Source organism: Bidens hawaiensis, unplaced genomic scaffold (genome assembly GCF_021521415.1).
Source record: "Bidens hawaiensis isolate Kalapana, Puna unplaced genomic scaffold, B.hawaiensis_p1.1 tig00019320_1, whole genome shotgun sequence".
Lineage (NCBI taxonomy): Eukaryota > Viridiplantae > Streptophyta > Magnoliopsida > Asterales > Asteraceae > Bidens > Bidens hawaiensis.
The window spans coordinates 201,991-274,079 of NW_027492928.1; the positions used below are offsets into that span (position 1 = coordinate 201,991).

General features: G+C 35.6%; 2 protein-coding genes and 1 pseudogene across 3 annotated transcripts; 2 read left to right on the top strand and 1 right to left on the bottom strand.

Moving 5' to 3' along the window:
- The first annotated feature begins 21,020 nt into the window (after positions 1-21,020).
- Positions 21,021-28,622, top strand: LOC143558069 (nuclear cap-binding protein subunit 1-like; annotated as a pseudogene). Its single transcript, XR_013139666.1, has 18 exons — positions 21,021-21,192; positions 21,270-21,329; positions 22,540-22,596; positions 23,161-23,295; positions 24,487-24,663; positions 24,753-24,884; positions 24,977-25,043; positions 25,142-25,341; positions 25,436-25,506; positions 25,590-25,674; positions 25,762-25,830; positions 25,913-26,031; positions 26,116-26,254; positions 26,406-26,900; positions 26,996-27,299; positions 27,386-27,558; positions 27,640-27,730; positions 28,136-28,622. The product of XR_013139666.1 is annotated as a nuclear cap-binding protein subunit 1-like (transcript).
- A 5,412-nt stretch (positions 28,623-34,034) lies between these two features.
- Positions 34,035-35,911, top strand: LOC143558062 (GRAS family protein RAD1-like). The gene has a single exon (XM_077046985.1). It carries the CDS (start codon positions 34,292-34,294, stop codon positions 35,828-35,830), a length of 1,539 nt encoding a protein of 512 aa, XP_076903100.1. The 5' UTR covers positions 34,035-34,291; the 3' UTR covers positions 35,831-35,911.
- A 38-nt stretch (positions 35,912-35,949) lies between these two features.
- On the bottom strand, positions 35,950-41,499 carry LOC143558070 (RAF-like serine/threonine-protein kinase 20). Its single transcript, XM_077046992.1, has 9 exons — positions 41,360-41,499; positions 38,092-40,230; positions 37,513-37,584; positions 37,265-37,417; positions 37,005-37,168; positions 36,766-36,913; positions 36,573-36,695; positions 36,387-36,474; positions 35,950-36,311 (listed from the first exon to the last, which is right to left on the bottom strand). The coding sequence occupies exons 2-9, from the start codon at positions 40,075-40,077 to the stop codon at positions 36,124-36,126; spliced, it is 2,922 nt and encodes a 973-aa protein (XP_076903107.1). The 5' UTR covers positions 40,078-40,230; positions 41,360-41,499; the 3' UTR covers positions 35,950-36,123.
- Positions 41,500-72,089: the final 30,590 nt, after the last annotated feature.

Genomic DNA, 72,089 nt, shown 5'->3' on the forward strand with positions numbered 1-72,089 from the left:
CTATCCTCGGTCTTATCCCGAGTTGACAACCGAACCAAAACCGAACTTTCATTTAAAAAGCTTTATTATTAACATTTTGAATGTAAGACTTGAATATTATCATTTATAAGTATTTTACAAGTTCTATGGTATTGGACATGTAGTAACCATCCTCGGTTTTATTCCGAGTCAAGGACCGAACCAAAACCGAACTCTTGTTTAAACACTTTATTTTAACATGTTGTATGTAAACTTGAGTATCATCATTTCTAAATTATTTTAATAAATTTTTATGGTATTGGATATGTGGCAACCATCCTCGGTTTTATTCCTAGTCAAGGACCAAACCAAGACCGAACTAAACCGAGTTCACTCGCTTAAGACACACAAGTGTGTTTTGAGCCACCGAATCTCATTTTCTTCAAAAAACTATATTATAAACAAATTTTAACTTGTTTTCTCAAAATACTGGGTATGTCGGATCCAACATGATCTTATAACAAGGTTGGACCGACAAAACCAAACACTCGCTTGACGAACGTCGAAGTTCTTCTTAATACAACTACACACTTGGTTAAGCTTCTTTGATTTCATTGAGTTATTTCATAACATTTAATACTTTGGAACATCGGCTTAGAGCTTGACCAATTATCAAGACTTGAATCGACAAATCCGAACACTCGTAAAATCTCGTTAAGGTATCTATTAAACTTTGCAATATTGCAATTATACACAAATATTTACTATTTAATACTTTGGAACATCGGCTTCGAGCTTGACCAATTATCAAGACTTGAACCGACAAATCCGAACACTCGTAAAATCTCGTTAAGGTATCTATTTAACTTTGCAATATTACAATTATACATAAATATTTACTCAACAAAGGTTAAGTAAAAACTAATGAATAGAATACCGATACCCGATTTCGAGTAAACTTACTTTCCTAAAACCATTACTTTAATTCTTATGTATTTACACTTTAACTCTCAAACTTTAATTATTTATTTTACTTGTGTTATTTTACTTTAAAGCTTTTAAAACCATCTACTAACTCAATACATTTTTAATCTAGGTCTTGCCCGTTGAACTTACCCTTTCCCGTTTTATCGCAAACTATCCTTCAAGTTACTTATTTCATGTGAGTACATCTCATTCTCCGTTTTCACTTTTATACTTTGGGGGCGTACTTATTCAAAACAAGAATGATTTATAATACTCGATCCTCAAACCACAAACGTTAGGGTGTATGATACTAGAATACTTGCTCTATTGTGTGTTATATGCTTTACGTGCACAAGTTTTTATTTTTATGTTGTTGTTGAGCCTCAATAAGTATGATTATACGCACCCTAACTACTTAGCCTTGTGCTAGTAGAATAGAGTCTCATTATCCGAGTATGTCGGTTGTTACCGATTAGAAAGGATCCTCATTTACTTATGATTTATATACCGCAATTGTTGCTTTTATTTATAGTTTCATATACGATATGTGGATTTTGCCTCATATTATATATACTCAAACTATGAAATTGCTCACCAACATACGTTTTAACAAATATTATTTTATGCATTGTTACAGGTTTTATTATTACTTGATTTGGATTTTGAAGACGCCATTCTATTTGATACCCCTGGGTTATTAGAATAATGAACAATATTTATTTCTTGTATTTGGTGTTTATTTGTATGAACGAGATGTGCTACTTTTGTGATTGAATGAAATTAATGAGTTTTTTAAATATTGTCACCTTAATAATGTCTTGTGTTTAGGGAAGATTTTAAGCTAGAAGAAAATTATCAAGACTTAATTTGACTTTGAATTTGAATTTATATTGTTGCTTTTATTTCAAGATTATGTATTTTGCTGGTTTGAATTTTTTGGACATTTAATTAAATTAATAGTATTTTTCACTTTTTAATATTGCATGATAGTGCCTTGAGAGTTGTGAACAATCAGTTCGCGCCCCGACATTTTTGCCTTAGGTTGGGGTGTGTGATGCGTGTGTGCGGTGTGTTTTTAAAATGTAAAGATATTGGAGATTTAAGCTTTTGCACAAGATCGTGTTTTAAATCTATAAAAGTGATTTCTACTAAGACTAAACACACACAAAATAGGCAAGTGTACCTATCGTATATGCAGAATAGTAATGGTAAGAACCAAGTATCAATCCGTGGACACAAATATTTCTAATGAATCTTCATCTTACTTTAATCAGAGGGTTTAATCATTTTGAGGTTGATTTTTAAACTTTTATAAAATAGAAAGACTTATATAATAGGTTTCGTTGTTTGATATCGCAAGTCACTAAAATTGGCCTTACATTACTGTTAGGCCACGATTTTTATACTGAGAATCCTTTATCCCTGACTGTCTTATAGATAGTTTATCCTTGAAATATATATCAGGATATAAAGGATCGACGATCCTCGGTATTGTTTGTTTACTAATAATTGCGTTTAGTATGGTGATGTGTTAGACAGGTATATCGACTTCAAGACGAACTTGCATCAATTATCCTCATAGGACATCCTATAGCTGGAACATGGATCTAGGATCCTAATTCAACATAGCTGATTATGGACGAACTCTCTAGAAGATTGACGTTTAAATAACAAAAACGGTATCTAGACCTGGTCTACCGCTTTATTCGCTAGTGAGTGGCTATCAGCACGTGGTCAAAGAGCACGTTGGTGAAGAATGGAAGACTAGCGGATTTATAGGATGAAGTCGTTAAGTTTGTTAATTACTTTTTCCTTATATATTTAAGTATGATCGATAGGAATAAACACATGTACTTACACACACACTAGAGCAGAAGCAATTATTCTCTCTATGCACTAGCTTTCATTGTAATCTCGATCATATACTCCACAAATATTTGTAATCACCTTTTGTTCATTAATAAACTCGACGGTGATAGTTTTCACCGTCCGGGGGTTTTTTGTGCCGGTGACAACGATAACCATATACTCATCGACCAAAGGTTACCTTGTTAATCATTGACTAAAGTACTTCGACCAAAGATTATCCTATTAATCTTCGACCGGAGCTATTTTACCAACGATTGCCTCGATAAGTTTTGACCGAAGTAAGACTATCGTGATTAAGGGCTTTTTCCATCGTGATCAAACCATTGTGTTCACCGATATCACGCTTATACATTTGTTATTATCGAATTAGCACCTTACCTCACATAACATATTTGGATACTTGATCCTTAGCTGATTTTTGTCCAAAACAATTTGGCGCCCACCATGGGGCAATTGGTGCTATAGCCCATATTATTCTCATCAACCTTCATTTTTCATACCCATATCACTTTCAATGGCCTCTCAATCCACCTTTGCATCATCAACTATGCCGTCTTCGGTTTCTCTCTCCTCAAGGACCTTGTCGCCGATGCCTCCGCCAATCACAGGAGCACCAAAGGCTGCTACTTCTGGGAGCAAGATGCAAATACCAGTCTTCTAGAGTTCGAGAACAACCGCTGCTACTTCGGCGGTAAACTCTAACAATGACGTTTCCTCTATGTTTTCGCAGGTAAAAGCATATATGGAGCAGCAGAACAAGACTAACCAGAGGATCCTTCGTGAGATAGAAGATCTCAGGAAGAATAAGAGGCCAGCAGAAGATCTCACTCCCATGGTGCCCAGGATGCTGGATTTCACCAGTCCAGGATCCATGGCTCAGCTTTCGCAAGGATCTTCACTCTTTCAGTCATGATCACATATCCTTCAACAAGGGTCCATGGGTCAACCGGCTCAAGGATCCTCAATGTTTCAGCCATGATCCTCTATCCTGCAACCAGGATCCATGGGTCAACAGGTTCAAGGATCCTCAATGTTTCAGCCAGGATCCTCTATCCTGCAACCATGGTCCATAGGCCAGCAAAGTCAAGGATCCTCAGTCTTTCAGCCAGGATTATTCATCCTTCAACAAGGATCCATGGGTCCTCAGGTTCAAGGATACTCGGATTTCCAGCAAGGACCATCTAGCTTCAACCATGGGTCAATAGGTCAACCAATGCAGAGTTCCTCGATGTTCCAAAGGGGATCAGGGGTGCTTCCGCCAGGGTCCTCCGGGATTCCTTATCAAGGATCCCTCTTTCAGGATCAGGGATCCTTTGGATCCCAACATCAACGATCTTCCGAAGTCCATGATGGGGACATAATCCCCATGCAAACCATAGCTTCTGGAGGACCCACTCCGATTGCTGACTCCTCTTATCCCAGATACTCGTCTGGAATACCAAACTCAACCCAACAGAGAGGTAACTGGGACGATCCTATATCTTTAGATACTAACCATGTTCCCATGCAGGATTCAGGTTTCTCTATGGATGAAGACTATCCTTGATCCTCAACAAGGATGAAGAAGGAGATGACGATGAAGACTATCCTTGCATCTCCGACTATTGTTTCTCTGTGGATACTCATGGCCTGATCTGTGCCATGAAGGATCTGGGAGAAAAAGCAAGGTGGCCCGGAAAGAATGAGAAGGTTGTGGGCTTCAAGGACAAGTCTAAGTGGTGTGCCTTCCACGAAGATTTTGGCCACGCGACAGACGAGTGCATAGGCTTAAGGAAAGAGATTGGATATCCTGAGCAAGGGTCACTTTAAAGAACTCTTGGGAAGGAAGAAATCCAAGATCCAAGATCCTGAAGACCTTCCACAAAAAGCAACACCACCACCACCAGATGCTCATGTGATCAACTTTGTCTCCAGATACTACGAACTGTTTAGAGATTCTTGTACCATAGAAGAAAGTCCCATAGAAGAATTCGAGTTGGATAATGAGAGAAGACCACTCATTCCCACCACTCGAGTAACTGATCAGAGAATCTTTTTCAATTCAAGGATCCCGGATCCTCAACAGGACAAGCTGGGTGTGCAAGCAATCAATTTCATCTCCGGAGGTTCAGACATCTGTGGAACTTCTTTCTCTGCAGCAAAAAGATTCGCCAAGGAGATCAATATGGATAACGGGGATCATCCGATAGTGTCAACCACATTAACAACAAACAAGAGAATATTCTTCGACGAAGAAGACAAGTTGAACATTCAGGATCCTCATCATGACGGTTTGATTATTACTTTATTTATCGCTAACCATTATGTACGCAGGATCCTAGTGGACGGTTGCAGCTCAGTCAACATTATCCAACATGATGTACTCAAGAAGATGAACATCCCGGATTCTGAAATCATTCCTAGAACATCGGTGCTAGTCGGTTTCAGTGGTGAAACCAAGAAAACATTGGGGGACATCAACCTCCCAATTTATATTGAAGGGTTAAACTCATATCAAAAATTTTGTGTAATAGATAACCTTTCCTGTTGTAATGTTATTTTAGGTAGGCCTTGGCTCCATGGGATGAAAGTTGTAGCTTCAACTTATCACCAATGCATCAAGTTACCTACTCCTTGGGGAGTTGTGAAGATAGTGGGTGACCAAGTGGAGGCCAAGAACTATTATTCATCATCAATGAAACCAACAGCCAAACCAACTATAGCATAGCAACTACAGAAACATCCTAGGGACGTGCTGGAAGCTCTAGAAAAAGACCTTAAAGAAGTATCATTGGACCCCGAAGATCCAGAAATAAAGGTGTTCCTAGGATCCAATATCCCCAGTAAGATCGAGGAGGATATAATATCCTTCTTAGGGCGAAGAAGATCTACTTTTGCCTTCAAGCACTCAGACATGACAGGTATTTCAAAAGAGGTAATCACTCATAAACTCGGCCTTGATTTAACTGTGAAACCCGTCCATCAGAAGCGAAGAAATTCGCTCCTGAGAGGAACAAGATCATACAAGAAGAAGTTGAAAAACTTCTTAAGGCCGGTATGATCAGAGAGGTTCAATATCCTCGATGGCTAGCTAATGTGGTCGTTGTTTCAAAAAAGAATGGAAAGTGGAGGGTGTGTGTCGATTTTACGGACTTAAACAAGGCATGCCTCAAGGATCCTTTCCCATTACCACATATAGATGCCATGGTGGACGCGACGGCTGGACATGAAATGCTCACCTTTATGGATGCTTCCTCTGGATTTCAACAAATTCAAATGGAACCATCTGATCAAGAGGATATAGCATTCATGACTCCAACCGGCATATATTGTTATACTGCTATGCCGTTTGGACTAAGAAATGCAGGAGCGACATACTAAAGACTAGTCAACATGATGTTCAAGGACCAATTGGGAGAGACTATGGAGGTACATAGATGATATGGTGGTAAAGTCGAAGAAAGCAGTGGATTACCTCAGAGACCTTGAAGAAGCATTCAATATCCTTGATCACTATAACATAAAACTAAATCCATCCAAATGCCACTTTGGCGTTAAGGCTGGAAAGTTTCTGGGATACATGGTCACAAAGAGGGGAATTGAAGCAAGCCCGGAACAGATCGAAGCCATCATCAATCTCAAGTCTCCTACAAATGTCAAAGATGTCCAGAGACTCACCGGAAGAATAACGGCTTTGAATAGATTCATTTCAAGATCCTCCAAGAAGTGCAAAGACTTCTATGATATCCTAAGAAAGAACAAGAAATTTGAGTGGACTGAAAGACATGAGGCTGCACTCAAGGCTTTGAAGGATTACTTATCCTCAGCACCAGCCTTGATGAAGCCTATAGATGGAGAACCCTTGTTTCTATATCTCGCAGTGTCAGGCAATGCAATAAGTGCCGTCTTAGTAAAGGACCACGATGGTGAACAACACCCTGTGTATTATGTAAGTAAGAGTATTTTAGATGCAGAATCCAGGTACTCCCATTTAGAGAAATTAATTCTTGCACTTATTATGGCTTCGACTAAACTTAGACATTATTTTAAAACTCACCCTATTATTTTGAGAACTAACTATCCTGTAAAGAATGTTCTTAGAAAACCAGAGTTATCAGGTAGAATGGCTAAGTGGGCTATAAAGTTAAGTGCATATGATATCCAATACGAGCCGAGAACAACAATCAAGTCTCAAGCACTAGCGGACTTTGTGGCTGATTTCACTAGTATCTACAAAGAGAAGCTGACTTGGAAGTCCAACAACTGGAAAAGACCAAGGATCCTTAGATACTCTTCACAGATGGAGCGTCCAACGTGAGAGGAACAGGATTGGGGATCCTACTGAAATCGCCACAAGGGGGCATATTACCCCAATCCATAGCTTGTGAGTTCCAGGCAACAAACAATGAAGCAGAGTACGAGGCTTTAATCGCAGGTTTGCAATTAGCCAAAAGCATGAGGATCAGGTACCGAGGGAAGAAAACGCCGGGGCGGATGCCTTAGCAAACTTAGCCTCATCTCTGAAGATTCCTGAAGATTTGAAAATCCCAATAATCCACATTCTCTCGCCAGCAATAGGAGAACAGGAAGTTGGAGACATAACAAATGATAAGGAAATCGTACTCTGGGATCCTTCAACCTCAAATAACAAAGGATCATGGATCCATCCTATCAAGAACTATATTCAGACTGGAGAAATTCCAGCCACAGAAAATCCCAAGTCCTTCAAACTCAAGGTATCCCAATATATTATTAGATAATATGGTATATAGAAAATCTCTTGCAGGTCCATATCTAAGATGCATCGAAGATCCTGAGATCCAAGAAGTACTTAAGGATTTTCACGAAGGAGATTGCGGCAATCACACAGGTGGAAGAACGTTATTTTCCAGGATACTCAGAACCGGATAATTCTGGCCAACAATGAAGAAGGATGCAGTGGAGCATTCAAAAAAGTGTGATGCTTGTCAAAGACACGCGAACATCCTTCATCAACCAGCAAAGCCTCTATATCCTATATCCTCCTCATGGCCTTTCATGAAATGGGGTATGGATATTGTAGGCAAACTGCCAAAAGCACCAGGTGGAAAAGTCTTCATGCTTGCTATGACTGACTACTTCTCCAAATGGATTGAGGCAGAAGCATTTGTACAAGTCCGAGAAAGGGAAGTAATATCTTTTATTAAACGAAATATTATAACTAGACTTGGTATTCCCGCTGAAATTATTTGTGACAATGGTTCCCAGTTTATCGGAAGAGAACCACTAACTTTTGTGACAGTTGGGGCATCAAAATGATTACTTCAACTCTGGTTCATCCTCAAGCCAATGGCCAAGCAGAGTCTAGCAACAAGATCATCAGCAACAATCTAAAGAAAAAGCTAGGATCCAAGAAGGGAAAATGGTTGAAGAACTTCCTTATGTTCTTTGGGCAGACAGAACTACACCAAAAAATGCAACAAGCCAGACACCCTTCTCTTTGGTGTTTGGATCAGAAGCAGTAATTCCCACAGAAATGGTGGTTCCTACTGCGAGAACCAACATCCGTGATCCTGGAGTCAATAAAGAAGTCCTTCTTGAAGACTTGGATACTATAGAAGAACTCAGAGATCTAGCAAAAATCAGAATGGCAGCTTATCAACAAAGGGTAGTTGGGACATATAACAAAAATATCAGAATCATAAGATTTCAAGAAGGAGATCTAGTGTTAAAGAAAGCCTTTCAAAACACAACAAATCCGGCTGATGGGAAGCTAGTGCCCAAATGGGAAGGACCTTATCAAATTGAGTCGGAGGCAGGAAAGGGGGCATATAATTTGCTCACAATGGAAGGCAACATGTACCGAGAGCATGGAATGCCATCCACCTCAAGAAATATTTTTTCTGATCAGGATCCACTATCCTGAGAGTATATATTATCCAAAAAAGGAACTAGGATCCTTAAATCGGTAACATCTTTCTGATAAGTTATTCTTTTTGAATTAGTACTGTTAATTTAAGGATAATGTATTCTTAACACTATATCTTTTCCAAGTTTTGAATAACCATGCAGGATTACAATAATTCAGTTGATGTTCAAGAGGTTGGCCACCTCTCCTTTACGTTTGACGTACTATATTAATTCCCTTGGCCTAGCCCACGATTGGATATGACCCCCGATGGTCATATCCCCTACGGTTTAAAGGTTTTCACCTTTCTCACGATCGCCAGTTGCGCACGCTATCCGACGCATAGTTCAGGGCAGCGGGACCAGTACACGCTTAGTGGCTGACAGTTTCGTTGTCTCCGGCTATATGGAGGATCCTACGAATTATGGTAGACGTACCATACCTCCGGTTTATAACGTTTTCACGTTATCTCACGTTTGGGCTAAATCCCGGTTTGGGCGAGTCCCCAGTTTACATCCGAATCTTTGGGCCAGTCCCCAGTTTGGGCTTGTCCCCAGTTTATTTTATAGGCTTGTCCCCAGTTACACGGGCTTGTCCCCAGATTACACGGGATTGTCCCCAGTTGCACTGGCTTGTCCCCAGTTTATTTATTGGGCTTGTCCCCAGTTTAATGGGTTCGATCCCAGTTGATAATATGAATTCTTTGCAGCGGATTTTCTAAGTTTTTTTTGAAGATCAAGAAACTAAGGATCCCGGATCCTAATGCTACTCTTGTAAGGATCATTAAGAGTCCGATACTCCTAGTAACTTAGGTCTATCTAGACCTTCTGGTATGTTCTCTATTAGTTAACTTATGTGTATTATTTGTTGCAATTATTTTGGGAATTTCAGTTTGAGAAGCTATTCTCTTAAAGTAATTTGATTACTAAAATCTTTAGCCATTTTAAGGATACGTTATCCTAAAACTTGCCCGGCAAGGAAATTCTCTTTTATAAATGTTATCAACTATTAAGAATGTTTTATCCTAAGATTTACGATTTAAAGATATTCTATTCTAAACAATTTTTAAGGATCTTTTATCCTAAAAAAAAAACCTTTTACTCAAAATTATTTGTCAAACTATTAACAACGCCAAACTTATATTTAACAAGTTTTTGAAAATAAATGACAAGTAAATAGTCAAAAGATTTATATATTAATTAAAATAAGCCCCAAGGACTTATCCAAAATCCTTAACCCGGACTTCACCATACGAAAAGATGGACTATCTATCCGGGTTATGTGAAAGTTACTAATAGTTCATAAAGTGCAGGGAAATTAAAAACATGGGCAACAAAGGCTTCATCCCCACAAACAGAGGATCCCTCCACCTTTGTCACCCCCACAGATTGTCTTAAGGATCATAGATCCTTTACCCTAAATACTATTGTTTATTACAGACCATAGAAATTGTTCATTAAAACATCAACACCAAATAAAAAAATGGGCTCGGGCCTTGTCTTTAATATCCTTCATCGCTCACTTAAGCTGCATCTTCAACTGCAGCATCATCTTCCCCCTTGCCAGCTTCAACCGCCTCATTAACGCCACTGGTCCTAGCCTCGGTGTTCTCAACCATCTCCTCATCATCCTCGCCACCAAGGTCGTCAAGAGCAGCCTTCCATTTCTCTACATCCCAGGCTGACTTGTCAAAAACAGGATCACCGGCCTCCTTCGCCATCTTGATCCACGCCTGGAATACCGACCTGGCAGCCCACACCTTGGCTTCATCAGTCGCCTGCTCCACTGCCTCTTGACGTTGGGCTTCGGCTAAGGATATCTGATCCTCCAATTGTTTCTTGAGTTGGATCATAGCTTTGTCCTTAGCAACCGCAACTTTCCCTAACCCGGACATTTTCTCGCTCATCTGGAGGATAGTCTTTTCATAATGGTCCCTCATAGCAATCACAGCCTACCAATAAATTTCATGTCAAAACTAGGATAATACTGGATCCTAAAGGGGAAAATACGGTATACTTACAGAGCAGACAATGTCACAGTGAGTCTCGGGATCGGAGGATCTTTTCCTCTTGGAAGCTGCGGATTTGGCCCTGGTAGTGGCGGTCTTGGGCTCGGAGCTTGTGCCAGCCTTTGAAGCCTCCTTCTTGACAGCAGGAGAAGTAACCATACAGTCAATGTCGTCAAGGGAGAACTTGAGAGCGGATTTTCCAGATTTCTTGGTGCCTGTAAAAGAGAAATCAATAGATAAGTATTCTATTTTATTTTATTTACTTTAAAATGATTAACTTACTTGACATGTTTGAACTTGAGGAAATGTCACAAAAACCTTCTACAAACCGAGCTTGAAAGGTCCTAACTTCGGTATCCAGTGCTAGGAACCGTTTTGCCTTTTCTTCTGTTCCAGGTAGCTTACTCAATGAAGCGAAGTTCTCAACTGCAGACAACAGAAAAGAATAAGTCTTAAACTGAAGCATAAAGAATCCTGCTATTCCTAAAGGATCCAGGATCCTACTCTTCATGACCCACGTTGAAGGAAGATCAGTCCCCCCTGGTATCGAGTGGCGTTTAACGAAGAAAAATTGATTCCTCCACACGGAATCATTTAGCGTGGCTTTGGAGATCGGATGGGGCTGTCGGGGCTTGGATTTGAAGATAAAACGGGCAGAACCGAAGGTAGTAAGGGTATACAGATATGACAACTCCGGAAGGCAAAAATTGATTTTTTCCTCCTTGATGATTCTTTCGATAGTGCTAAGAACCCTCCAGATCATCGGCATGGCTTGTATGTAAGATATGCCGGTAGAATCGAAAAAACTTTGGGTAAAAGGCGGAAAGTGGTATTTATAGCCGATAAGAAAGGGAGTTGCCGGAAAGCAGACCCAAACCTTGGAGTAAATATCGCATCTAATGCTAGATTCGTAGGGTCGGAACAGGGTTTCTGGAGGAAATAATGTATGAAAACTGTCGACCTCGGGATCCGTGAGCTTACAAATTTCAGAAGATGGGTTGGAAAGCAGACCTTGAGGTTCCATTTCGAGTAGTTCGGAACAGCCGGATGAATGTTCAGAAGGTTTAGAAGGGGCCGGAGAAGAAGAAGAAGCGGCTGACATGATTAAAGAAAATAAGATACAGAGGTTAGAAGAATACCTGATGCGTCGGATGAAGGTGTATATAATCCAAGATATAGGGCGGCATATATAGACGGTTATAATTAACCTTAGGGGCTAAATGGTAAATTTTCTGGCAAAACCGTCCCATCATTCAGTTTTTGCAGAATTTTGAATTTCAAAAATGACAGCTGTGCTCCGCTGTCACCCGCCATTTTGGGGGCAATTGTTAGGCCATGATTTTTATACCGAGGATCCTTTATTCTTGACTGTCTTATGGATAGTTTATCCTTGAAATATATATCAGGATATAAAGGATCGACGATCCTCGGTATTGTTTGTTTGCTAATAATTGCGTTTAGTATGGTGATGTGTTAGACAGGTATATCAACTTCAAGACGAACTTGCATCAATTATCCTCATGGGACATCCTATAGCTAGAACATGGATCTAGGATCCTAATTCAACATAGCTGATTATGGACGAACTCTCTAGAAGATTGACGTTTAAATAACAACAACGGTATCTAGACCTGGTCTACCGTTTTATTCGCTAGTGAGTGGCTATCAGCACGTGGTCAAAGAGCACGTTGATGAAGAATGGAAGACTAGCAGATTTATAGGATGAAGTCGTTAAGTTTGTTAATTAATTTTTCCTTATATATTTGAGTATGATCGTTAGGAATAAACACATGTACTTACACACACACACTAGAGCATAAGCAATTATTCTCTCTATACACTAGCTTTCATTGTAATCTCGATCATATACTCCACAAATATTTGTAATCACCTTTTGTTCATTAATAAACTCGACGGTGATAGTTTTCACCGTCCGGGGGTTTTTTGTGCCGGAGACCACGATAACCATATACTCATCGACCAAAGGTTACCTTGTTGATCATTGACTAAAGTACTTCGACCAAATATTATCCTATTAATCTTCGACCGGAGCTATTTTACCAACGATTGCCTCGATAAGTTTTGACCGAAGTAAGACTATCGTGATTAAGGGCTTTTTCCCTCGTGATCAAACCATTGTGTTCACCGATATCACGCTTATACATTTGTTATTATCGAATTAGCACCTTCGGCTTTCACTTCTCCGGTCACGGTTGTTTGAAGTGTTGTGCTACAATTAGGGGTGTGCAAATGAGTTAACCCGACCCGACCGAGATCGAAATACACAGAAAATACATAACCAAAATCTGGACCTTCACATAATTACGGGTATCCGGTATTTGGAGTTCGGTTCTTCGGGTTTGCTGACAAAAACCGAAACCGACAAAAAGGAATTTAATTCATTAAGAAACTAATATATAATGTCAGCTAATTATTATAAACTCTCTGTTGAGCACCCGTTATGGTTATGGTTGGGAATGATTTAGAAAGGAGAATAAGAGAACAAAAATGAGAAGTAGGTTATAAAACTTGTCTGCTACATGGTGGAAGAAGAAGAAGAAAAATAAAAATGGGTAATAACGAAGAGAGATATAAAGTGTAAAAAAACTGTAAAAAGTTGTGTGTATTGTTTTCTTCTTTCTCCAGTGACACACACTCAAAATAAGTGATACATTTATCAACCTAGAGCAAATCTAAAAGTAAAAAAAATAACGTAACCAAATGTAGCTTGTGTGTAATTTACTAGTAAAGAAACTATTATATATATATTAACAACCAGTTTTTCAAACACTCACAGATTTTACTATTCATCAACTTTGATTATGGACCACACATTACCTATCATTGCTTCAATACTAGCCACACACATATTTTGTCATAACTCATGTTGTTGTGTCTTGCATCACCCTTACCACTATCATCATAATCACCAAGGTGACCCTCGATTTCTTCTCGATACAAACACGACTAGATTGAGAGAAATCAGAAATTCTGATTTATCTCCACCGAAATCGGCTGCCGAAGGTTTGTGTTGGTTCCCAAACCACTGATTTATCTTTGATTTGTCTTACTAACTCGATCTGTTGTGATTTTCTAAGATCTCAAAAGTTTTTTGGTTTACGATTTGTGGTAATGGTTGTGATTTCTTCAACTTCGCACGCCGTTGAAGACATCTTACGTTCATCGCTTCAGAATCGTTCAAGCTCTCACCTGCTGTGTGTAAGGTACTTTTCTCTAAAAAATAAAATTTTAATTACTTTTTCTGTGTTTATAGCTTTTGCTTTTCCATAGTTTTCATTATTTGAGTTTTTGCTTTTGTTTTGTTTACAGATGTAGATGAATTTTATGCAACCGCAATCCAGGTTTGTTATGGTGTTCATATGCAATTAGGTTTTGGAAGTTGATTGATTTTGAGTTCTTTGAGAAGTTTTGTGATGATAGGTTTGATTATTGGGAGTTATTTTAACTTTCAAATTTATAAGAATTTTTTCATATTTGGAAGAAATAATTTAGTACTTTAACTGCATACAAACTGAAGCTTTATTTTGTAATTGAAAGGAGCATGTGCTTTTTTTCACATCAAGAGAATTACAACTAGCTTTTCTGCTGCTAAACACTGCATATTTGAATTACTGCAACAACAATGGTGATAAGAACTTTTAAATACTGATCTTCATTTTAAGTTAATAATGGATTATTTTAACTTTTACATCCAGTGTTGAAAATACTAAAATGGCTTTGAATCATTCCAAATGAGGAAAAAAAAGACATGGTAATATGTGACTAAACAAGGGCCAAGAATATGTTTAAGCAATTGTTTAAATTTGGCCATCTTCTTTTGGGATTCTAATTATCACACATCTCAGTCTATCTTCAAAAATCCAAAATGCATTCTTTTTTGTAACTTTAAACTTACCATTTGATTTCAGTTTAATCCAATGGCCCACATTGAAGTGAAAGTTCAACCGAGAGCTTGAGGTTATGCTTTTATTGAGGTTTGATTCGTTTTGTAGCTTTTACTTTTTTTTTGTCTTCACTTTTTAACAAACTTGGTATTATTACAAATTATTTTTTTCAACTTTAAAGAAAATTTGTTTCGTTTATTGTTTTAGGTACAACTTGGAGAATACGACTTATGTTGGGAAGCATCCAAAGCTTATGGAGAGGTTAGGTGCTTTGACTGTTGTCGATGGCCACATTGTGTATTTGTATTAGTGTCTTGATTGGTTCACTTTGAACCATTGGTACAATGGTATCAATAATTAAAAACTAATGTGTTTTGTAGTAGTTGGATATAGCTATTATGTTTGGTGTATTCTAAAACTATTGTAATAGTCCATGGTTAATGATTTACTCTAACATGGGTACTCTAACCCGCCGCAGCGCGCGGGTAAAAAATCTAGTATATCTTCAATTTGGTTCAAAAGTAGTTGGACTTTTCAACGGGAATTTAAGAGTCGTCCATTTTCTAGGCTGACAAAAGGAGAATGTAGGGTTGCTTTTACTATTCCCCACACAAATCATTTTTTTTCATTATTTATCATAATTTCTTCACTCGCTCTCTTCTATCATTTATTATGTTTTCTCTCTCTAAACATTTATGAAGAAGAATCAGGGAGTTCTTTAAAGATGAAAAGGGAACTGCGAAGTTGAAAAGAGTGATCCTCATATCATATCTAGTATGATGAAGATGATAATCCGGACAAAGACGTTGTTACATGGATGATGGAGACACACAAGTGGCTATTCGGGTCGGTCTTTGAAATGTCGGGTTTACTCGGGTAAAGACCGATAACCGACCCGAAACCGAAATCATTCAAAACCTAGGACCTATGGGCACCCGAAAAACTTAAATATGGTTCGGGTTTCGGGCCTCTTCGGTTCGGGTTTCGGGTTTTATACGGGTCACCAGAAATTTGTTCACCCCTAGCTACAAGGCAAGGCTATATGGAGGACTCATATAGTCCTTGACTAACTATCTAACTCGTTTATGCTTACTAACCTTGCTTAACTTTGTATATTTTAGTTTCAAATTCATGTTTAATAAGTTCCATGGTATTGGGTATGTGGTAACTTTCCTCGGTCTTATCCCAAGTTGACAACCAAACCAAAACCGAACTTTCATTTAAAAAGCTTTATTATTAACATTTTGAATGTAAGACTTGAATATTATCATTTATAAGTATTTTACAAGTTCTATGGTATTGGACATGTAGTAACCACCCTCGGTTTTATTCCGAGTCAAGGACCGAACCAAAACCGAACTCTTGTTTAAACACTTTATTTTAACATGTTGTATGTAAACTTGAGTATCATCATTTCTAAATTATTTTAATAAATTTTTATGGTATTGGATATGTGGCAACCATCCTCAGTTTTATTCCTAGTCAAGGACCAAACCAAGACCGAACTAAACCGAGTTCACTCGCTTAAGACACACAAGTGTGTGTTGAGCCACCGAATCTCATTTTCTTCAAAAAACTATATTATAAACAAATTTTAACTTGTTTTCTCAAAATACTGGGTATGTCGGATCCAACATGATCTTATAACAAGGTTGGACCGACAAAACCAAACACTCGCTTGACGAACGTCGAAGTTCTTCTTAATACAACTACACACTTGGTTAAGCTTCTTTGATTTCATTGAGTTATTTCATAACATTTAATACTTTGGAACATCGGCTTCGAGCTTGACCAATTATCAAGACTTGAATCGACAAATCCGAACACTCGTAAAATCTCGTTAAGGTATCTATTTAACTTTGCAATATTGCAATTATACACAAATATTTACTATTTAATACTTTGGAACATCGGCTTCGAGCTTGACCAATTATCAAGACTTGAACCGACAAATCCGAACACTCGTAAAATCTCGTTAAGGTATCTATTTAACTTTGCAATATTACAATTATACATAAATATTTACTCAACAAAGGTTAAGTAAAAACTAATGAATAGAATACCGATACCCGATTTCGAGTAAACTTACTTTCCTAAAACCATTACTTTAATTCTTATGTATTTACACTTTAACTCTCAAACTTTAATTATTTATTTTACTTGTGTTATTTTACTTTAAAGCTTTTAAAACCATCTACTAACTCAATACATTTTTTAATCTAGATCTTGCCCGTTGAACTTACCCTTTCCCGTTTTATCGCAAACTATCCTTCAAGTTACTTATTTCATGTGAGTACATCTCATCCCCGTTTTCACTTTTATACTTTGGGGGTAACATGCATACTTATTCAAAACAAGAATGATTTATAATACTCGATCCTCAAACCACAAACGTTAGGGTGTATGATACTAGAATACTTGCTCTATTGTGTGTTATATGCTTTACGTGCACAAGTTTTTATTTTTATGTTGTTGTTAAGCCTCAATAAGTATGATTATACGCTCCCCTAACAACTTAGCCTTGTGCTAGTAGAATAGAGTCTCATTATCCGAGTATGTCGGTTGTTACCGATTAGAAAGGATCCTCATTTACTTATGATTTATATACCGCAATTGTTGCTTTTATTTATAGTTTCATATACGATATGTGGATTTTGCCTCATATTATATATACTCAAACTATGAAATTGCTCACCAACATACGTTTTAACAAATATTATTTTATGCATTGTTACAGGTTTTATTATTACTTGATTTGGATTTTGAAGACGCCATTCTATTTGATACCCCTGGGTTATTAGAATAATGAACAATATTTATTTCTTGTATTTGGTGTTTATTTGTATGAACGAGATGTGCTACTTTTGTGATTAAATGAAATTAATGAGTTGTTTAAATATTGTCACCTTAATAATGTCTTGTGTTTAGGGAAGATTTTAAGCTAGAAGAAAATTATCAAGACTTAATTTGACTTTGAATTTGAATTTATATTGTTTTTTTTATTTCAAGATTATGTATTTTGTTGGTTTGAATTTTTTGGACATTTAATTAAATTAATAGTATTTTTCACTTTTTAATATTGCATGATAGTGCCTTGAGAGTTGTGAACAATCAGTTCGCGCCCCGACATTTTTGCCTTAGGTTGGGGTGTGTGATGCGTGTGTGCGGTGTGTTATAAAATGTAAAGATATTGGAGATTTAAGCTTTTGCATAAGATCGTGTTTTAAATCTATAAAAGTGATTTCTACTAAGACTAAACACACACAAAAAAGGCAAGTGTACCTATCGTATATGCAGAATAGTAATGGTAAGAACCAAGTATCAATCCGTGGACACAAATATTTCTAATGAATCTTCATCTTACTTTAATCAGAGGGTTTAATCATTTTGAGGTTGATTTTTAAACTTTTATAAAATAGAAAGACTTATATAATAGGTTTCGTTGTTTGATATCGCAAGTCACTAAAATTGGCCTTACATTACTGTTAGGCCACGATTTTTATACTGAGAATCCTTTATCCCTGACTGTCTTATGGATAGTTTATCCTTGAAATATATATCAGGATATAAAGGATAGACGATCCTCGGCATTGTTTGTTTACTAATAATTGCGTTTAGTATAGTGATGTGTTAGACAGGTATATCGACTTCAAGACGAACTTGCATCAATTATCCTCATGGGACATCCTGTAGCTGGAACATGGATCTAGGATCCTAATTCAACATAGCTGATTATGGACGAACTCTCTAGAAGATTGACGTTTAAATAACAACAACGGTATCTAGACCTGGTCTACTGCTTTATTCGCTAGTGAGTGGCTATCAGCACGTGGTCAAAGAGCACGTTGGTGAAGAATGGAAGACTAGCGGATTTATAGGATGAAGTCGTTAAATTTGTTAATTACTTTTTCCTTATATATTTGAGTATGATCGATAGGAATAAACACATGTACTTACACACACACACTAGAGCAGAAGCAATTATTCTCTCTATACACTAGCTTTCATTGTAATCTCGATCATATACTCCACAAATATTTGTAATCACCTTTTGTTCATTAATAAACTCGACGGTGATAGTGTTCACCGTCCGGGGGTTTTTTGTGCCGGAGACCACGATAACCATATACTCATCGACCAAAGGTTACCTTGTTGATCATTGACTAAAGTACTTCAACCAAATATTATCCTATTAATCTTCGACCGGAGCTATTTTACCAACGATTGCCTCGATAAGTTTTGACCGAAGTAAGACTATCGTGATTAAGGGCTTTTTCCCTCGTGATCAAACCATTATGTTCACCGATATCACGCTTATACATATTTTATTATCGAATTAGCACCTTACCTCACATAACAGATTTGGATACTTGATCCTTAGCTGATTTTTGTCCAAAACGATTACCATCTAAGATCAAGAATTCACTCCATTTATCCTTATGATTATTAAGTAAACATGTGATAAACTTGTCGTAGTAATATATTATAGAATAGCCCCTCATTTCTAAGTGAGCTTACCCTATGACATAAAAGAAAGTGGCATGCGCATTTTAGAGTCAACCCTTTCCTAATGTCATGCTACCACGAGAATGTCAATTTGAGTTGACAAGTAGTTTAGTAAAGTAGAAAGATTAGGATATGACTTCGATTTTTCAAATACCAATTATAACAACTTTGGGTGGTTATATTTTAGTCACACAACCTCCCCTTGGTTGATTTAGGTATGTTATAATTACACATTCCGTTGACATATGATTTATTTAACTAGCATGATAACCTAAGCAATTGTGTTAACGATGTTATTTCAGAACTATCAAAACTAGAGAAATAGATCATAGCTTATATCTCATCATTTCTAAATACAATATAAGGATCCATGTTTCGATAAATTATCAAAGTATTTTTTCTTTCAAGAACATGAATCGATCATGAATGATTGTTAATCACCAACTTTGAATTGTTGAATTAAGATAGTGAAACATTTCTCATCAAAAGATAATTGCAAAATAGCCATGTACTTTACTAAACTAAATCACATGTAAACATAATCATCAAGTAAAGCAAAGCTTCTTTATAGATTTTAGATGGTAAATGGAGTTTAGCTCATAATGAGCATGGTTATGAACATTAAAATGGATGATGGTAAAAACACATGATTAAACAGTAACAATTTAACCAAATGTGGATGAATCTTCCTTCTTAATGATGATGGTGGATGATGATTATGATAATGGATGATGATGATGATAACTTCCAAGCTTTCAAATTCTCCACAAGATCTTCAATATGAGTGTAATGTGAGTGTTTTTATAAGAGAAACCCGTTTAGAGATCTTCTTCAAGCACACCAAATGAGTGCAACATGAGTCTCTATTTATAGGCAGTATGGAGTGAAAGGCACGACCCCATGCTCCATGAGGCACGACCCCGTGTCCACGTGTCCAGTTGCATTAAATGATGTCTGATCGTACATGATGACTCACTACGGCCCCGTGCTTCCTGGCGCACGGCCCCGTGCTTTTTAGTGACATGTGCTACTTCTTTTTGTCTTTTCTAAAAGGTGGCCACGACCCCATGGTGGCTTAAGCGCGGCCCAGTGCTTCTTTGTTCAGTGTTTGTCTTTTCTTGTAGATGTTTGTCTTTTCTTGTGTTAAGAAGCATGGGGGCGTGGTTGGGGCTTTTCCTTGATTTTCTTCGTTTTTCTTCGTCTTTTCACTTGTTTCGTTGTTGAATGCTTGGTTTTTCCTGAAATTACATTTTAATGTGATAAGTGGCCTTCTGAGCTATATTATTTGATAGAGTTGCAGTTTTTAAAAATTATTTGATGCTAAAAAGATGTATAATAATATGTACATCAGTGTGACACCATACAAAGCCATGCCATTAAAGCCTTAATTATTACGAGTAGGGGGTGTTTATCGGATTAGATAACGAATTATTTGGTGTATTCGGTTCGGATTTGAAAATTTTAGGATCCTATCCGAAATCCGATCCAAATTAGGGGTGTTTCTATCCGATCCAAATTGATTTCGAATGGATTCAGATAATCTGAAAATAATCCGAATAACCTGAAATAAATCATATAACAAACATTCAAACAAACATCTAAGTATCTAACCAAATAAAAATATAAAACTGGAAAGTTAAATTAAAACATACACAAAGAAAAGTCAAACTTCAAACAAAAGTCGAATTAAATCATTAATCCATCATAATTCTAAAAATTAATGCAAGACACGAATAAAAACAAACTTCAAAATAATTAAATCACGTTCAACTTATCCAGACTAGAACTATCCGAATTTTTATTAAAATCTCTATCCGAATCCAATTTAAATATTCGAATAAGAATTCGGACCAAATTATTCGGGTTTCGTTTCGGTTCAGAGTTCGGAACACCCTCAGTACAAGAGAAGTGTAAAAAACCGGTGGTAGGGCTTATAACCGAGTCAACTGAACTCATCCTGCACACACACACTCTGTATCCATTCATTCACTCGTTCGTGTATTCAAACCCTAATAAGTAACTAAACCATGAGCAGCAGTTGGCGGAGTCTAATTCTCCGAATCGGCGAGAAGTCACCGGAATACGCCGGCGTAATCGACTTCAAAGACCACATTGTAACTACTCTCTTCTTCTCTTCATTTTTCACCTAATTTCCACCATGACGTCAGCCCTAATTTCGTTTTATTGTAAGGACGCGTGTTTCGGTGCTGTTAGACGGGAATTGGATCATTCCGAAGATGATATCTTAACTGTAATCCACTGTTTGATATTTATTTTGTGGTCTTGTGATTCTAGGGTTTTAATTTGTGTGTAGAGCTAGCTATTGAGTACTTAATTATATGCTTAATATGCACCATTTCATGATTCTAGGGTTTGAATGTGTGTGTAGAGTTATTGAGTATTTGATTATATGCTTAATATTTACTATTTCATGATTCTAGGGTTTGAATGTGTGTGTGGAGCTATTGAGTACTTAATTATATGCTTAATATGCACCATTTCATGATTCTAGGGTTTGAATGTGTGTGTAGAGTTATTGAGTATTTGATTATATGCTTAATATTTACTATTTCATGATTCTAGGGTTTGAATGTGTGTGTGGAGCTATTGAGTACTTAATTATATGCTTAATATGCACCATTTCATGATTCTAGGGTTTGAATGTGTGTGTAGAGTTATTGAGTATTTGATTATATGCTTAATATTTACTATTTCATGATTCTAGGGTTTGAATGTGTGTGTGGAGCTATTGAGTACTTAATTATATGCTTAATATTCACTTTTTTGTGATTTCATGATTCTAGGGTTTGAATGTTTGGGTAGAGCTATTGAGTACTTGATTATATGCTTAATATTTACTATTTCATGATTTTATGGTTCTAAGGTTTGAATGTGTGTCTAGGGCTATTGAGTACTTAATTATATGTTTAATATTCACCATTTTATGATATAATGATTCTAAGGTTTGAATGTGCGTGTAGAGCTATTGAGTACTTAATTATGTGTTTAATATTCACCATTTCATGATTCTAAGGTTTGAATGTTTATGTAGAGCTATTGAGTACTTAATTATATGCTTAATGTTCACCATTTCATGATTCTAGGGTTGAATGTGTGTCTAGGGCTATTGAGTACTTAATTGTATGTTTAATATTCACCATTTCATGATTCTAGGGTTTGGATGCGTGTTTAGGGCTATTGAGTATTTGATTATATGTTTAATATTCACCATTTCATGATTCCAGGGTTTGAATGCGTGCGTAGAGTTATTGAGTATTTGATTATATGCTTAATATTTACTATTTCATGGTTTCATGATTCTAAGGTTTGAATGTGCGCGTAGAGATATCGAGTACTTAATTATATGTTTAATGTTCACCATTTCATGATTCAAAGGTTTGAATGTGTGTGTAGACTGTAGAGTTAGTGTTTAATTATGTGTTTATATATGTTTTTGGCAGTTTCTTCTTCAGTGTTGTGAGCAACTGCCACATAAGGTTCCTCTCTATGGGACACTGGTAGGCTATGCTACCTTTTTGTTATTACTTTCTTGTAGGGGTTTAAATGAGTCAAGCTGCTCGTGATTTACTTGAGACTGGCTCATTAAGAACTCGAATTGAGCCAAGCTTGAGAGCCTAAACAAGCCTATTATTATCTAGTTTTTGTTTAACATATTAAATATATATTTTTATAGTAGTTTTTTATGTATAAAGTTATGATGTAAATAAGTAAACAATATGTATACTACTACATAAAAAGTTATAATTAAAATATTTACCAAAAAATAGGTATAAGTATTAGTAATATATTTGATAAATAATAAACGTTCCGAGCTCGAGCTTAAAAAAGAAGCTTTAAATGAGCCGGGCTCTAGCTTTAAAAATGAAGCTTAAAATGAGCAGTGCTCGACTTTTATAAATAAAGCTTACAATGAGCCGAGCTCGAGCTTTAAAAATAAAGCTTAAAATGAGCCGAACTCGAGCTTGAAAAACTACTCATAAGCTGAGCCGAAGCTCGGCTTGACTCATTTGCACCCTATCTTCTGTATTACAAACCCTTGATGTCTTACTTTTTTTGTCCAGATTGGGCTATTGAATCTAGAAAATGAGAATTTTGTTAAAAAGCTATTGGAGAGTACTCAAAAGAGTTTGCAGGATGCACTAGACTTTGGAGATTGCAACAAGATTCGTGTATCGCTACGGTTTCTAACTGTTTTGGTAGGTTATTCTTGTATCAGTATGTTGTTTTAACCATGTTATTAGCTGAATTGAAAACACAACAATCATACCTAGTAAAAATCCCACCAATAGCAAAACTATTAGCAAGGTTTGGGAAGGGTGGGAATGTGGGATGTAGGCAAACCATACCTCTATCCCAAAGAATAGAGAGGTTGCTTCTAGAGAGACCCCCGAATCCAAAAACTATATTTATGAAATTGTATAAAAGAAACACAAAAGTTCAACACTAGACCTCTAGACAATAGAGAAAAAAAACAATAAATAAATAAATATGTAATAATAATAATAATAATAATAACAGTTGTCGTAATACTAAATAGTGGTAGGAGGCTTGGGTTCTCCAGTGGAGACCCAAGTTCGAAGCCCACTTGTGTCACTTTTTGGGTGGATATTGACAATGAAGGATTTGAGCTAGGCCTTGTGCGAAGGTTGTCAGTTCAAACCCAAAGCTCACCCCCCCCTCCTTCTACTCGGGTTTTCGTCCCACCGCGTGTTACGCCATAGAGTTCTGCTCTTGTGGTGGCACACCGACTGCCAAGTGGCAGTCAGTGGTATGGTTTCCCGGGGGAACTTCCAAGCCAAACTCTGAAGCCAACATGGGCCCGGTTAAGACAACAAAGTCTGGCCAGAGTGAGGCATCGGGGCTCTCCCAATTTGGAGAGTGCGGTAGCCTAAATACAAGAAAGTTGCCGTTCTAAAAAAACTAAATAGATGAATAAAAGTAGTGATAATAGTGACAAATACTAAAATATAAGATAATAATCTAAAAATAAAATATTACAGTAGTATATCATTTAGTGCTTAAAAATAGATAGATAAATACGTAAACACATTAAATTAAGTTGAATTAAATAATACAAAATGAATAATAGGAAAACTTGGAGATGTATGAGGATATGAAAAGAAATAATCTGAGTGACACGAAACAAAACACGGTAAAGAAAAGCCCCTAAGATATGTATCTTTAAAAAGTTATACATCTTAGTGGTCTAATTTGGTTTGTATCACTGTATCTATTTGGTGAATTGAAAATGCAATTTGGTTTACATCACTGTATGCATATATATTTTCATATCAGTGGTGCAACAGGTACAATGTGACCTTAATATCACATCTTTCGTGTTTGGTGACATGTAATTTGTGTTTTTTTTTTGGACTTGTGTTTTGTAGATGTGTAGCAAAGTGATTCAACCAAGCTCGTTAGTGGTGATTTTTGAGACATTATTATCTACTGCTGCAACCATAGTGGATGATGAAAAAGGGAACCCTTCATGGCAAGCGCGTGCTGATTTCTATATAACTTGTATCCATTCTTGTCTTCCTTGGGGTGGAGCTGAACTCGTTGAGGTACATTTTCCACACTTTTGTTTATAGTTGGATCAAATACAAATAGTTTTGGTCACTCTGTTTGTTGGCTGAATACTTAATCTATGCAGCAAATTCCTGAAGAAATTGAAAGAGTTATGGCTGGGATACAGGCTTATTTAAGTATCAGAAGACATGTTTCTGATGTTGGTCTATCTGTGTTTGAAGATATTAACAAATCCAACAAACTTCATGTTGAACAAGTATAGTATTAAATTCTTATGACTATTATTAATCACACTGTTGTTTTGTAATAACTTAGTTTAGTATCTACTCACACTTTTGTGTTCTATAGGATTTCGTGGAAGACTTATGGAGTCGAATTCAAGATCTCTCCAAGAACAGCTGGAAACTTGAGAGTGGTACTTTCCATATACTCATTAAGCTTGCTGTTTTTTTTTATTTCTAGTATATTTGACATTTTATTGTTTTTCTAAAATTTGTTGTAATTGGTTTTCAGTTCCCAGGCCACATCTTTTATATGAAGCACAACTAGTAGCTGGGAAATCTCATGATTTTGAACCAATCATATGTCAGGAGCAATTAGATACCCCTGTGCAACTTTCTAGAATCAATTTTGGTAGGCAAAAACATGAAGCAGAATTGAAATATCCTCAGAGAATACGAAGGCTGAATATATTTTCTTCTAGCAAAACTGAGGTACTAAAACAAATATAAGAATTGTACACTTTATAAAATCTAAGTTAGTTACAGATAGTGGTGCTGATTCTTTTCATAAACTTTTTGGTGGCAGGATATACAACCTATTGACCGTGTTGTTGTAGAAGAGTATTTGTTGGATGTGCTATTTTATCTAAACGGATGGTTTGTAACTTAGTTATAATGTTTAACAAGATTTATTTTTTGCTTTGGCTTATTCTTATACATGTTTGTTTGTGCAAAGCTAGTCGAAAGGAATGTGCTGCATGCATGGTTGGTCTACCTGTCCCTTTCAGATATGAGTATCTCATGGCCAAAACCATTTTTTCTCAGGTAAAACTTGTGGTTTAAATAGTTTTGATGCATCAAAATGTTACCTTTTTTTTGTTCATAAATAACACTGGATGTTTTTTTTGTCAGCTTCTTTTGTTGCCCCAACCACCTTTTAGGCCAATATATTACACACTTGTCATTATAGACCTGTGTAAGGTATAATAGCTATCTTTTACTTGATACCTTTATTTGAGGATATTGATAAATTTTTATTAAAAGAAATCTTTTTTTTTGGTAGTCTCTTCCAGGTGCCTTTCCTGCAGTTGTAGCTGGGGCTGTGCGTGCACTATTTGATAGGATAAGTGAGTTAGATATGGAGTGTAGGTTTCGCCTCATTCTTTGGTTTTCACACCATTTGTAAGTTCACTTATTTACTTAAAAGTATATTTCTTATATAATACCTTTTTTTTGGTAATTTATACTTGCATAATGATGTTGCAGATCAAACTTTCAATTCATCTGGCCATGGGATGAATGGGCTTACGTCTTGGAGCTTCCAAAATGGGCCCCACAACGTGTATTTGTCCAGGAGGTTCTTGATAGAGAAGTCCGTTTATCATACTGGGATAAAGTGAAGCAGGTAAAAAGTTTTCTCTGATAGTTTTTTCTATACCTTATATTGTATTTTTTAGCCAATGGTCAAAAAGATTTGATCTTTTTCTAGATTTGGTAAATATCAAAGTTGCAAGATCTTATTTCATGTTGAGTTTTTATTTATAATTTTTATGCAGAGCATTGAAAGCACTCCAGCTTTAGAGGAGTTACTTCCTCCAAAAGGTGGTCCCAACTTCAGATACAGGTCAGACGATGGTGATAAAACAGAATATACACTTTCAAAAGAACTTAACAGTATGGTCAAAGGAAGAAAAACCGCCCGCGAAATCATTATTTGGCTTGAAGAAACCATAATTCCAGTCAATGGACTAGATGTTTGCTTAAGAGTAGTTGTTCAAACCCTTTTGGATATTGGATCAAAAAGCTTTACTCATTTGATTACTGTGTTAGAGAGATACGGACAAGTAATTGCCAAAATTTGTTCAAATGAAGAAACACAACTCATGTTAATATCTGAAGTTGGTTCGTTTTGGAAAAATAGTGCTCAAACAACCGCTATCACCATTGACCGAATGATGGGTTATCGTTTAATTTCAAATTTAGCTATTGTGAAATGGGTTTTTTCTCCGTCTAATGTTGATCTGTTTCACACCACTGATCGTTTGTGGGAGGTATGCTGATAACATTATTAATTGTGTTATTTTTGTGTAGATTATATATATATATTTTTGTTGCTTACTGTTGTGTTTGTTTATGGTTTAAACAGATACTCAGAAATGCGTTGAATAAGACGTATAATCGTATTTCTGATTTAAGGAAAGAGATTAATAATTTGAAAAAGAGTGTTGCAAAGGCTGAGAAACTTGCAGCCAGCCATGGCTAAAGCTGAGCTGGATGGAGCTGAAAGTAAGCTTATGCTTGTGGATGGTGAGCCGGTTGTTGGTGAGAATCCAGCTAAGATGAAATGTTTGAAATCAAATGCTGAAAGGACAAAAGAAGATGAGCTGTCTACTCGTCAATCTTTAGAGTCAAAAGAGGCTCTTTTTGCACGAGCCCTTGAAGAGAACGAGGTATCACTTACAATATTGTTTTGATATTTTTATGGTTTTTATGTTTGTAAAGATTTATTTTACATACAGTATGAGTTATTTTGTAGGCCTTGTTTCTGTCTTTGTACAAAAAATTCTCCAATGTTTTGATGGACCGCCTCCATGAAACATTTGGAGAGAAAACATTGGACCAACCGGGTGGTGATTCAGAAGCAATGGCGGTTGATGAAGAAGACACTTCTGCAATGGAGACTGATAAGGAAAATGGGAATGCTAAAAGGTATTTCTTTCATTATTTTCACTTGCTTATAACCACGTGTCAACATTTTGTTAATAATTGCATTATTTTTGTAAAATTTAGAAATGCCGGTTATAGCATTGGGGAAAAGGAACAATGGTGCTTGTCAACCCTTGGTTATGTCAAGGCTTTTTCAAGGCAATATGCTTCTGAGGTAAAATGACCAAAATATCCTCATTGGGTATAACAGTCTAACAGACATGTGTTGCAACTTTTCAAACAAAGGACGCTCTTTGTAATTATATCAGTTAAAGGATGCAACCTGCAATTAGGGGTAAACCTAAAGGACGACAAGTATAACTTACGTTAAACGATTGCAATATAAAAAAGGGTAAAATGACCAAAAAACCCTCATGCGTGTTGCACATAAACAAATAAAGCCAACGCCAGTTAGTGACAATGATGTAATGTGCTGCAACTTTTTGAATAAAAGACGTACTTTGTAATTATTTTAGCTAAAGGTCACAACTTGTAATTTGGGGTGAACTTAAATGATGTTTTAAACCCAATTGAGTATATAATTATTAACCAAAAACTAAATATTTGTTGTGTTGAACAGATATGGCCGCACATGGACAAGTTAGAGGAGGAGGTAGTAACCGAACGCGTTCATCCTCTGTTCAGAAAAGCAGTTTATTCTGGTTTGTGTGTGCACACCGAACAATGATTCAAATTATGTTTTTTCTTTTGTTGTTTTTGCATAAAGTTTTTAACTTTTGGAAATGAGTTGCAAATTCTGTAGTCAGGTTGGTTGGTTGTACCAAATGTATTAAGTTTAGGTACAATTTTTTTTAAACATTTGGTATGGTTGCTGCAACAACTGTGTGGGTAGATTGTTAAGTTCATGGTTATTGTCAATTTTTTAGTTAGTTATAATATGCTATGATAGATAACTATTTCTGACTATGTATGAATTCTATATTTTATGTTTTTTGTAGATGTGTATTATGTATTTTTTAGATTTTTAATGTAACATAGTCACCATTTTTCATACTAAAGTAGGGGCGTGTTGGTTTAAACCCGAACTGACCTGCTAGGAACTGGACTGGCCTGGTTGGTTTAAACCCGAACTGGACTGGCCTTTATTCGGGTTTGACAGTTCGGTTTAGCAAGGGGGTTGCATTTGACTGTTTACTTTAGCGGATGAAAAGTTAAACATTGATCACAGATAAGATGAAAAATAATCCGAAGGGCACATCAGATTCTATGTACAACACCAGCATTCAAGAATATTGCAAAATAAGTTAGGTTTACATACATGTTTCTATATAGAGGTGCACAAATCGGGTTCAACTGGAAAACCCGAACCGGTTCGAAACCGGTTTTTTCACACCGGGTTGTAAAATGGCACCGGTTCCAATCAAGAACCGGTTCGGTTCCCGACCCGAACCGATGCCCAGATATGCTAACTTTTAAGAACTGGGTAGGGTATGAGTCGGAACCGGTTTTTACGTAATTTAAATATTATAGCCGTTAGGAACCGGTTCCAACGGCTATATAGCCGTTTTTGACTGTTGGAACCGGTTTTTTAACTATAAATAGGTTATTTTTTTACTATAAATAGCAAGGTTTGTTTGTGTACTTGTTAAACCACTTCCAAAACTATAAAACACACTCCAAACAACAATTAACCTTAAACCGACAACAAATGGCAACTAATGATGACGTTGTTATGGTGATCGAAACAACAAGATGCCCCGATGTTTGGGTTCATTATGATTTGTGTCTCATGACCGACTCACATGAGTTGGCACGTTGCAAATATTGCTCGAAGTTTCTTAAAGCAGGGTCCAACTCGACATTACGAAAACATACGAATAAGTATTGTCGAGAGAAAAGAAGTTTGGATGCTAAAAAAACGGAAGTGGGAGAGTCGTCCGGCTCTACAACCCAAAAATAAGTATTCCCGGATTAAAACGACGGACTTTATTTTTTATGTTTTAGTTGTTATGTTTAGTATCGTTTATGTTTTAATAATGTTTGTAATAGTTATTTTTTAAATAAATAAAATATTCGTCGTTATTAAAAAAGTAACAAAAATTAATCATGAGTAACAAAAGTAATTATAATAAAACAAATCAAAACTAAATATTAGTTGAACAAGTTACAAATAATTTTACCAAAACAAATAATTACAACTCTTCTTCGTCTTCATTCTCGTCTTCACCCTCGTTTTCGTTATCGGAAGAAACCCCGTCCTCCGCCTCCTCATCATGAATATGACGCTCTATTGGTATTTCGTCTTCAAAGTTCGCCTTGTGTTGTACACGATCCACCGCATTCAAATGGTCCTTTAGGCAAATGCAAACCTCTAGAGACTCGGGAGTTAGTTTTGTTCTTTGCATAGATAACACCCTCCCACTATGAGAAAAAACCGATTCGGAAGCAACCGTTGAGGCTTGTACGGCAAGCAAATCACGAGCCATGGCGGATAGAATGGGAAATTCGTTTTGTTTACCTTTCCACCAAGCCAACAAATCAATATTGCGAATTTCGTCGACCGTTGCGCCCTCAACATAGTTTGCTCCACTATATCGACCAAGTTCGCTACTTGGTGTGTTTCCTTTTTGCCTCTTAGATGCCGATTCACGAATCCCATTCATCAAGTTTATAAGTGGGTCATTGCACGGCCTACTAGTTGTTTTTTTCACAAAAGACGATCTCGTGCTTGGACCATACATTTGAAAATAATGGTCATAAAGGTCTTGAAGGTTTTTGTTGAACTTGTCCTTCGCTTCCGTCGACAACTTCGGGTCAATCTCGTGCATACCTAAGTTGTCGAATATTTCCTCAATCGTTGTTTCAACCCCATTAACATTCCAATAGGGGTTTAACGCGGCGGCACAAGTAAAGACCGGCGGTATGTTTTCAATATATTTTATGAACTTTTCTTTCATCACCGCAACAATATTTTCGAAGAGTTTGTTCTTCTCCGCAAAGCTATTAAAACACAAGACATATAGTACAATTCTTGCAAAACCCAACAACTAGTAGGGTAATAGACTCCCGATAATTTTGTTGTTGACTTTTTGAACACGTCAAGATACTCCAACAAATAACCGACTTGGACCCAAACACTTTCCGGAAACATATCGGCCTCGCGTTCTTCAACAAGATTGTTATGAAAAGCTTGTAAAGTTTGGCGTTAGGCAAAAGCACACTTTAACATATGACAAGTTGAGTTCCAACGGGTTGGAACGTCCCAATTCGGCCCCAAATACTTTCTTTCAACCGACTTGCAATAGTTCTTATATTCAAGATGTCTTCTTTTACCACTTTTGAAGACATCTTGTAACATAAGTCTAAAGTATTTTAAATCATCACAAATGTTTTCATTGTCAAGACCTATTTGAACAACCAAGTTGATGATATGTGCAACACATCGGACATGAAAAAAATCCCCGAAACAAGGTGGTGAATATTTAATGATAAATTTTTCAGCCGCCTTAGTATTGTTTGAAGCGTTGTCAAACGAAATCGAAAATATTTTATTTCTCAAGTTGTAAGTCGTTATAACTTTATCAAGTAATTCAAACAATTGTTCGGCGGTATGTGGGAACGCGAAGTTTTCAAAAGCGATGGTGCGTTTCATCAATTGCCATGTCACCGGATCAACCCAATGAGCGGTGACACATATGTATGATTCGGGCAACCCGTTGGGTGCCGACCAAACATCGGTAGTTAAACTAACCATGGCTTCTAAAGAATGAAAAGACTCGATTAACTCTTTTTTAGCACACTCCCACAACCTGATACAATGACGTCTTAAGGTAGTACGACTTACATGTGTGTATCTCGGTTGTAGAGTTTCGCGAATCAACGACGTCAACTCCGGGTCATCAAAGTGGTTAAACGGCAAACCTCGTTGAATAGCGAACTTTGCCATTCTATCTTGAACTTGAGTCGTGTTGTAACGAAATAGTGTACCATCTTTACCCAAGTCAATTTGATCGGTCGCGCCAATCCCTTTCAACGCCTTGCAATATGGCTTCTCGATGTGCTTTCTCAAAGTAGAGTTGGAATCGTGCTTTAATATTGAACCACATAGTTTGCAACGAGCCTTTTGATAACCTTCGTCATCCACAATCAAATCCCAATTCTTCCATATGTCTTGGTTGCAGTTATGGTTGACTACCGTAACAACCCTTGGGTCCTCCGTAACAGGAACGGGGGCAACAAAAACACTCTTCTTAGCCTTCTTGTTAGTTTTTTTGATGGGTGCCATAATAATATTTAGTTGGATGGTCGGGTAACGGAACGGGTTTGCTAAAGGAGTAGTATTTTAGTTTGTTTTTGAGTTTGGTGGTGAAATTAGTGGTGGAAAACAAGTTATATATAGGTTTGGGCATCAAAAACCGGTTCCAACGGCTATATTACCGTTGGAATCGGTTCCAACGGATCTATTGTCTCTCAAAAACCGTTACCGTTGGAACCGGTTCCAACGGCTAATTGGTGGCTAAAAAACCGGTTCCAACGGCTATATTACCGTTGGAACCGGTTCCAACAGCTACTTTGACTTTTGTTTGACTCTTCAAAAAAAAACCCGCCGGAACCGGTTTTTCCGGGTACGAACCGAACCGGTTACAATTAAAAACCGGGTAGAAACCGGGTTGGAACTGATACTAACATACAAATATGAGAACCGGGTACGATTTTCGGGTACAAAAATACCCAAACCGGGTATTGTACCAACCGGTTGGAACTGGAACCGGGTCCGGTTCGGTTCCACCAGTTAGGTTCCGGAACCGGTTTTTTTGTGCACGTCTATTTCTATATAACTTCACATTCAGTCAGTCATGCTAGATGAGCTACTCGTTGAACTTTGATTATCGGTTGAAGATGAAGAAACAGAGATGATATCTAGCAACCCAAAATAAATCGGATCGATGAAGTTTGGAATGCAATAAACGACTAACAACTATGTTTCTGTTTAATTTTAAAAGCTATTCGGTTCTCCATATTTTAAATGTCAATGACGGGCTATAACCAGCACGTATATTGCAAATGTTTAGAACCCATGCCCGAAACTTACTTGAATCTAGTCCAGTTGTGTGGGGGGTTTGACCCGTGAAATTTTGTTTATTTTTGTAAAATTGTAAAACCTTCTGCAGCATGTTCACCTATATTCTTTTCTTATCTTATTAGATTTGTTTTTTTAATATTTATTTACAACTATTTAAGAAAAAATGAAACATGTAGAGAATATAAATAACTAACAAAAATAAGGTTACATACTTATGCATAATAGTTAAAGATGCAAGGTATTAATATTTAGAAAAAGATATATATACTTAAAAAAAATGAGTAAAACCATTGTCGATAAACACAAGACAGTTAAATGTTGGTGTTGCCAGCCAGCTGATGGTGCTGGGCCTGGAACCCAGGGCACATCAACCCTACAAGCACAAAAGGTTTAATATAATATTATTATTTATATACATATATATTGTTTATTATATAGTACACATAGGCCAACTCATATTGTCTCATTGATTGTTGGCCGACTCACCCAACGATACGACTTTATTACCAACACCAAACGTCTATTTCAAATACACAACATTTACACCATCTTCTACATCTTTGGATGCGAATTTTTTGCGAGACAGATAACTAGTACGAAATTTATATAGCAATTGATAAATCGTGTATAATATGTTATAAAACTGTCACGAAATTAGAGCAAAGGCTATCCTTATATAAGAGAGAAACCATCACAATGTTTTAGTGGAAAAGCCTTAACAGAAACTCTATCAATAATAACTTTGTATTGCTGACGACAATTTACCCACATTAGCTTACGAGTGATGATTAGGGCGGCTCGACTGTACAAACTAAAAGTTTGATGCTTAGAGAGCCCATATTTATGGGTCCCAGTTTTCTTGATTATATACTAAAACCGTGCACATTTTTCGACTATTCACATCATTTTTCGATTATCTGGATATGGGTTTACAAGTTTTGGTCCTTTCAACATATTATAAAGTGTTGAGATAATATAACTTTGCCATTTATCTATGTCATTTTTTACGTCTTACAAACTGGATTTCAATAGGTGATTAAGGGTTTAACTTCGTTTAATTGTTAGTTTTAACAAGAAGAGTAACAAATCAATATACTTTGAAGGATCTTTTTTCACTAAAACTCACTGTAACTCTAACATGTGTGATTGTGTGTCTTTTAGACGTATACAAAAATGTGTGTCATCATATTCCCACGTGTTAGGGTCTTATGCATTTTTTTCCTCCTTACGATCTTCGGGTTCTTATCGATTTCAGCCCACCTCAAACATTTCGTATATTCACCTGATAAATTTATACATTTTTGTTTAAAACATCTATCGCTCTCGATTTGCGGGTCCAAAAGTCGATGAAAAATAACCCAAAAAATAAAATAACAAAGGGCCTTATAAGAGTTTCAACTAATTAACAAACAAAATTTAGATTAAGGTAATCTTTTTGAACATAAAGATTAAACTTTTAGTGCCTTAATTATCATTCTAGCTTACCTCACATGTGGGGCCCAGGTTTGACATAATCAAGATTAGATATACCAGATACCTGCCTGCAGATTTTGATCAATTTATATCCCTCTGTCTCATTTTCTTGTTCCATTGCAAAAGTTTTCAAATCTTATTATTTAAACCTCAAACTACACTTAAAAGTCTTGAATTCAAGCATTTAGTTAAACCAAACTCAAAAAAGAACAAATCTTTATGGACCCAATTAACCATTTTGGGTTCTCTTACAACAACAATCATCAACATTTACCGATTCGCAAGTTTTCACAGGCGGCCCGTGTTGAACAACAACCGGTCCTTTCAGATGATCATTCATCATGGGAGATGCTGCATCATCATTTTGATGATCAGGTTTATCCTTCTGAGATTACCGCTTCTGCAGATCCCATAGAGTGTCAATTTACAGATACATTCTTTAACATCGACCATTACCATGATGTTAACTTTGACTTTGACCTTGGTCTTGACCAAAACACTTTCTTGATGCCTGATGACAGCACGAATGTTCCTATGATGATCCAAGGGTCAGATCATGATCATGATCAAGGTCATGACCAAGATCAAGTGACGGTCAATGTAGATGACGGGCTGCAACTGGTGCACTTGTTACTGGCATGTTCAGAGGCGGTTGGTTGCAGAGACACCCATTTAGCCAATTCGATTCTCTCCCAAATTTGGTGTTCGGCTAACCCTTTCGGCGACTCGTTACAACGCGTATCGTATTATTTTGCCACGAGTTTGAAATCAAGATTATCACTTTTGCAAACCAATATGAATCCAAACGGGACCGTTTACGGGGGAGTGGCACTTCCTCCCGAGGTCACCCGGGAAGAACGGGTTGAAGCTTTTCACTTACTTCATCAAACCACACCATACATCGAGTTCGGGTTCACAGCTGCAAACGAGACCATAATTCAAGCATCCGAGGGGAAGGACAGTTTGCATATTATTGATCTTGGAATGGATCACGTGTTGCAATGGCGGTCACTGATAAGAACCCTAGAAATCTCACCAAAAGTGATCCGGATCACTGGTGTATTAGGAGATCAGGTTGACATGCTTGAGTTGGAAACCAGCATGGAAGCATTGGTGGCGGAAGCGAATTCTCTCGGGATTGAATTAGGGTTCCACCTGATCTCCGGACCAGCCACACCAGAGATGTTAACAAGGGAGAATTTACGGTTAAAAGAAGGTGAATCATTGTTTGTAAACAGCATACTTCACCTGCATACATATGTTAAGGAAAGCAGAGGATCATTGAAAACGATACTTCAATCGATCAAGAAGTTGGGGCCCACGTTGTTAACGGTGGTGGAACAGGACGCAAACCATAACGGACCGTTCTTTTTGGGGCGGTTTCTAGAATCGTTGCACTATTACTCGGCTATATTTGATTCACTGGAGGCTAGTATGGGAAGAGAGAGTATTGAAAGAATGAAGATAGAGAAGAACCACTTTGCAGAGGAGATAAAGAACATAGTAGCATATGAGGGAACCGATCGGGTGGAGCGGCATGAAAGGGCTGATCAGTGGCGGCGACAGCTAGGGAGGGCGGGGTTTCAGGTGGTGACCGGAATGATGAACCGTCAAGCAACTATGATGAATAGTTTAAGGTATGGTGATGGGTATACAGTTGGGAGTGATCAGAAAGGGTATACTTTGCTTGGTTGGAAAGGGAGGCCGATAATGCTTGCCGCCACGTGGCAACCAAGTACCACGCCCGTCGCCTCCTAGTACCCGTGCAACGTCATTTCCTTTTTCTTAAAATGGACACATTTTTTATGTACTAAAGATTATTAATTACTAAACACATATAAGGAGAATCTCTAATCCAATAAGTTACAGTATATGTATCTTAAACCTTTTATCTATAATTAGTTTTCAAACACTCTAATAATTGTTACAAATGAAAACAAATAATAATAATAATAATAATAATAATAATAATAATAATAATAATAATTTGAGTTTAAACATGAGAAAGTATAGCATACAATGTTTGTATAATTAACAGTTAAAGAAGCAGCCTAAGATGGTTTATGAGCATGTGGTTTATTTTGGTAGGCTGCGGACATTACACGTAACTGGTTCGTTATTTCAGTGAAGGATGGTCTAACCGCAGGATCAGGGGCCCAGCACTGCTCCATCAGTCTTCTCCATTCAGGATCACAGTCACTTGGAATCGTCGGTCTCAGTGTGTTATTCACAATGCCACCTGTAATTAAAACAGATTACACACACACACGTATGTATGTATATATATATATAAATTAAATCACACAATGCGCACCTATGATTGCACCATAGTGCATGTTAGCATACGGCTCCTCACGAGTAAGAATCTCCCACATCACGATCCCAAATGAAAAAACATCAACCTGTTACATTATAAAATAAACCAAACAGACAACATTAAAAAACAAGAATTAAGTATTTATATAAAATATAAAATGATACCGTAGAGGGGTATTTTTACCTTTTCAGAAACTTTATTGCTGCCACCATTGAGCAGCTCTGGAGCCATCCATGGAAGTGTTCCCCTAACACCGCCTGAAACCAAAGTGTTCCTCTTGATTTTTGACAGCCCAAAATCACCTACCTGCATACACATAGAATTAAATAACATGCCATTTAAAATTTTCAAATAAAATGTCATTTCACATGATAACCTTGCATATAGGGCGTGAAGAATCCTTCATGTTCACAAGAAGATTGTCACATTTTAAATCAAAGTGCACAATGTTCTTGGAGTGTAAATACTCCATTCCAAAAGCTGTATCCATAGCAATTATAAGCCTCTTGCGGTGATCAAGATGCCTAAAAGTTATATACCCGTTAAATGAAAACTGATCAAAGTTACAAAACTAAAGAAATGCAATTATAAAATTATTGTATTGGTGAACATTACCTATCTTTACGAACTAAAACATGCCTAAGTGAGCCATCAACCATGAACTCTGTAACTGTAGCTAATGTTCCATCTGGCCCATCTCGTACCACACCATAAAATGCCATAACATTTGGATGATGAAGCTTTGAGAGAATTACAGCTTCCCGCCAAAACTCAAATGTCTAGAAATGTTTTGTAAAAAGACTTATTAGTTATTAATAGTGCCATTACATAGTGAGGTTTTGCTATACTTATTACAAGATGTAAACAAAGCTTACTAATCTTTCTTGCTCCGATGATCTGCCAGCAAAGCAGCTTTTTTTAATGCGCTTAATTGCAACATCAGTTCCCCTCCATTTTCCATGGTACACAGTACCAAAAGTACCAGAACCGAGCTCCCTTAATTCTTCAAGATCTTCATTTCTTATAATCTGCATCAACAAGCACATTAATATTTCATAGCCCTAACATATTGATATTACAAATGATGTCATTTTAATTTTAATTACTTTGATGTAAGTTATACCTGTAAAGAACTGGTATCAAGATCACCTAGAGCAAGATCAATAGAAGGTAGCCCATCATTCCTTGTTTCAGTCTACATGATTTTAAATTGAGCATAAACACCATGTTAGTTCAGTAATTACGTATGGGTTGAGTTGGGTCAAACAGATATAAGAAAATTGCACAAATGATCTCTGTGTTTGACCATTTTGCAAGTTTGGTCTTCAGATTTTAAAAATTCCAAATTTAGACCCCACAGTTGATCCCAGTTAGTTTTTAACAAAAAAGTTGATGTCACGTGCCGTTCATTTGAGGGTAATTGTATCTTTTCATACACTATTTGATTAAGGTTTAAACTTGAAGAGACACAAATCACACAATTACCCTCACTTGAATGGCACCGAGATCATTTTTCTGTTAAAAAACTAACTGGGATAAACGACAGGGACTAAACATGCAATCCTCTGTTTAAACTAAGTTTGCAATTTCTAAAATCTGGGGACCAAACTTGCAATTTGATCAAACGACTCAAACCATAGAGACCATGACCATTTTTGCAATTTTCTCAATAAACAATATATCAATGATAAAAAAAAAGTACCTCATACTCTGAGTATGGCATTATCATGTTCTCTGACAGGTCATCAAGCTGCACGCCCTCACTGTTTTCCACCTGTGATGGATTGTAATGTGGTTGCAAAGATATAGATTCTGAACCATGAATTTCTTTTTCTTCATCTTCGATAAAAGCGTTACGCGAATCCACTTCATCAGGAAACTGTGAAACATTATATCCCACCGAGACTTCTTGAGCATTCTGAAATTTAGATAGATACGCAAGATGGACTTGATCAATAAGAGAAACATCCTTGTTTTGAAGCTCGCCTTGTGCTAGTTTCTGAAAATATGACCAATGTTGAGGTTCATGATTTGTAATGTTCATACTCAACCCGACACCATCTTGCGGTAGAACACCGATTCCATGTGAATCTTCAGATATTGCTCGTGAGAATGCATCAGAAAGGAAACTGCTAGAAAATTGGTCATTGATATCGATCAAACTGTCTACACGTTCCTGTGAGCCAGTTTCTGATGGTTTATCAAGCTTAACTTTCTTCTCATTGACCAAAGTTTGACTTGCTTCTGATACGTTACCGGTATCTGAAACCAAATCATTGTTTACCGTTGGTGCATCATTTGACTTTTCATGGTTGACTAGTCTACCATGGGTAATTTGAGGCTGCAGATCTTCAGTATGTAAACTTCCAACTGATTCTGGAATCGGGTCAACATCAGATTGTAAATGAGCCGCAAGCAACTGAGTCCCGAGTGAATCGTCTGACTTGGTCAACCTATTTTTCTCAGAGTGCCCACGTGGAATTCTCTCAGAATGATAAACCCGTGAAGGCGTTTCAAGGTAACTCAAATCAATCAGATTAGACCCCGAGTTATCGGGACCCACAGCATTGCCAGATGTACCAGAATCATTTTCAATAGGTGTAGCAGCTTTTGCGTGGATCTGGTCTTGAATCCTGTCCTCATTCATTTTAGGTTTTGGAGGAAGCTTTCCTTCGCTAGGTAGGACAGAAGGCGATGCCACATCATCTCTTGGTGATCTAACATTAGCTTGTTTAACTTCTTGCTTAACAGAAGTTTCTGCATTTGACGAAAAAACATTAGGGTCAACAAAGGTCAAAGGTGATATGTTCCTCTCAACATTTTGGCTACCGAGATCACTTAAATTATTAGCTGATGATGTCATCAAACTGTGCGCGCCTGATGATTCACGTCTTGAACCCATATCCATCCCATTTACAGCAATCAAAAACTGAAACTCATTATCACCACCAGAACTAACATGATTGAAACTAGTTTCATCAAAATCACTTAAAGAAAATAGAAACAATCTAAGTTTTTGTGACCCTTCTCCTATACCTAACACATTACATTCCTCCATCATATTCAGTAAATCTTCATCACAAGAAACAGAAACTAAAGCATCAAGATCCTCACCAGGAAGCTGATATTTAATTGCATAAGTTTCAATATATATTTCTAATGCTTTTTGGCGTAATTCTTGCCAAGATATATCTTTTCTTATGCGAATAATCCGCGTATTTCCTCCAACATATCTAAGCTTTCCATCACCGGGGTGTGGTAATATTTTCCCGCCAAAACTACATAAAATTTTAATCTTTGATGAACTATCTGATCCACGTGAACCATTAAACTCTGATGAAGTTTGGTGAATAGTTTCAAGATGATTAGAAGAACCTCTTTCTACAATATTAATCACACTTTCAGATCCAGCATGACTAACACCAATGCCCTTTAATTCCAAGTAGCCAGGTGTACGGCTAGGATCGCCTGCAGGATATGGGACAAACGGCATCCTAGGGTTGACCCGGTCCCGCATGAATTCTAGGGCAAATTCTTCACCGGTTCCAATGGAATAATTCAACACTGGTTTGACTGAAGCAGATCTAGGGTTTGCATTTTGGAAGCTTTGAGATGAAGGTAAAGAGTCGAGATTCTCAGGTTGAATTGGATTGTATTGAATATGGTTGTCAGATTTTGAGTGGTCCATTGTAGAAACTATCTGTTTTGACCTCTCTCGAAGTCAAATCTTGAACCTTTAAGATCAAAGTAGTACGACTCTGCTGTAGATACCCATATTATACTAAATTCTTACTGCATAAATTTGACGAAGAACTTCAGAGATCATCAATCAGCTTGTAACCTTCATAAGAAAAACAATTCAATTGCAAATTAACATTCATCTAAACAAAAAGTCAGAAACTATCTAAGTGAAAAGGTACAGTTGAAAAAGATTAAATTAAACTATATGTCTTCAAGCATCACACAATTTGCATCTTGTAGATTCAACAATGTCTTTTAACTTCATCATACTTGCACACATAGTTGTCAAAGATACAAAGCACACTCAAGGCACAAAGGGTTAGCCTTGGGCCCAGACGCAAGGCCCTTAATAACCGAAGGCCATAGATAAGCAAGGCACATAACATAAGCATACGACTTATTAGGTTATAGACATGTTTAAGTATAGTTTAAGATGGTTCCATGCCATTTTGGATGTTTTAGACCAGTTTTCCTGGAATATGCAGAATTTTGCCAGATTTTTCAGGATTCGGCCGAAATCTCACCGGAATCTGACCAAAATCTGCTGATCGCCTGGAAGGCAGCAAGACGCTTATCCTGCCCCTCGCCAGAGGACTTTCGACAACATAACTTGCACATTCTTAGTATAAATTCAGGCCAAATCCATCAGATACTAATGACATATGTGATTATGACAAATTAGGGCAGAGAATAAGCAGAACAGAAACTAATTAAATTACATAACTTCAACACCTACTTCAAATCAAGCTTAATTTCTCTATAGATAAGCAAGCGCTTGAAGCGCATAGCATAAGCATACGATTTTTTGGGCTATAGACATGTTTTAGTCTTGTTTAAGGATGATTTCACGCCATTTTCTATGTTTTCGACCAGTTTGCCTAAAATTGCAGATTCTCAGTATAGATTTAGGTCAAATCCATCAGACATCAATAACATATAACAAATTAGGGCAAACAATAACCACAGCAGAAACTAATTAAATCACATAACTTCAACAACTAGTTTAAATCAAGCTCAATTTCCCCTAATTAACATAAACATAATCTACAATACTAAAACCTAATAATAATAATAAACAGGTCAAATCATACAACAAGTAACCAGAAAACTGAAAACCTAATTAGTTAATAGCTTAATGCAAGCGGAATTGAAGAAATCGAAGCAGTAACGTATCGATTGAACAAAACCTAGATCCGTAACTGTCGCAAAAGGATAGATCGTATGTATACCTTTGATTGAAGGAAGTAATATATATCAATCTGATTGATTTGTGATTTGTTGAATGAATTTGGAGTAATAAGTATAGACTTATTACTATTTGGTGGTGGGATGGGATTTTTGAGGAGGTTTATTATTATTTGTAAGTCAAAGGATGTTGTTAATAAGTCATCGTCCCAGATGCTACGATATCGTTCATTTCTCTTTCATTCATGGATAATTATAATATTATTAGTAGTAGTATCATACCATTTTTATATCCATTATAAAACCAAAAAACTAATTAGCTTCACTTTCAATTTACTGTTTCCTTTACTATTTTAATTAATCATGTCTTACTTAATCAAGATTAGGTTATACCGAGCTGGCTCATTTTTGCAACCGATCCAAGCTCGGCTCGGTTCATGGCTTGGCTCGGCTCGACTCGACTCGACTTTAGGCTCGTTTAGCTTCAAGATCGACATCGAGCCTAGCTGAGCTGCCTCGTTTAATTTCAAGATTGAGCTCGAACCCACCCTGCCTTGACTTGGGCTAGACTCGTGAATAGCCCTAGTTTATACACGACTTAAGCTACGTTTGTGAGATGTCAAACGGGTTTTTGGTTTTTGTCGGTGCTTTTTTAAATTTTTACGGACTTTGAAAGGTTTTGTTGCGGGTGCACGTGAATAGGGATGTTCACATACGAGAACATAAAGAGGAGACATGGAGTTTTCCAACGTGGGCAACATTCTTGGGTTGTTCCATTGTCGATGGTTTTAGTCATTAAGTTTACTACGGGTGAGAAAAATACTGTTCAAAGTAAGTTATAGTTAGAGATGGTAAAGATACATGACCTCATGGGGAAAGTAAGAAATATTCATGGTGGGTATTTGATACATGATCATGTACGAGATTTATTTTTAAAAATTCACGGGCTTAGGATGAATATGGTATTTAGTAATATTCCCCAACTATATGAACATGTTACCTGCATTGAAACCATTTTTGTTAATATAAATAATATTCATAAGTAATATAAATATTGTGTTGAAATTATAAGAATTATAACGTTGTTAAAAGTGTAGCTGATATTTCGACTAGTTACAAGTGTAATTGCATTTATCATGTATTAGTAAGTATGTTGTTGTATTATATATATTTAAGATTTTAGTGTAAATAATACAAGAATTTGGTATAAGCGTTGAGCATGTTAAAGACACACGATGAAAACAAGTTTAGTCTATTATGAGGTTTACAATTATGTATAGGTTGGATACTTGGATCTATGAGTGAAATTGAAGTGTATGAAGGTAAGCTTCTATCTGAAGGTTATGCAAAAATGAATATGTTTATTCATTCAATTTGTAGGTCTTGATAATTCGAAGCATTGATAAATTAGTTGAGAAATCTTATATTTAAGAAAGGGAATTTGAATATCATGTACAAGATTCGATTTTTGTTTGGGGAATCAAGTCTTAGGATTATGAAGATGGAGTGAGGCTATGGAAGTTTTATAAAGATCAATACATCATAACTTCATCATAACTTGTTCAGTTGTGATGGAGCAAGTAAAGGTAAGCAAACATAGTAAGGACTCTAAGAGGGGTAAAAAAGTAGATATCAAAATATGTGTAGGTCTTGTTGTATGCTACGCTGAGATCGGCATAGCATACACCAGTTATAGAGCAGGTTTAGGTCTTGTTGTATGCTACGCTGAGATCTGCTACCAAATTTATGTTGTATGTCTCCTCGTACGTCGCTTATACGCTGGCTAGCATAGGCCACACCGGCTCATCTTTTTGTGTGATTTGTTTCAAATCTAAACTTTAATTTAATCTATAATGTTTGTATGATTATACTAATACTTATTATGTATGATCATTGATCCATGAGAGCTTTCGTTTAGTGAAGTTGGAGTTGAAGATCTTGAAACGAATCTATATAAGTTTTTGAGTAAGACAAGTGAAGTATTAACATTGTCTATATAAAGCTTTCATTAAGGATTGGGGCTCAGGTCATGAGTCGGATGCAAGAAAGTCCTTTGTAAATGATAACACGAAGTCCTAAACTTTTAAGCATTTATATGCTCTGTGTGCAATGTACAAGTTTTTTAGTTGTTGAAGGCTCCGCGATAGTAAAGCTCGTGTTAAAGGTCTCGGAAATCAGATATAGTCAATAGAAGACGGTCTCTCATGACATTAAGTAAATAAATTTGAGAACAGAGAACATATATATAGATGTTTCAAATATGATATATGTTTGTAAATGGTGTTTGTATAATCGAAATGACAACCTTATGTCGATGTGTTTCAAAGGGTTAAACAAATTTGAAGGTCGATTAATTTCATTGTCCTTATAGCGGGGAAAAAAGTTGAGACCAATTTCCTCTTAGCAACTCGATCTTATTTGAACTAAATTAAGGTGTAATAGCATCGAGTGTGATATATTACACCAAAATGGACATGTCAAAATTGCTGAAAATCGGGTGTGTTTGTGTAGTGTGCTAGAGACATTGAGAGGTATGTGTCACGTATCCTTTTACATGTGCTCGACTCTAAAACTAATGTATTCCTGTTTTATAATCCAAATAGAAAACTATGAAGCCATTTAACTACGTTAAAAATGAAATTAAAATATTTCTGGGCGTTTAATAAACAAATGCTGCAAGTTGTACCATACGATATTGAAATAGGCTGAAGTCAAAGTGTTTGGATATAATGAGCGATCATGGTGACTGGTTGGGGAGGTAGTTATCATACTTATCAACTTATCATGACTAGCAGGCTGATTAATGACATGAAGTTTTATAATGCAAATGTAATGTAATTTATCATTTTAACATTAAAAAAAAGAGAGAGAAGAGAATGGATTTTAATAATTTAAATTAGTAAACATTGGTCAATAATAATTTCAAATAATAATCTGATAAGTGATCGTCCCAACTTTAAGTTTTATTACTAATAACAACCTTAGTTTAACAAAGTATTAACTTTGTTAGTTATTATCATTAAGTTAGTTTGAAATGACTAAAATACCCTTCACTAATAAATAAATAAATAATGTATAAAAGTTAGCCTATAATTTGTAGTTAATTCAAATTTACGTGTGGTGTTAAGTTTTCAGGTTTTGTCTTCTTTTTTTTAAACGACTAAATAATTGTTTGCACATTGTGGGGTTTGAACACCTGACCTTCTATTTAACACCCTAAATAAACTTTTATCAGATTTTGTTTTCATTCTCACAATTTGTAATCATATCCCAGGAAATGTAATTTGCATATTAATTTGTATTTTTATTTCGTCATATTTTTTTAAATAAAAGTGAAATTTGATTTTCCTAATTAATATAATAACCATCGGATTATTAATGATTTAACCGGCTAGCCATTAATTAAGAGCCAAACTCTAGCGCCACTATTTCGTGGCAAAATTTTAATCGGTGATCATTGACAAAATACGTTGTTCCATAGGAGAAAAGTATCACCCACGATCAATATATCAACAAAGCATTCCTGGAGAATTCTTGTTAATGATGCCTTTCACCAACGAATATATGATGAATTTGTCAGCGATGTCCATGTTTTCTAGTAGTGTGAGCTCCACTCAATTGGAGTTTTATACTTAAGTTTGAGATTGGATATTTAGTAGTTATTCAAACTTGAATCGAACCGTTGAACCCGACTCACTTGTAAACAGAATTGTTTTGAGTCTTTTGACTTTTCAAGCTAGCCAAGCCAATCGACTTGCTTATTATTTGACTAGTTTGACAATTTTAAAAATCCGTTCCCTTACTTGATATATTTTTTTAATTATTAATTTATGATATTTGAGTGAACATGATTTTAAGGGAACATTGTTATTTAAAAAAGTTATGCTATAGAAGCATGCATTCCCCTATTCATAATATGTTGGACTGTTGGAGGCACATCCTTCATAGTTATCGTATCAATCCACATAGGATATGCAAGAGCACTACACTAGTAATAAAATGTTATGCACATCCTCCACACTTCAATTTACATACACGAATACATATATAGTATTATATATGTATATAAATAATAGGCCTAACAACCTAGTTAAACTCGATATATGAAGATTGAGCTTAAACTCGTTTAGTAAATGTTCTCCAATATAGGCTCGGTTTTCGAGCTCGTGTAAGTTTGATTCGATTGAGCCTTTACTAAGCTGATATTAAATAACTTACAAGTCGTTTACCTTATGTAACTTACCCCTTAGTTACTACTAGAAGCTTGTGTGATGTAAGTTTGACTCGATTTAAGCTTTTAATGAGCTAATATGAATGCTTGTTGATGCATGAACACAGACCATATGTTAGAAGTGGAATAAACAAAGTTAACTAATTAAAATGCTTTTAAACTATATCCAACATAATACACATAATAACAAAAATAACAGATTCTGTGACCTCAAATAATACATAAAATTTGTTCTATTAAAAAATAACGCATTGTTTTAAAACACATGGTGTGTTCTTATATATTTCTAAAATCGATCTTCTATTTTTTGGTGGTCGATAATGATTGAAATATAAAAGATGTAGATGAATTATTAGATTACAATCACGTGATTGATAATAAAATATTAAAATACAACTAGGATAGTACCCGTGTTACACACGGGTTGAAAATAGATAAATAACAAAATCAATATAGACAATCATAAAATTCTATAAATCCAATGAACTATATCTGCTAAGACATGTATTACGCATCAATAATTGTAATATGTATTACTCTAAGATAGTACGCGTGTTTATTTGCACATCAATTTAAATCATTTATTACAAACCATGTTTGAATTAAATATTACCATCTTGAAACACATTTATCACTAACTTTATTTTTCAAATTCAAATGTGTCATTTCTTTCATAACATTAGTAAGTTTTAAGTGATCCAAATCTCTTAAAAGAAAACAAATCATTGGAATTAAATATTGATTTATGATAGTACTCGTGTTACACACGGTGGAACATATTTAAAAACATGATATATATGTAACATCATATAAATTTAATGAAATGCAAATGTTGTAATTATAAAAAATGATACTTTTACATGAATTATAAAACATCATAACTTATTTGAATCAAATACAAAACATACTAAGACTAACAAAGATAAACGAAAAGTTAAAATATTTTATAACTTTTATCATTAGTACAATAATAAGCAAACAAAGGAAATTAGTTTCCAAAACAATAAAACAATTCTACAATATCGATTAAACAAAACTGTTATCTCAATGTTGATTCAAAAGAGAACTTTATCTAAGACATTTATTACGCATTAATAACTGTAATATTTATTACTCTAAGATAGTACCCGTGTTTATTTGCACATCAATTTAAATCATTTATTACAAACCATGTTTGAATTAAATATTACCATCTTGAAAAACATTTATCACTAACTTCATTTTCCAAATTCAAATGTGTCATTTCTTTTTAACATTAGCAAGCTTTAAGTGATCCAAATCTCTTAAAAGAAACAGATCATTGGATTCCAATATCGATTTAGGATAGTACCCGTGTTACACACGGTGCAACATATTTAAAAACATGATATATATGCAACATCATATAAATTTAATGAAATGCAAATGTTTTACTTATAAATATATGATACTTTTACATGAATTATAAGAAATCATAACTTATTTAAATCAAGGAAAATTGGTTTTAAATAATCCAAACTATGACCTATTGGTAAATATCCATCCCAACTTTACACTTGCCTGCTGGCAGTACCAACTACTTATGCATTTGTTTTTAACGGGCCGCGACTAACGGATGTTAACTCCGTTAGTCTTTGTCTGACGTGGCGATCCCAGCTGTCAAAAATCAGATTACATGGACGTCTACGTGGCGGCTGACTGTGTATTTAAAATATATGTATATATAGAGAGATTTACTCTCTCCCCCCTCTCTATCTCTCTTCATCTTCATCCACCATCATCCGCCCCACCTGTCACCACCATTTGCCACCGGACCACCGCCATCGCACCATCGCCATCGCACCACCTGCCACCATCAACCTCTCTTATCGCACCATAAGAGTTGTACCACAAAAACTCAACTTGTATACCACCAATCCCCATCTCTGGTAGAGAAATCGTCGGGAAAATCCAACCCTGCAGCAAGGGTTTGGTTGCTTATGATTTAGAGCTTCAAAATCGTCCGATTATGGTTGTTTATGATTTAGAGCTTCAAAATCGTCCGGTTAGGGTTTGGTGACCAAAACATGGAGATTTGGGTGTTTATGATTTGGAGCTTCAAAATCAGATTGGGGCTTATGAACATTGAATTGGGTCTTCAAAATCCGACTAAGGCTTCGTGAAGGTTGAACTTCGGTCTTTGAAATCTGATTATGGCTCCGTGAAGGTTGAATTAGGGTGCTCGGAAACTGGGTATGGGTGGTGGTGGCCGATTGTGATGGTGGTCTCCGACAGTTTCTGTTTAGATCTCCACCGCCGGTGGCCGACGAGTAAGGTAATGGTGGGGTCATGGGGTCCGGTGGTGGTTGTAGGGATGGACATGGTGGTGGTAATGGGTTCCGGTGTTGGTTGTAGGGGATTGACATGGTGGTGGTCGTGTGTTCCGGCGAGGGGTGGTGGTGGTGGCTCGCCGGGAAACGAGGGGTGGTGGTGGTGTCTCGCCGGGAAACGAGGGGTGGTGGTGGGGTACTGGACCAAGAAGAAGAAGAAGAAGAAGAAGAAGAAGAATACACAGTCAGCCGCCACGTCGCGTTCCACGTAATCAAGTTTTTGCCAACTGGGATGGCCACGTCAGACAAAGACTAACGGAGTTAACATTCGTTAGTCACGGCCCGTTAAAAACAAATGCACAGGTAGTTGGTACTGCCAGCAGGCAAGTGTAAAGTTGGGATGGATATTTACCAATAGGCCATAGTTGGGATTATTTAAAACCAATTTTCCTTAAATCAAATACAAAAATCTACAAAGACTAACAAAGATAAATGAAAGTTAAAATATTTTACAACTTATATCATTAGTACAATTATAAGCAAACAAAGGAAATTACTCTCCAAATCAATAAAACAATTCTACAATGTCGATTCAACAAAACTTTTATCTCAATGTTGATTTAAAAGATGAACTTTATTTAAGACATTTATTACACATCAATAACTATAATATTTATTACTCTAAGATAGTACACGCGTTTATTTGCACATCAATTTAAAACATTTATTGTAAACCATGTTTGAATTAAATATTACCATCTTGAAAAAATTATAGTTAGTAACCTACCATCTTGAAAAAAAATTAACAAACCATGTTTGAATTAAAAGGTCTAACTTTGAATTATAAAATGTCATATTTTGACTTTAAAATGTCAACATAATATATATGCATTTTTTAAAATCCAAAATGTGTCCACTGTTTTTTCTATTGTTTGAAGCAAACTTAATACAAATTAATTATTTGATTTCGGTCAAAACATAATTAAATTCCAAATTATTATTATTGATAAATACACAATTATATGTATAAACATGCATAAATTATGCTTCACTTAAAGAACATTAAAAATTTACGGTTACTATTTTCAACATTATTAGTAACTCTTAATAACATAATAATGGATTTTAAGAGAATATTTAATTAAAAATGTTACAATAGTCAAAATAAATGTATGTTAAGTTTTATATGGACATAATTTATGAGTGCAAATCTTAAATTTAAAAGTACTTAAATCATGTTGATATATTTCAAGAAAGTTATATTTACTATGTAAATGTTATTTAAAATTTGAAACGATTTAATATGAATGGTCAAAAATGATTTAATGTGAATGGTCAAATACTTAAATCGGTCGGAAATTTATTTAATTTATAACTTTTTCATTCGGTTTTTTTAACAAATAAAGAAAGTCAAACCATATATATTGTAATAATGAGATAATTATGTTATTTTTTCGGTCAAACCATATTAAGGAATGAGTTTATAAAAATGAAAAAAAATAAAAAATTATATACAATTAAGGTAAACAAAAATAAAGAATTGAAGTCCTGAGTTGTTTTAACATTGATTACAAATTTGAATTTGTAATAATATGAACGGTAACTTGTAATTTTATAACAAAAATAAAAATAATAATCTGAATGGTAACTTTCTAAGGTAGTACTTTTTAAAATATTTAGAACAAAAAATAGTAAAAGTAATAACATACTTGAAAAGTATAATATTAATAATTTAACATAATCTGAATTATAATTTTTGGTAATTATTAAGATACTGTTATAGTAAATATAATAATGGAAAACATATATAGAAACAATTATGTTTGACAAACACTTATTATGGACATTAAATAGGAATTCAAATTTAAATCATATACAGAAAATGTAGAGAAAATACTACAGAGAAAATCGAGACCTTCATTTAATTATTTATGTAAATTAGTAAACTTATTATTATCTACCGATTATGGAGCATTAATTTTAGAGAACTTATTATTATGTAAATTATGGATAATTAATTTCAAATTAATTTTTTATGATATACCAAAACTATATACAATTACGGTAAACAAAAATAAAGAATTGAAGTTATGAGTTGTTTTAACATTTAGAACGAATTTTGAATTTGTAATAGTATGAATGGTAACTTGTAATCTTTTAACAAAAATAAAAATAATAACATACTTGTAAAGTATAATTTTAATATGTTACCTTAAACATAATCTGAATGTTGGTATATATTTCATGTAAATGTTGGTCAAACCATTATTATTAACATTAATTAGAATTTCAAATTTATGGGAACTTATTATTATGTAAATCATGTATAATTAAAGTATATGAATTAGGGGATAATTAAAGTATTAAAGTATATAAATTACAATATTGATGTTAATTTGGTTATTTAAACAATTAAGGAAAGTTAGATATACAAAAATGAAGGAATGAATAAACATTAATTAGAAATTCAAATGTTAGTCAAACATTTAAAGGAAACCTATTAAATAGGAAACATGTTAATATTTCGTGTAAATGTTAGTTAAACAATTAGTATGGACATTAATTAGAAATTTAAATTCAAATTTAAATCATATACCAAAAATGTAGAGAGATACCATAAGTAAATTCGATATCTTGATTTACTTATTTATGTAAATTAGTGAACTTGTTATTATGTATTATTATTTATAGATTATGGACATTTAATGTTAGATAAATTATTGTTATGTAAATTATGGATAATTAATTTAAAATTAAGTTTTTATGATATACAAAAACTATATACAATTACGGTAAACTCATATTAACAGCTTTGAGTTGGGTGAAATGATTGTAAATTAATTTGTATTTCGTTAAGATTTAAATTTTTATATAAAAGGGAATACAATAATTATATTATAAATGGTAGTTACAAAGTTTTATGTATGTGTAAATGTTATTTTATAATTATCATTGATATGGTCAAATAGTAAATGAGAAAAAAAATGAAGTTAATTTGTAAAATCAGTTTTCTTTAAAAATTAAGGAAAGAAATTGTGTATGAAATGTGAATGAAACAAATTGTATTAAACAACAAAATTAGGAAATAGTTAATTGAGAAAGTCAATGCATATAAAATGTGAATTCTGTTATGACCATAATTAGGAAAGTCAAACTAAATAATTCGAATTGATGGAATAGTTAATTGTGTTATTTATTAAGTCTCCGGAAAACAAAATATGAATCAAGGTATAGATTAATATTTAGCTTTAACTAAAATTTATGAAATTGAAATATTGAAATACATGAATATTCAAAAAAGAAAATCTATACATAATAATATAATAAAAATACATCTTATAAAGTCTTGATTAATCGTGAAATCATATTATATGAGTCGGAAAATAACCTGAAATAATATCGGAAATTAATAACCGGAAAATTTAAAAAATATAACCGGAAAAACGATATTGTGACTATGACCATGGTATGTCGGATTTTTTTGTAGAATTTCCATAGAAATGAACATCTATTAGTCTTGGCATTGATCTGAAATTAGAAAGTAGAATATTAATGTTGATATTGTGGAATATTTGATTTTTAATTTGTAACCGGAAAAATTGAATGTCTTACCGGAAAATAAGAAATATGGTTTTTAACCATTGAATCTCCGATTTTGATACCGTCGATGGATGAACATAATTTTGATCTAGAACATAGATTAACAGCATGTCAAACAAAAGAACACGAAAAATTAAAAAATACTCATATATATAAAACAATCATTGTTATAAGTATAACACATAACCAGAAAAAATTACCGTCAATACTTACCGAAAAAACGTAAATATGTCCAAAAATTGTAGACATCGCCGTTCTTTATTAAAAACCTAAACTGATTTTAATAAAATTAGTTAACAATTAAAAGAAACATAAAAAGATTAGAGGAAACAATAACCGGAAGAAATATAATATTGCCGGAAATACATATATCAACAATCGGAATTTAATATATAAGAAACCTACTGGAAAATAATTAATAAAGATATAGATTTGGATTGGCCGGAATATGGGAGAGGATGAAAGAAGATCCGACTATTAGAGAAAGAAAGAAAAACATGATTAGGGTAAAAATTAAGAAATGTTATTGTTTAAATATAGGTTAGAGGATGAGTTGGCATTAGTATGAAAGGAATTTGTTAATGGGTTAAATGGATATCCAAGACCCGCGAGAAAATAAGCTTAAATGGGTTAATAGGTTAGATATAGGTTAGTTGTTGAGTTGGCATGCTTAAGAAAGGTAATGAGTGACATGACAATGAGGTGACATCCTATGTGGACACCCTAAAATGGTGACATGAATTGCTCATTGCTTTAATAATATGTATAGATAACCTATGCATGATTTTTATTTTAGTCATTCCAGAGCTATTCTATCAACCCTGTGAGATTCGACTATTCGCTATAGTTAATCACATGCCCTATTAAGGTTAATCGGACACGACACACCCCATATCGAAATCATGTCATATTTTCCTCTTTTGAGTTTTCCTTGTGCTTTTTTTAATTTACATTATTATATTAATAATACTAACAATAATTTGTATTTCTATTATATAGTGTATATCGAATATGTATATAACTTAAACGTAAATTAGTTTCTGAATAAAAACATAATGATTATATGTTACCAAGGACCTAAGATTTGTTCATCCATTTCGAGGTAAGTTACATGAAAGTATATGTTAAAGTTACATGAAAGTATATGTTGTAAATCATACTAGCATTGTTAATTGAGATCAGTACTTGATAAATATAATTTATAAGAATTACCACAATTCAAGTCACTCACGTATGCCTATGCCAACTCTATGAGTAAAAAAAGGCGTATGCTCAACGTATGGCATAGATTCCATAGAAGCTTGGGGTATCCTATTTCTAGGCGACGTACACTAAATGCATAAATATAATGTATGCATTTAGACTTCACAACTTGTGTTTTTCGATGGTCCCATCCGTACTTTCATTCCATACATTTTTTATTCTGTAATTTATACTATGTCTAAGAAATAACATTTACATAAATGAATATCACACAATATCATTTTCAACTTGCATTAAAACAAGATATACACATATTTATTTTTAAGTTCACTAATCTCAGTTTAATACACAGCATTCCTTTCAAATTTCTTTAATTGGCACCTAACACTATTTGAGATTCATGATCTAAAGTTGTGCCGATCATTCATTTCATATTCAAATATCATCTAATGCTTTATACTCATTTGAGGTTCACGACATTAAATTAGCACTTAACAATCCTTTGAGACTCAAGGTCTCATTTTAAGGCACCTTACTTCCTTAACATTCAGTCATTTTCACAAATGACACATTAATATATACAAAAGACATAATTAATAAGGACATATGCTTTCTAAATTCAAAGATTATTGGACTCCTCGTTGTCTTTTAGATTTCTGATTTGTTTCGTAATTAGCTGATCTCTTAAAACTCATTATGTCATTAATGTGCTTTTATAAATTTAATGGCGCAACTTATGTTTAATCCATTTTATATTACACTCATTTAAGAGAGAAAAGTTATAATTTGAGAATAAACGTATACTTGTTATGAGATATGGATCCTTAAGTTCTTTATTCATTCCATATGACCCGCTTGAACTAAAACTTGCATAATATTTTTTTAATGACATTCGATTGTACTTCAAATACTTTAGATAAACTAGTATGAACATAAATTATTCTTCTTAAAACTAGCTTAGTTTAACTTGCTAATTCATCGGTGGGATATTTTGAGGTTATAGCAACTTGACATTAGAGGGAGGGGGTGGTTCCATTTCCATCATCCACCACACCCAATGGTGGTGTGTCACCTCACCCCCACCATATTCCATCACTAATGATGGAATTTAGTGGGGGTTGTGGTAGTGTGATGGGTTTTAATATACATACATCTATACTATATATAGTACATCAAATAATGGCAAATTAAGACACCAATTTTTAAGTAATTTATAACACTTAAAGCATGATGTACATATGTTAGTAAGGGTAAACATGTCTTTTAAACACAATCCATTCAACTTACAAGTTTGGTCCCTCATCTTTAACCATATTATATTTTTAATTTAACTTGTAAACTAACTTCTCACGCATGATTTTTAAACGACTATAGCCTTTTCATACGTTAATATTTTTATAAACAATTTGCACCATAAAAATGAGCATTTTATTTTCTTTAATTTGGATATGATATTGTTGTATTTTTTTTCATTTTAAATAAATTAATATGTTACGTAGGGGTGTTCATTAGGGGTGAGCAATTTGCGGTTCCGAACCGCTAGAACTGTGAAACCGGAACAGAACCGTAAGATCCGAACCATATTATTGTATTTCGGGTCCGGTTTCGGTTCTTAAATTTAGGCGAAAACGGTTCCCGGTTCGGTTCCGGTTAGAACCGCTAGAACTGGGTTAGGTTTAAACTTTGAAGATTATATTTAAAATCATATATATCTAGTAGGCTTTCCAACTTCCATGTACTAGCGGCCATATGCTTTCTCACTTTCTCGGTTTTATACAATCCCTTAACGATAATCATCTTCCATTGCCCTAAATTTGTTTTAAGATATAGTTGTTTTTTGTAATATTTTGAGTCATTCTAATCTATTCTGAATCCTCTCCTTTAAAATATAATATGTTTATACGATAATGTTTTATTTTCCGGATTGCAGGTTGTTTCATGCACATTCTAATAGTTGATATATAGATGTCTAACTGAAAACCGGTTCCGTCAAGAACCGTTTACACAATAACCGTTTAACTTGGTTCTGAACCAGACCGGAACCGTTAAAATACGGTCTGGTTATATTTAACATTTAATGGTTCCGGTTCGGTTCTATTTCGGTCCGGTTCGGTTCGGTTTTGAACCGTTGCACAGCCCTAGTGTTCAGTGTCGGTTTTGATGGTTTTTAAGTTAAACTTGTGAGTCCAACCGTTAATACTGATTTTTTGTCGTCCAAAACCAAACTCAACCATTAAAAGTTGAAATCGAATCGTTACTAACGGTCTGGTTCCAGTTTGGTTTCACAATTTAAACTTTAATAATACATATATGTACATTTACAAGTTTTTTTTGTACACATGTGTATAATTTAAGATAAATGATACTGTACATATGTGTATATTACGTAACTAAAGATTATATAAAATTATACATATGTGTATAATACGATGTTTTTTTTTATTTTTTTTATTTTTTAACGAAACCGAAATGAAATATAAGAATTTTGGTTTTTTTACTTTATTAAAATTTTTATTATTTTTTGTTTTATGATTTTTTTAAAGATATTTTTAGTGGTCCAAAATGGTTCTCAAAGTTCTCAATTTTCAAAGGGTTTTCTTAGAATCCTTACCATATATATATAGAGAGCAAGGTTAAAATAAAAAACCATATTTTCCTAAAAAGTGTAAGAAAGAATCTGGACCGTTAGATGCAATATAACACACATGGGCATGATGGTAATCAACCAAATCTTTTAATTATGGAATTTAAATCTGAATTGTTAATGTGATCCCTCATTTTCTTCTAATATTCAAACAACCAAGAAACAACATTCAACATGTTTTTATTTTCTTAAAAAATGTTTGTTATCGATTTTATGAAATTCAATGTACTTTTGACTGGTGTTCATCTTTTTCGTTTTATATGAACGTTAGTTTATCTTCTCGTTTTATGTAGAGATAAGTGTGTTTCTGTAAAACAAGTGTGTCTTGACCGATGTTCATCTTCTTGTTTCATATGTGCATAAGTGTGTTTATGTAAATCATGGTGTGTTATTGTAAGGCAATAGTTCATTACAAATGGTTTAATTTCCCCCTGTACAAATCAAATTGCAATAACACACCGCTCCACGCCAACTTCATTATTTTACAGTAGTGTGTTTTATTATTTGGATACAATTATGTGTTTTAAAAAAATCAGCTTCATTACGGTTACAGTAGTGTGTTTTATGTGTGTATATTTTGAATGTAGTGTGTTATGTTTATGTGTTTTTAACAAAATTGGCTAAACCTATTTGAATATTGTATATTATGGTTCAACAGATGAGAAAATCTTAAACATAGTTGAAGTAAATAGAGAATGATTACATTAATTTAGGAGTTTCCAAAGATACCCAGTTGACATCTTGCATGTTTCCATAACTACTATGACGGAAATACCCTTTAACACACCCTTATAGGCCTTTCAAATAAAACACTCCTCCAATTATCTCACATTTCCATCTTAACCATTGATTGACAAGATCCAACTATCCATATTTCTTCATACATTTTTTAGACACTCTCATCTTTTTAGGATAACCCCTCCCTATATATATATATATGGTCAAGTTATTCTACAAAAGGTAACAAAAATGAGAAGTGTGAGAAGCCATAAATAATTGACATGTGTCAAGTGGGGACCAAAAGAAAAAAGGTATAGAGGTAATTGTACACATTTTCTCTCTCCACATGTAAGACACATGTTAATACCCCCATCACGAGATCCAGACCCTTTTTTTTCTGATCCTTCGATAAAAAGATTCATTCTCTTCATAAAAAATAGGAAATAGAACCAATAAAACCAATAAAGATGTCGTTTTCCATTCATACCTGGAGTTGAATACCCCATTCAAGAATTGTTTTGGATCCAATCCATAGGAATCAATAGAAAAGGCAAATCTCTTATGATACACCAGATCCGGCTCGGTTATTGATAGAGTGAATAAATCTGCCATTTCTTGAAATCTCTCTTCTGATTCAAAATCGTGGTGTAATTTAACATCCTAAAAATTTTAATGATGAATAAAGGAAGTTATGTTTAGTGATTTCGCGTAATTAATTAGTATCGGGTAGGGAGCGGGTCTTGGACGTGGATTAATTGAGATGGGTTAAATAAGAATGGGATTTCAGGGATATAAATACCCCCAAAATCCCAAAAATATCTTCATTTACATCTATTTCTTCACACACTCAAAACACACACATTCTAACCGATCAAGATTCGAAGCCGAGACCCGAGATTTTGTTGACAGATCTGAGTTGGTAAGGTAAGAACAAATCCAACAAAGCTAATATTACTGAAAATGGTTAGGATTGGATGGGTTAACCGGACCCGAAACCCAAACTGCCCAAATCGGACCCCTAAAACGTCGATTTTAGGCCGATTTGATGGTTGGGATTTGTAGGCGCCGATCATACGATTCCGTGGGTACCAAAATCGAGTTATTTGGCTAAGAAACGAAGGATTTATGGGCAAACAGATCTGCAGCGCGATAACTTCGCCTGCAAGATTAAGTTCGCCTGATGAACTTCGCCTTCAAGCGTAACTTCGCCTTCAAGCGTAACTTCGCCTAAGGATAACTTCGCCTACGGCCAAGTTCGCCTAAGGATAACTTCGCCTGAAGCCAAGTTCGCCTAAGGTTTAACTTCGCCTGAAGCCAAGTTCGCCTAAGGTTTAACTTCGCCTGAAGCCAAGTTCGCCCGAGGTTTAACTTCGCCTAAAGTGAAGTTCGTTTAGAAAATAAATTAAAAACCTAATGGAAAATGTGTTAAGACAGTTATTGGAAATAAAATTTTTTCCAAGCTGACCTGGCAGCTCGACCCCAGCCAGGGGCTCTGCCCCTTGGACCCTGCTAGGGGCTGCCGCCCCTAGACCCCGCTGCCAGGGGCGCTGCCCCCGGACCCCCGTTCGTTGTGAGTAGTAATTAAGACTAGAAAGATGTTATAAGTAGTGATAGTTAAATTGATATGTATACTTGTTATACAGTCAGCCGTGCACAACTGAAGAAAGGGATTACGATCAACGGAGAACGTAACCGTGTTCAGGTGAGTTTCTAGCCCCATTTATGTGTTATGTTTTCGGGGCTGTGTGCATACTCGATATGTTTGTTAATACGCTTATCCTAAGAGATAAGTGTATGCCTTATGTGAATGATGTGATATGTATGAATGATTGCTTGATGGTACGTGAACGATCTTCGGATATTGCACGTACTGTCAGGTTGTAACGCTATGTATAAGGTAAGTATGTTATGTATGTTTATGTGTATGAACATGATAGAGATAATAGAAGAAAGAAATGATAATGTATGGTTGTATGGTTACGAAGAGGGTACCGAGCCCTAATAACACTCGAGGTATGATGTATGGTTGTATGGTAACGAAGAGGGAATCGAACCCTACTAATATTCGAGAACTAGGGAACCGAACCCTACTAATATTCGAGGAAGAAGGGTACCGAGCCCTAATAATACTCGAGGAAAGAGGGTACCGAGCCCTAATAATACTCGAGGAAAGAGGGTACCGAGCCCTAATAATACTCGAGGAAAGAGGGTACCGAGCCCTAATAATACTCGAGGAAAGAGGGTACCGAGCCCTAATAATACTCGAGGAATGTAGGGCGTAATGCTCTTTATAACGTAAGATAAGAAAGTATGAAAGTATGGATGTAAGAAAGTATGAAAGTATGAAAGTATAAAAGTATGAATGAAAGAATATAATGTTATGTGAATGGTATGATTATGTGATTATCTAGAACTCACTCAGCGTAGCTGACTTTTAGTATGCACGCAGGTGAGTAGGATGAGGCAGCTCGCTTGAGGAGACACATGGCACTGAACAAGAATCTGGCATCTGAAGACATATGATGTGTTAATTTTAATGCTTTAATGTGAAAGACAATAAATGTTTTGAGACAAGTTATGAATTATGTAAAGTTTTATGAAAGTTTAATATTCCGCGTAAATGTTTTAATTAACTCTGATATTTAGAACTGTGTTTATGAGTAAATCCAACACGAAAGTAGGGTTACCGGCAACGGGGCCTTACATGTAACGTGTAGCCTCCCCTGTTCCGGTCATGGAATAGATTAAATAAATAAATTTTATAACGTTTATAGCTTTTTCGTATGATATTTAAAAAAAATCATCATAATAACAAGCGTTTTTTATCTTTAATATGAGTATGATTTTGTTATATAAAATTTAAAACAAAAATCACGTCATTGTGTCTTTTCGCATACCATTGTGTCTTTTCGCTTATCATTGTGTCTTTTTTTGTCATTGTGTCTTTTCGCACACCATTGTGTCTCTTCACTTATCATTGTGTCTTTTTTCTTCATTGTGTCTTTTCGCACACCATTGTGTCATTTCGCTTATCATTGTGTCTTTTTTCGTCACTGTGTCTTTTCGCTTATCATTGTGTCTTTTTTCGTCATTGTGTCTTTTCGCACACCATTGTGTCTTTTCGCTTATCATTGTGTCTTTTTCGTCATTGTGTCTTTCAACTCATCGTTATGTTTTTTTTAAATACTAATAACATCGTTGTGTAATAATAATATATGTAAAAATAATGATAAAATAACAACAAATTATCTAATAGATAAAACACAATGATTAATACATGTTACACAATAACGTAAGACACAATGGTGAATACGTATAACACAATGACCTAAAACGTAAGAGACAATGGTGAATACGTATAACACAATGACCTAAAACGTAAGACACAATGGTGAATATATGTAACATAATGACTTGAAACGTAAAACACAATGGAAACAATATATTACACAATGATTTGAACGTAATATACAATGAACGCTGTTGGTACATGATGTCAGTAGTTCAGTGTCTAGTGTCTGTAATTGAGTTAGTTGGATTTGTGTTTTGGATGTAAGCGAAGTTCTCACAAGTTCGCTGATATAGGCGAACTTGTGGAACAAGCGAAGTTAGGGACAACTTCGCCTAAACATGCTAGGCGAAGTTGCCGTGTTATATAAACTGCTAGGTTACGGCTGTGTTTTTCATAGAATTAGAGGTAACGAGTTTACGAGTTGTGTAATCGGTGATCAGTGAATCACGTGTTTCCAGTTGCAATACAACGTGTCTTTGTTTATTGTAACGTGTGTTTGATCGTGTTACGTGTATCGTCTTCTACGCTCGTATCGTCTTACGTAGGGATTCCGCACCTACGTAGAACGAGATATTCCGTGTAGATCCGGCTGGGAACTTACAAGTGGTATCAGAGCCTTAGGCTCTTATGCTATGGTTCGAGATCTGCGTTTTGGTGTTTCTGGCACGTTTCTGATGCGTTTTTGGCCGAACAGCCGCCGCAGGCGAAGTTATGGGGTTCAGGCGAAGTTGTCGCTTAAATTTTAGGGTTTAGGCGAAGTTATCAGTCAAGCGAAGTTATGGACAGGCGAAGTTATGGACAAGCGAATTTGACTTTTAGGCGAAGTTGACTTTTAGGCGAAGTTGAAAAAAAAAAAATTTGTTTGGAGTTTTCGTCTGTATGGCCAGGTGTACACGATTATTGTGAGACCTAAGACGTTGTTCCGTCAACGAGTGAAACTTGTTATCTCTTGGTCTTACGTGTGAACAAATACGTGTCAACTCTGGATATGGAGTTGAGGTTGTGAATGGGATATTGATTGAAACTGGATATTGACACATATTTGGGTGTTTGTGGGCAATGAAATAGTTGTTGTTCGAGGTTGACCAACTGAAGAAAGTCAAATTGAACTGAAGGTTTTTGTCATTACTGGATTGCGGTCAGAGCATATTATTTATGTTATTTTCAAGGAGTTCGAGAATTGGATCCTGAAACGTGATGCTTATTTATTAAAGTGAAAATTCTGGAACAAGTTGGATTTAATCGGGAATTAAAGTGTTTATGTTCTTGATCGTTATCCCTGGTGATTGAAGATGCTTCGGATTAATTAATGGTCATGTGTGTTAGATTCTGTCAAGGTGGTTTTGTTATGAAATTGATCACTTGATGTTGAGTAGTTGAAGATTAAACCTTATCGTATGCCGACGTGTTGGTGAAGTTGTGGAGGGAGCCCAGCTTCACGTGTTGGTGAAGTTAGAAGAACTTCACGTGTTGGTGAAGTCAGAAGGACTCACGTGATTGGTTGAGATGATCAATTAGGCACGGGGATGCATGCATTTCAAAGACCTCAATCTATATAGTCGGAGAAGCTTACACTGAAGGGGAGATCTGATATGGAAGACGCTGGGTGATTGGTAGATTTGTGAAGCTACAAGACAGTTTCAGACACGGCTGGTTGAAGAGCAAACAGAAGATCATCAGTTAAGAGGGAGTCTGTTGGTGCATGTTTTGTAACAGATGATCTTTTGTGTTTGTTAGAATTGAGAGCAACGGTCAAAGGGGAGTCTGTTGGTGCATTTTGTGACCGTCGCTATGCAATTCTGATCAGCGGAAACGAAGTACGAAGTTAGAACAACTTCACCATAGGCGAAGTTATAACAACTTCGCCATAGGCGAAGTTGTAACAACTTCTGCCATAGGCGAAGTTAGAACAACTACGCCATAGGCGAAGTTATAACAACTTCGCCTACTGGCCCAAGCCCAAGCCCGCGAAGTTTTTTCGATATATATATATATATATATGTGTGTGTGTGTGTCTTGTTTAGGTTTGAGTATCCAGAAAATTAGAGTATTGTGTGTCCAGTTCAAGTAGCTAGAGAGAAACCGAGGGAGAGTCGTGCGGGACGGCCCGAGGTAGAGCTCACCTCGAGTCGGCTGTCATTTGTTTTCATGTTTGGTATGTAATGTGTTTCGGTTATTATATAAATGATCTGCAGATGTGTTTATCCCATTCGTGTGTTTGTTCGTGTGTTTGTTTGTGTGTAATCGTGTTCTTCGTCTTCTACACCATAAACGAGTCTAGGAGGATTCTGCACTCCTAGACCTCGTGCGGATCTCGTATCGATCAGCGACGCCCCGGGGGGACTTACAAGTGGTATCAGAGCTGAATGGGATGATCAATCCCGAGTAACCGTGTTTTTTTGTCTTTGTTTTAAAAAAAAAAAACCTCACTATCGCTTAGAATTATGTCGGTTGCCTCAGTTTGAAGGACATATCTTCGGATATGTTTGGTCCTCATTTCTACTTGTAGAATATGAGGATAGCCATTAACCAGATGACTGAAAGTGACCGGGGCGGTTTATGATGTGTTTTTATTCTTTCGCTGAAAATTAGTCGTTCATACTTAGTTAGAAGGACACATACTTTTATGTGGTCGGTCCAGCTGATCCATTGGATCTTCAGGATAGCCGTTTACCTGAAGACTTCGACTTGATCGGGGCGATAGAAATTATTTTTCAAGTCTACTACTTCGTAAGAAGTTCCTTTACTATGTTTAACAGAATATTGATCCAACCTTGGAAAGTGATAGATATGCTGATTCTGTGTGCTTAACTAGTGAAGTTATTAGGCCTAAAAGACTTTAGAACAGTCATTGTATGTCATGGTAACTTTACATGGTGCGTAAAAGTAGAAGTGATACTAACTAAATATACTCGATTTTACGTGGAAACTCCTTTAGAAGTGAGCATGTCTCCATATATATCTTTCCGAATGATAGGCAGAAAAGCGATTACCCAGTCATACACGAGCCCGTGAGTGTTCTGATTCCCGTGAAGATAGCGTGTCAAGAAACTGCAGTGATCCAGATTCGGGACTTGCAGTTGTTTACGACTCTGAAACTGAGTAAATACTTAAAAAAAAAAGTGTTACTGAGACATTCTAGAGCTTATAAGGTTAATACTTCTCAATCAAGATGTGAGAAAGAGAACGGGAAGAAGAGTCTAAAGATCGAAGACTACTTACTATTTAATCAGACACTACGGGTCGAGGTCAACTCGGGGTGACTTGGGGAAAGCCAAATACGCTTTGAGAATAGATAGGAGACATCACAATCTCTGAGGTGTTGCCCATTTAAGTTTTGAGCTTAATTGAACCTAACCCGTATCACAGAAGCAATGAAAACCATTCTAAGTTATTTACCTGCTTACGACCTGTTTCTTTATGTCATAATACAGCTGAACATGGATCTGTGTGACAGTCACTTAATTAGTATGATTCCTGTTCGGATCTTTTCTAAAACATGGTAGTCCCTGTCGAGACTGAAATTTGATCCCATGTACTTTATTTTAAAATTTTTTCTACTTATGTAGTTGTATGATTCAATACCTGGTTACTTGGTCTTGATCGTATCATTTAATGCTTTAAATGATGTTTTAAAACTTAATTGCAAATTGTTCAAATTATAGGGGTTTGTTGTGTAAATTTTCATATCAGCGAAGTTATCCATAACTTCGCCTGCAATAGGCGAAGTTATCCATAACTTCGCCTGTATAACTTTGACCCTATATAAAGGAAATTTTTGGTCAAAATCATTATTATTTTCTAAAACCAGCGAACTTATCTTCCAGTAACCTAGGCGAAGTTATATCTCGAATCGCATCTTGTTGTTTTTTTCTCAGTTTCTAATCAGATTTAAAGGTGTGTAGTGTCATCATATCGTATAATCACTGACAATGGTGTTTATCGAGGTCGTTTTGGTCCGTTTAGTGACCTCGTTCTTTCAAACATCCAACACCCGATTTTCAAACTTATTTTCACGTGGTCGTAATCATATTGATCGTCTAGATCGTCTTAAAAACATGTTTTACGAGATCCGCAATCTCCAAATTGACCCAATTCACCTCGTTCGAAAGTCTAACTGTTGCCGATTCATATTCAGGCGAACTTACACTTTAGGCGAAGTTATTCTTAACTTCGCCTGAGGTTTAACTTCGCCTGATATTTAATTATGTAACAGTATATGAGGCGAAGTTGTGGTTAGGCGAAGTTATCATTAACTTCGCCTTGCCCTTTTATTTAATATTTATTACACGAAGTTCAAGTTGAGGCGAAGTTGTTCCCAACTTCGCCCCACTTCTAACTTCGCCTATACAGAATAAATCATAACTTCGCTCATGGTAACAGGCGAACTTGTGATTTGCCTTGACGTATCTCTAACTTAGACTGTTTGTGTTGCAGAAATGGCAGCTGTAGCTGGAGCAGGTGGTGCAGGTGGTGACGAAGGAGGAGATAACCATCGACAGTTTTTCCCGGGGCATAACATGTACATTACATTAGACCAGGATGCGAGCGGTGTTGATGATTTCCGCGAGATCATCACGTTTCTACTACGCTCGCGTATCTTTCACGCCATTACCACAACGCTGCCGATATCTTTGCCAAACATAGAAGATTTCTGGCAGACAGTGGAATATGACTGTCGAGTCGAGCCCCCGGTTATGCGTGCAACGGTCAATAATCAGATAGTACAGTTCTCGTCTAAACAGATCAGGGTGGCGTTACAGTTTGGGGATGAAACAAGAGACGATCCTACCGACTTTGTGGCTCCATTCCGAGATGGTGCGTTTCTGAGGATGGGATATTCTGGTCCTTTGGGGGATACTCAGAGATGCAAGGGGTTCTTGCTAGACCAGTGGCGCTTTCTCATGCACGTGATGATCGTGTGTATATCGGGGAGAAAGGCTGGTACATACGGGATGGGTGCGACCATGCAGTCGGCGATGACTGCACTGACTTACAATAAGCGTTACAGCTTTAGTCAGATGGTAGTTTACGAGATAGATCGTCAGAGAAGAGCGGTGGCGCGTGAGAGATTTCTTATGTATCCAAGATTCCTACAAATGATCTTGAATCATGTTGCTCCCACGTTACCTCAGCGCCGCCCAATTAGATACGTGGAAAGTGTAAGTAAAAGGATCTTCGCTCAGTGTAGATCATCGAGTGCAAGAAGCAAGCCTGAGCTCCGTCCTCGACATACTCCACTATTTGGGTACTTGATCAACCCAGAGTATGTTCCAGCTCGTGGGGACGAGTTTCGGGATCCTCATCCACAACAGGCTGGAGCACCTCAACCACCTGAGGTACAACAAGCTATACCTGCTGCTCCTGTTGTGTCACCGGAGGAAAGTGTAGACCTTGATGCAGCGTTTGGTGGTCAAGGCTTCTTTGATATGGAACGTGTTGATCCAGAGGAAAATGTGCAAGTCTCAGTTGCACAGGTTTCTAGTGTGAATGTTACTAGGGCAGCTACGACGGTGGCTGATTCAGATTCGTCAGATGATGATGTGGCTGAAGCGAGACGAATTTTGGTAACACAAGAACGGATTCATGGGAAGAGGAAGAGAGCCGATGATGACAGTGAGTCAGATTTTGAGGAAGAAGTACATCAGTTGGTCCGTAGATCAAGAAGGGAGAGGACAGGTGCAGGTTCGGGAGCTGGTGAAAGCTCAAGGGTGGTACGTTTCACTCCACCCGCACTGTCCGGTATGACCATGGTTCCGACATCATTACCAGTTACAAGGCCAAGCGCCACGGACGTTCCCGTGGTGGCTACCTCATCCTCATTCGGCCTACCATCCACTACATTCCAACTCTCGACTCCGGAGATTGTATCTTTGCCACCTCCAACTCTTACTCCAACGGAGGTCGTGGCAAGATTTATTGAGTCGACAGTTGTAGCTACTGCAGGGTTGTCAGTTACGATACCACATGCGGTTACGTTTACACCTACTTCTGAGGTCCCGGTTACATTGGAAATCCCTCCTCAGTACACTCAAAATATATCACATCTGAGGTTTGATTTCGATGCAACCTTATCCGACTCGGAACGAATAGCAGCGCTTGAAAGGGTCGTGGCAGAACAATCAAGGGTAAATCTTATCCAGACCCATGCTATTCAGCGCCTCGTTGCAGAGAATCAGATACAGTCGTCCATGCTGATCGAACATGGAAAAATAATTGATGCTTTGAGACAGTTCTTGGCATCTCAGGGGGAGACGAGCTGTAAAGGTGATGAGCTGAGGACTAATAAGCGAAATGATCGAGACGATGATCCCAATGCATCGAAAGGTGCAGGTGGAGAGTTGCCAAGAACTGAACAAGCTCTTGGGACTTCCACATCTCAGGGAGAGTCAACAAGTGCAGCTGGCGGTTCAGGGGGTGATGATGTGGTGGTCGTGGATGCTGAGATGATGGATGATGACATTATAGGTGATGACGTTGTGTTACCGGTTGATGAGATAGAGAAGATTGGGGCAGAGATTGTTATAGATGGTGAGATTGAAGAGGGAGAGATTGTAGAGGAGAATGTTGAGCACGAGATTCCGGAAGTTCATAAGTCAGATATAGGTCAAGATATGGGAAGTGATGAGACGGAATGGGAGGAGCAGCCAAGATTGAAAGAAGGCTATGCTCAGTGGTTCGTAAAAACGAAGAAACCGGCGGTCCCTACTATGTTCAAGAAAAGTTACAACATCAGGGGTTATGCTTAATTGAAAAAGGGGATTATATGCTGGTTATATGATGAGCAGTTGAGGCTCTTTGTGATTAAAAGGTATGATGGGGTTCAGTACTTCAAAAGGCTGTTGAGATTGTTGAATACATTGCCAATGTGAAGTGAAGGACTTAGCCAGATTGGGGTTGATAAACAGAAGTGATGATAACATGGCTAGAGTCATTGGGAAGATAGTATGGAAGGAAAGTATAAAGGAGAAGAAGTTCGAGCTGTTGAAACCACAGAAAGGAAAGCTTGTTGAAGACAAAGATAGAGGAATGAGAGCAGATGGCAAGCCTTGGATGATCATGAAGTATAAGCCGATCCGGTGTATAAAAGAAGTGCCGATGAAACAAATGCCCAAGGATGTGCTCAAAGATTTGAAGTGGTGGTATGTTGATTGTGAAACAGCTGAAGCAGTAATGGAGGATGAAGATGAACAAGAGCTGCTGAGAGTGTATGATCCAATGCACTTGGTGAATTTGTCTCAAGCTGATCTGCAGGTGCTGAACGAGAAGAAAATATTTTATATTCCTGCTTGGAAAGAAGAAGCGAAGAAATATCAAAAAGTTGTTTTGGTTTGTGTACGAGAAGGAGTTCATGCTTGAAGATGAAAGATACAAGATTGTTGAAGATTACAAGACACGTGCTTGAAGATAGAGATATGAAGCTACTGCCAAGGGGGAGTCTGTTGGTACATGATGTCAGTAGTTCAGTGTCTAGTGTCTGTAATCGAGTTAGTTGGATTTGTGTTTTGGATGTAAGCGAAGTTCTCACAAGTTCACTGATATAGGCGAACTTGTGGAACAAGCGAAGTTAGGGACAACTTCGTCTAAACATGCTAGGCGAAGTTGTCGTGTTATATAAACTGCTAGGTTACGGCTGTGTTTTTCATAGAATTAGAAGTAACGAGTTTACGAGTTGTGTAATCGGTGATCAGTGAATCACGTGTTTCCAGTTGCAATACAACGTGTCTTTGTTTATTGTAACGTGTGTTTGATCGTGTTACGTGTATCGTCTTCTACGCTCGTATCGTCTTACTTAGGGATTCCGCACCTACGTAGAACGAGATATTCCGTGTAGATCCGGCTGGGAACCTACAAACGCAATATAATTTTTCTCAAATTAAATGAATTTGTCATATGTCAATCAGAATAAAAGACAATGAATGCATTACACAATGACTAAAAGTTAATGACGAACAAAACGACACAATGACGTAATCTTTGTTTTAATTTTTGTCTTTAATATGAGTACCAATTGAAAAATATAATGATCAAAATCTATAATACAATTCATATGAAAACTTAACTAAAAGACACAATGAACAACAAAAAAAACACAATTAAAAAAACCCATTAATTTTTTTTTATTTTTATATAATAATATGATACTCACATTAAAGATAAAAAGTTGATTATTATTATGGTGAATGTTTTTTTAAAAAATAATATCGTATGAAAAAGTTATGGATATTTTAAAATGATAGGGGAATTGACATGTGCCTTCCATGTGGAGAGAGAAAGTCAACAAAGGTGGGTTATTACCTTTATGCCATTTCCATCAATTTTTATTTATTAAATTAATCTCAGTCATTCAAATCTAAGATCAAATGGACTAGATTTCTTCTCACTCTTCTCATTTTTGTTGTCCTTTATATTTTAACTTTACTATATATATAGGATTAGGTTCATTTCAGAAGTATTCTTAATGCGAGAAGTGCGAGAAGTAATTACAACCAATCATATTTTTTCTTTTTATTTTCTCTTAAAAATATATATAAGGGTATATTGGTAATTTATCCTAATCTTATATTTGGTAACTTTTAATTGCAAGATTGTTTCAAAATTATTTTATATGAAAATATTATCTATTTATCACCAACATCAAAAACATCGACCCTCACAATCCCAGATTTCTATCAACACAATCGCTAGTTCAATATCCATTGCAGACTTTTTTTGAATCGAAAATATCTAATTAAATTATAATATTCACCAACCGACTATGCGTCCTACTTTTATTATACCCTAAATCGATTTAGATTTCGATTTTGATGAATTCAGTATGTGGCGATTCTCACAACAAGACGATACATCGAATCGATATTAGCAAATCAGGTTTCATTCAATTCTTTCATATCACCTTCAATTTTAAACATTCTTATGAACTAATAGGATAATATTCATATGAATATATGCTCCATTTTTAGTTTCTACGTTTAGCTTTGAGTATAACAAATTGGATATTTGTGCAATACTTAATGTGGATTTTTATACAAGATTATCAATTACTAGATATTTATGTGTATTCTATTATGTTTAGGGTTTATTTTATTGAATTCTCATTGCTTTAAGTATCTGAATATGTCATTTACTTTTTCTTAATAAAAGTTCAAATTTGCTTAACAAAAATGCAACCATAATTGGATTAATATCACTATACAAATCTTGATTTTCCTTTACACCTTAACAATAACACTACACACACCAGAAGTGTGTGTATGCTAGACACCTACACAATATGTACTTACGTAGAGTAGGTGCTTACGTATGTGTTTATACACACATATGCAGCTACTTATGTATCTAGTGTAGCTTCTTACGCATTCAGTGTTGCTACTTTTGTTTATCCAGTAACATTGTTACTCAATATTGAACCGACAAAAATACAACTTGAAACACATCCAAAACCCTCCAACACTAGTCTCTGCCCCCCCCCCCTCCCCCACCCACCACCGCCACCACCCCAAAAAATAAAAATAAAAATGTTTAAAAAAACCACCTAACCATACAACCTAATGACTTACATGTAAATGCTATACTTACTACCTAGCACATCCATATTTAATGTTGAATTAGAAACATAGCCTCTAATAGACTTATTTTAACAGTAGATACAATTTTTGCTTACTACCCTACACATCTTTATTTAACATCATTTAACTTAGGTACAAGCACCCAACTTACCAGCATGATGATTCCAAGAAACTAACAACATGGTGACGAACTACTCCAATTTGTCTCTGCATCATTTAATACCATTGATAAACATGTAACGACATTGGAGTAATATATAGTCACAAATTCAATATCATGTTATTATTACCCAGTTCCATATTTTCACAACTTCAATTTCATGTTGATTTAAGTGAGATACCTATCAACTGTAATTGTGTAGTTTATTACATTTTCTATCGTCAAGTTTGTGCTATATATTTACATCATTGATGTTATTTGCCGATTATTGTTGAATTAGAAACATCATTTACACCTTCAATTTCATCGATTACATCATTGACACAATAACAACTGATAAAATATCCTACACAAACGACACCAATGATACACAACTTCATTTATCGCTTTAAAAGTATTTTTAAAAAACGCACCATAAACTATATCGATATACCACTAAAGCAAAAATTGTTCCACCTCAACTATAATCCAAACTAAACTACATCTTTAGATAACCACACTAATCAGAACTATTAGAAATCTACAAATAAAGCATACAACACCTACACATAACATCATGAACCTACACAGTGCATCATAGTATCATACATAGCCAACAAATTATTATACCACCCAAACAACTACACAACAAACTACACATAGCATCATGAACCTACACAGTGCATCATAGTATCATACATAGCCAACAAATTATTATACCACCCAAACAACTACACAACAAACTGTAATCTACATCTACAACACCTACATAGGCAACTGTAATATACAACCAACTGTCATCTATAAACGTAATATGCATAACATAATATGCAAACTTATAATTAATATGTATATGAATAACATAATAAAAGAGTGATACTCAACTCTAACTGTTGTTATTGAATCTGTACTATGTTAAAACTTGGATCTTGTGTGTACCTAAAGAGCATTTTGGTATGACCCGACTCCAGAACTTATTTGTGAAACAAGGCAGGGGTTAACTTACAAACATATAGCAAGATAACAGATGAAAAAACTACTTATTGTTAATGATGTTTACTTTGCAGCTACTTGCACCATATGAAATTGCAAGCTCCGAGTCTACGCATATGAATATTGAACATGTTAAGATTATCCCGCACCAGATAACAATAAAGACACATTATATAACATAATGCTAACCGTGGAAGCAAAATAGCCAGTACGGTTGTACCTACATACGTTCGTCGTACACTTCATGAAATGTATGTATGTGGTACGTATGTCTACGCATGACTGTTCACATGTAGGTACGTATGTCGGTACGCACGTATGATGTTCACATGTAGGTACGCGTGCACAGATAATTGTTCGTATGTAGGTACGTGTGTATGTCTAAACGCATGTAGGTACGTATGTGTGTCTGAACGTATGTAGGGGCGTACACACGTGGGTACGTAGACACGTAGGGACATATTCACATGACGCACACACGTAGGTGCGTCTTTATCATTAATTATTATACGGTTTAACAAACATACACTTCTGCCTAATTCTCAGTTATTATTAGCTACACAATATAAACCTATTTTTACACATAATCATCAATTATTATCAAATACACAAAGCAGCCAAATGGTCCAAATGCATAAACTTTGGAAAGGAACTAATCTTGACATCCCTCGGATACAATAGCTACAACCTTAAGCATCCACCCAATTATTTATATATTACTAACAACACACACAATTTAGATGTAGGGCACTATTATGAGATACATATAAATTAAATTTGTGTGCATTCATTATTTAATTTATATGATACTTTGATTAAAAAAACACCCTAAATACCTTCAATTTCTTGTGTAGGGTTCGATCACTGTAGCATATGAAAAACCCCCAATTAAACCTTAAAACACACTGATAAAGAACAAAGACGAACGATTGCTTCTTCTACACACCCAACATAATCAATCTACTTTAAACTCGCCGATTTTGTATATCAATTTCATACGCTGAGATGGATTTAGAGTCAGTAACGTCGAGCGGTTTTGGGAGTGAAACCAGGGATTCTTTACGTTACTTATTCTAAGCCTATACAATACTGACGATTTTAACCCTTTAATCATAAAACATCAGTGCAAATGTTTAAACTATTTACAAAAATGCCATCATGTATCTTAAACCATTGATTTATGTGATAAATGGTTGAGATTCACTTCTCGCGCTTCTCGCATGAACCATCCCCTATATATATATATAGGGGTGAGTTATTGTACAATAATGACTTATCGTACATTACGTATGCGACACTCCTGATCATCGATTTCAATTTCACGCGGTGGCAGTTTGGTAAATAACCCAAACAGTAGTTCGCGATTAAATTCATCGATTTAAAATCGATTCCGATCCAAATTCAGAACTCCTTAATCTATCTTATCCAATTTCTAAACTCTAATCACAACTTACAGTATGAAATCTCAAAAGTCAAAACCAAAAATTGAAATAGAACGTCGCTGAGCATTAAAAATCTTCAAATTGGTCAAAAATTGATGATTTAATCAATCGAATTGATGTGTAAGAGGCTTTAGAATCATTAATCGATTATGGGATTGCATAAATAACGCACTCAATCAAGCTCTGATTAGGGTTCAAAATATTATGTTTAAACGTTCTGAAACAAAACTGAATATCTTTAAACGTTCTGACAAAAAAAGAACATCTTTAAACGTTCTAATACATTCAAAGAAGATCTGGGTGTTAAAAAAATGAACATCTTTAAACATTCTAATACGTTCTAAGAAGTTCATGTTTTTTATAAAGTTTAGAAGTTCTGATAAAGTTTAAAAGTTCTAAGAATTTATGGGTGTTCAAAAAAGTTTAGAAGTTATGATAAAGTTTAGAAGTTCTAAGAAGTTCTGGGTGTTCAAACTTATAAAACTAACAAAAAAAATTAAAACATGTAAACATGAAATTAAACACTGAAATCACTTCATATAATCATATAATCATCAAACAATCGTCAATCGACCATTAATTTGATCATTGATTCGATCATATGAACAAAATATGGAGCGTCTGCAGCTGGGTTTATGCAAAACTCAAAATTA

Coding starts and splice junctions, on each gene's coding strand:
- LOC143558062 (XM_077046985.1), top strand. CDS start 34,292: ATGGACCCAATTAACCATTTTGGGTTCTCTTACAACAACAATCATCAA.
- LOC143558070 (XM_077046992.1), bottom strand. CDS start 40,077: ATGGACCACTCAAAATCTGACAACCATATTCAATACAATCCAATTCAA. Junction 36,696..36,765: donor CTTCACGCCCTATATGCAAG/GTTATCATGTGA, acceptor ATGTGTATGCAG/GTAGGTGATTTTGGGCTGTC. Junction 36,312..36,386: donor GCACTATGGTGCAATCATAG/GTGCGCATTGTG, acceptor TTTTAATTACAG/GTGGCATTGTGAATAACACA.